Here is a 72,089-nt window from a genome sequence, read left to right as displayed (position 1 = left end):
GAGTCGGCCAAGCGCCAGCAAACGAAGTTTGCTGTGCGCGCAGGACGAATCTGGCATCTCCTCCCCCTCAGTCAGAGTCGGCCAAGCGCCAGCAAACGAAGTTTGCTGTGCGCGCAGGACGAATCTGGCATCTCCTCCCCCTCAGTCAGAGTCGGCCAAGCGCCAGCAAACGAAGTTTGCTGTGCGCGCAGGACGAATCTGGCATCTCCTCCCCCTCAGTCAGAGTCGGCCCAAGCGCCAGCAAACGAAGTTTGCTGGTGCGCGCAGGACGAATCTGGCATCTCCTCCCCCTCAGTCAGAGTCGGCCACGAAGTTTGCTGTGCGCGCAGGACGAATCTGGCATCTCCTCCCCCTCAGTCAGAGTCGGCCACGAAGTTTGCTGTGCGCGCAGGACGAATCTGGCATCTCCTCCCCCTCAGTCAGAGTCGGCCAAGCGCCAGCAAACGAAGTTTGCTGTGCGCGCAGGACGAATCTGGCATCTCCTCCCCCTCAGTCAGAGTCGGCCAAGCGCCAGCAAACGAAGTTTGCTGTGCGCGCAGGACGAATCTGGCATCTCCTCCCCCTCAGTCAGAGTCGGCCAAGCGCCAGCAAACGAAGTTTTTGCTGTGCGCGCAGGACGAATCTGGCATCTCCTCCCCCTCAGTCAGAGTCGGCCAAGCGCCAGCAACGAAGTTGCTGTGCGCGCAGGACCGAATCTGGCATCTCCTCCCCCTCAGTCAGAGTCGGCCAAGCGCCAGCAAACGAAGTTTGCTGTGCGCGCAGGACGAATCTGGCATCTCCTCCCCTCAGTCAGAGTCGGCCAAGCGCCAGCAAACGAAGTTGCTGTGCGCGCAGGACGAATCTGGCAACCTCCCCTCAGGAACTCAGAGTCGGACAAGCGCCAGCAAAACGAAGTTTGCTTGTGCGGCAGGAACGAATCTGGCTCACACAACTCCCCAAGTCAGAGTCGGCCAAAGCGCCAGCAAACGCAAGTCTTTGCTGGTGCCGCGCAGGACGAAGCTGGCAGAATAAACAACTCCTCACCCTCAGTCGAGTCGGACAAGCCGCGCCAGCAAACGACGTTTGCTGTGCGCGCAGACGAATCTGGCATTCCTCCCCCTCAGTCAGAGTCGGCCAAGCGCCAGCAAACGAAGTTTGCTGTGCGCGCAGGACGAATCTGGCATTCCTCCCCCTCAGTCAGAGTCGGCCAAGCGCCAGCAAACGAAGTTTGCTGTGCGCGCAGGACGAATCTGGCATATCCTCCCTCAGTCAGAGTCGGCCAAGCGCCAGCAAACGAAGTTTGCTGTGCGCTCAGGACGAATCTGGCATCTCCTCCCCCCAGTCAGAGTCGGCCAAGCGCCAGCAAACGAAGTTTGCTGTGCGCGCAGGACGAATCTGGCATCTCTCCCCCTCAGTCAGAGTCGGCCAAGCGCCAGCAAACGAAGTTTGCTGTGCGCGCAGGACGAATCTGGCATCTCATCCCCCTCAGTCAGAGTCGGCCAAGCGCCAGCAAAACGAAGTTTTGCTGTGGCGCGCAGGACGAATCTGGCATCTCCTCCCCTCAGTCAGAGTCGGCCAAGCGCCAGCAAACGAAGTTTGCTGTGCGCGCAGGACGAATCTGCATCTCCTCCCCCTCAGTCAGAGTCGGCCAAGCGCCAGCAAACGAAGTTTGCTGTGCGCGCAGGACGAATCGGCATCTCCTCCCCTCAGTCAGAGTCGGCCAAGCGCCAGCAAACGAAGTTTGCTGTGCGCGCAGGACGAATCTGGCATCTCCTCCCCCTCAGTCAGAGTCGGCCAAGCGCCAGCAAACGAAGTTTGCTGTGCGCGCAGGACGAATCTGGCATCTCCTCCCCCTCAGTCAGAGTCGGCCAAGCGCCAGCAAACGAAGTTTGCTGTGCGCGCAGGACGAATCTGGCATCTCCTCCCCCTCAGTCAGAGTCGGCCAAGCGCCAGCAAACGAAGTTTGCTGTGCGCGCAGGACGAATCTGGCATCCTCCCCCTCAGTCAGAGTCGGCCAAGCGCCAGCAAACGAAGTTTGCTGTGCGCGCAGGACGAATCTGGCATCTCCTCCCCCAGTCAGAGTCGGCCAAGCGCCAGCAAACGAAGTTGCTGTGCGCGCAGGACGAATCTGGCATCTCCTCCCCTCAGTCAGAGTCGGCCAAGCGCCAGCAAACGAAGTTTGCTGTGCGCGCAGGACGAATCTGGCATCTCCTCCCCTCAGTCAGAGTCGGCCAAGCGCCAGCAAACGAAGTTTGCTGTGCGCGCAGGACGAATCTGGCATCTCCTCCCCTCAGTCAGAGTCGGCCAAGCGCCAGCAAACGAAGTTTGCTGTGCGCGCAGGACGAATCTGGCATCTCCTCCCCCTCAGTCAGAGTCGGCCAAGCGCCAGCAAACGAAGTTTGCTGTGCGCGCAGGACGAATCTGGCATCTCCTCCCCCTCAGTCAGAGTCGGCCAAGCGCCAGCAAACGAAGTTTGCTGTGCGCGCATGGACGAATCTGGCATCTCCTCCCCCCTCAGTCAGAGTCGGCCAAGCGCCAGCAAACGAAGTTTGCTGTGCGCGCAGGACGAATCTGGCATCTCCTCCCCCTCAGTCAGAGTCGGCCCAAGCGCCAGCAAACGAAGTTTGCTGTGCGCGCAGGACGAATCTGGCATCTCCTCCCCCCTCAGTCAGAGTCGGCCAAGCGCCAGCAAACGAAGTTTGCTGTGCGCGCAGGACGAATCTGGCATCTCCTCCCCCTCAGTCAGAGTCGGCCAAGCGCCAGCAAACGAAGTTTGCTGTGCGCGCAGGACGAATCTGGCATCTCCTCCCCCTCAGTCAGAGTCGGCCAAGCGCCAGCAAACGAAGTTTGCTGTGCGCGCAGGACGAATCTGGGTTGTTGTTGTTGTTGTTGTTGTTGTTGTTGTTGTTGTTGTTGAGAGGTTCCCCTTACACCAACCTGTTCTGGCTGAGCCTGGAAGAACGACAGTGACGCACCAACAACCGCACGCACCTTTTAATAACTTTTCTGTTATATTATACACGGATAACATGGCAGGTCAGCTAGTGTTCTAGCTGGCTTACTTATCCATGACCATGGTCGTGGTATTAAACACTCAGTAAGAAGACCAGCTAAACAGAATAACGCACTAGAATATAATCCAACCTATTCACGATTATTATGTACATATACGACGTCCAGCGTATAAATATTGCGCAGAGTCTAAGGGCACATCCAATGCACACAGGGTGGTCACGCATTCCTTCGCGTAAGCACTCGCTCACGTCCCGGCTGCCTTTAATCGACGCTTCTTCCCCGATCTGAGCGAGTTCTTCAAAGCAGACGCACATCGCAGGAGCCGCTCACGGACTCGACTTGACTTTCGCCGACCTCCAGCCTTCGCCTCTTCACCCTAATTAAGTGCAAAACAAAAAACAACACGACCGATTAGTAAATAGACATGCTCAGGTAAGTGTGACAAACCTAAGCTCAGTTGACCTTAACGTCCTTGAAAATGTGATTAAAGCATTGCCACCATCGTTTCTCGTGCACTACCTTCGTCTTTCCTGCTCGGAATATTCACGCAGTACTACTACGTGCTTGCGCTGGTATGCGTTCAGGGCTCGCATAACGCACGGCTGTCATTACGTCAGGCTCCAATTCTGGCGTCGTATGCTCCTAAATGGTCTAATAATAATATCTGGAGTTTAACGTCCCACAACCACAATATCATTATGAGAGACGCCGTCGTGGAGGTCTCCGGAAATTTCAACCATCCCGCGACCTTCGGGTCAGCAGCCGAGCGCCATAAGAACTAGACCACCACGGCGGGGCTCCTAAATGGTCTACTTGACGCTACGAATCAACGCGTTCTTCGACTTAAAACCATCTAGTACTATTTATCTGAACGAATAGTAAACGTCACGTTGTGATGAATTAGGTGCGAAATACACTTCTTTTCGTTGGTTTTGTGTTGCCAATTCGTCACTACATGAAGCTACACCAAGGCATCTAACGTCTACGTTACTTCCGCACACGTCAAATTCAAGCTGCATATGGTTGGTAACTGCCCTAGCAACGACATTAGCGCGAACATTCACTAAAGTTATTACGGAACTGAATTTTTCCGCCTAGTATTCTCCTACGGTGGTAAGAGAAAGTAGACGGCAGAAATTTTATTCAGTTTGCATCACTCATTGAGAGTTTCAATGTGCAAACTAATGAGCACACGCCTTCGCAATTGAACAATTCAAAAGCGAAACCACACGCAAGCAAATATTTGGCCTCAATAGATAATATACACCTCGGTGAATGTATTTACGCACCAGCATTTGATAGTCCTTGAACTCTGCTGCTCTTTGTCCACCGGAGCTGCAATGGTTGAACATCTCGATTGCGATGAGAACTGACATGCACCTGATCGACAGAACCCCAAAGTACCAGATGGAGAAGACGCCAAGTACGCTGGTATGGGTCACCGAGCTGCTGCGAAGCATTGTCGAAACAGCTGAAGGCTTGGGCATCGCAGGACACGACGCGAATTCTGCTACTCTCCGGATCCTGCGAAGGAGACGAGCACGCATATTTCTACAGTGGAAAGATAAAACCACACCACTGCTTCTATAAGGAGAAATCCAGCTATACGGTCGCTTAATAAAACTTCTTGGAATTCCAAGTCAAAAACCTTGCATTACAGGACTACTCTTGCGATAACAGTCATGTTGAAGATTACTAGATTGAGCTCTTTTACTGCACGAAATTACTTAATCGGGAATGGCTAAGTGAACAGGTAAGGGAGCTTGAGATGTGCTTGAGCAACACATACTCCCCCTACAGGAAACGGTTATGTCAGCAAATGCTCGTAATTGCCATGGGATCCTCCATGCTATGACTACCGGCAATTTGGGAACGGAGGACATTAAACAGAAGGCCCTCGCCTTCATTGCGCCCACACCAAATATTTTGTCAGTTACGTAGACGACTGCTTCAGCATTATACAAGTGTAAGACGCAACATGTCTCCTGAATATTCTCAACACCATAGAAACAGCCCTACAGTTCACTGCAGAATACAAGTTGGATAACATCCTTTCCTTCCTCCACGTCTGCGTCAGTGAACAGGCACAGGCTGTCGTTCGGCGCCCGGAAGGACTCATGCCGGCTATTCATGTCATCTATTCTTGCCAGAAGCTACTCCTTGCCAGAAGCCTTCCGCTGTTTTATCTCTCGTTTTATCGAAAGCTGTCTCAAAGCAGGCCTTCTGCAGAGCGCGCCGGTGTTCCGTCCGTTCCAGGTGTCAGCGAAGCTCTAAACCGCATGTTTACATACGACATTCGCAATCCACGCATGCCGTCCAAGCAACGGAAAAATTCAATTCAATTCAGTGTTTATTTTCTTGATCAATCAAGAGGGCCGCGAGGACTAAAGACTTGCGAGCCTAACGAGGGTCCTCGCCCCCACATACACTTCAGACAGCGTTTGGCAATCTTTATAAGACATCACACTAAAACACTGGGCATAGCGGTATTCAAGCATAAACAAAAACAGTGTTTAAACTGAATATAGGCAATATACGCATCAGCTTGCAAACCGGGGATCCAATAAACAGCGAGACTTCCCCCTTGTCGACAAGTACCATGTGCAGACTGCAGCTACATCGGCGAAACTGGCAAGTTCCCGAGGTGATTGAAGGAGCGTCCGAGAGATATCTGCAACAAGAAAACATCGAACGTCCTGGCTGAGCATGCAGACATTCACGGTCACCGCATCGATTGGGATGACTCCAATACAATGGCTAAGGAGGAGAATCTAGCGACTAGAATACTTCTAAAATTTTTATACAGTCAACAACACCGCCAACACGAACAATGGAAATCTGCCCGCTAACGACACCAATGCGCTAAGTCACATTTTAGTATAATAGACTTACGTCTTCTGCCTGCTTTAGCGTGATCAAGGAAACCGTACAAGCCCGTAAACGTCCCTCGTGCGTTTTTGCCTTGACTTGGTTAGCGACCGCAACTTCATCATAACGTTACCTGACCAATCGAACTTTCGTCGAACTCTTCACTACATGTTCTACCTGCCAAGATTTCGCATATGTAACAATGGATGGAAAACGTCCATTAAGGTACTTCGGAGCGCGCTTAATCAGATGTCGCAGATGTCGGGAAATAATACGGGGTTTCAACTGGACCAGGGTTGCCAATGGTGGCTAATTTTCGCCAAATTGGCGAATTTGAGAGGCCCTTGGCGACCTAAAATTATGAATGGCGACATGGCGAATTTTTGGCGATTTTCGGCTTAGATCTCCACTGAGTTACGCATCCTGAGCTCAGTGTCTTCCCAGCGAATGAGCGGCAACATTCTCTTATTTTTCTTGGTTTTAGACCCACGAGTAGAATGTGCACATTACACGTCATTCGATATGTCTGTCCTGTAACGCCTGTCTATCTCCTGAATTAATGTAGATGCAGTGGGTACTGGAACGTCCCCCAGCGACATTCTAGCAAAATTTAGGTCAGCTGACTGCCTTGCAAACCACGAGGGGGCAGTTTTAAATGCGAATGCTTTTCTTAGTCGGGCTATGTCAGGCTTCCGGCATTGTCCGCGCGCCTCTCCGCTTTCACTCCCTCTCCCATAGCAACAGCTGCGGGCGCGCGCGCTTATCCTCGCCCCTAGCAACCGGAGCAGGTGGTGCGGGCGGAGTAGCGGAGAGTGAGTGGAGAGGAGCGCGCTCTGGCGTCTGAGGGCGCTCGCATCGCGGGAGCTCGGCGGAGCTCCCGCGTGTGTGGAGAGGGTAGGTGCAGTGCTTCGCCGCTCCTTCTCTCGCCGTTCGCTCTCTCTCCTCCCTGCGCCACCGCCTCAATGCAGTGCGTTTGAAACGCGTTTGTAGCGTTTGTGCTGCCTTGGCACAGCCTGAAAACAGCGCGTTCTAAACGCGTTTGTGCTGCATTGAAGGCGGTGGCAACATCCTTGAGGTGATTACGAACGCACGTAGGAAGCGTTCGTTGAAAGAGGCGCACAAAAAGAAGACACTTGAGCGCGTCGATGTGTCCAGCTTTACGCCATTAAAATTACTACGCCGTGTACTTTCGGCGCAAGAAATGCATTCGCATTTCCTTTGGGGCGGTGGGGGCATTTTTTTTACTATAAGTTCATGGCTATAGGTGCTTCTCTAAAGTTTCGCTTCTGAAGGGGCTAGGCGACGGGTTGGCCGCGTGTTGCGACCGTTTGTTCCGCCAAATCTCCAACTGTTCTGAATAGCTTGGCGACTTGTTCACTGTTGCAGTACCCCCAATTCAGCTCGTAAAGACTGTTTTGGAATAGCGAAGAGAGGCGGATGCGCGGCTATTTATGCAAGAAAAAAATATTTATTGAGGCATTTTCCACTGTTCTCGGTGAGCGTGTGCAATGAAAACAATTGCTATATAACATTTTACATTGTCTACCTCTTCATTATTAACGCATCGGATTGACGCGTGTAGATATAAGTCACTATAAGAAAGGGTTGGTGGCGTCCGGTATCATATTAGTTCACACTGAAAAGGTGTAAGACTCACTAATGATCGGTTCCTGTAAGAATTCTGTCGTCTTACCTTCAATCAACATTTTAATCCTTTTAATTCATAAAGCTGTTCACGCTTTCACGGTTTTCGCCCAAGGTTTACCACACTTTTACCTTTGAAACGAGCGGAGAGGGATGGAAGGATATCATGAGCGTTTCATTCATTGCCCTTGCACCACCACGCACATCTTGCGGCTAGTCGGAGAAGTAGCACCATGCACTCCCATGGTGAAGCGGGCAATACGACTGGCATTGAGAAACGTCAATATAGTTTTCAGGGTCTTAGATGGTACTGTATTCTACGGGGCTATACGTGAGTGGAAATTTTTATTGGTATGCCGAACACATCTAGAATGGAGACGTTTTTGGCGCAATTCGCAAAAAAATGGCGACTTTTGGCGACTTTTTGCTCATCGTTTGGCGACATTTACCCGACAGTCAGTGGCAACCCTGAACTGGACTCACCGGGGGAATGGATTGCATGTCAACGCAACAAGCAGTGTACAGTTTGGCAATGTCCCTGCAGGATAAGATTGGCAATGCATGGTTTGGTATATTGGGCATGTTGAGGCCCACCCAAAAATGACTGGACGAATTTGAGGTTGATAAGTCTAGTTGGAATCGAGTCGTAATTGGCTTCGCTCCTGCCTACAATTCAGTGAGGACCTTCTACACGCTACCTTGTCCCACTTCCAAAATGGACCTGGCTAACGCCAAAACTGACCTTGCACAATTCCAGCATTCAGTAGAACCATGTACGAAACCGACTACCCAATTCAAAGGTTGAGTTCATTCATTTTCAAAACAAACGTGGCCCACTCCAGACGTTTGAGTAATAGAATTGTTGGGGTTTTACGTCCCAAAGCCAACATATATGAAGGACGCCACAGTGGAGGGCTGCGAAAATTTCGACCTTCTGGGGTTGTTTACCATGCACCTAAATCTACGTCGCGTTATAATGTATCACGTGGAGTGGAGACGAACAGGATGAAAGATATAAGATTCTTAAGTTGCTAGTTAGTTATTAGGAGTTTTTTAGCTTGGAGATAAGAATCTTACGTTGCTAATTCGTAATTGGAGTCTTTTAGCTTAATTATTACGGATAATTAACAATTTGGCAATGACCCGCAAGAAGTCACAATGACTGATGTTTACTCAGCAACATTATGCACATTTGCACCCTGACGATATAAGTCATCACTTGTAATAATGAAATGACTAATTTAAAGCTCATAATAGAAGGCTTTGAGTATAGAGGCATACGTACATGAAATATATACGGTATTCAATGTATGAAATTACGATCAGAGATGGAGAGTAACAGGCAATTATCTTTAGTGGTAGTGATCGATGATCAGTAGTCAAGGATGATTTTCGAGGAAAATCTATGGAGCCGAGTGATTAAAGGTGTCAAATGAAATTTTATGCAAGAGAAACATTTTATTGTTTATTAGTGATCGTTGTAGGCAATTATCTAGTGTGGGTAGATGCATCGCCTCCTATATTAAAGATGCCTGAGGAATGGCTCGAGCTCCCAGCGGAGCCGGCCTGCCTTCAGTTTTGGACAAGCGCCGCGCGGTGGCGCTCGCGACCGACACTATCATCACGGCGGCGGTCTTAGTGTGTGCTTCGTTATCCGTACTTCTTGTTTTTTTCTTTTTTCTCTTCCTTTCTTGTTTTTTCTTACCCGGCTTCAAAAGGAACAGCCACCTATCATCATCATCTTCTTCGAGATCGGCAACTTTGCACGGTTGTTTCGGAGGCTATGCCAAATGTCAAAACTACGGGAGCAGCCGCCACATGTGGCGCTAGCGACCGACACTAGTGGAAAGGAGAAAAAGGAGAGGGTTTGGCAGCTGGTTTTTTGGTGATGCGGCAGGCATCTTTAATATAGGAGGCGATGGTAGATGATAAATGAATTAACAGGACAATATCATTGTAATGCATCAAACGAAAGCATAGAGGGAGAGGCTGAATTCATTTAGAATGTTTTGCTAATCGGCAATTAGGGGCTCTGCAGCACAATTAAAATATTTATTCTTATAGCAGAGCTGTTATGCCCACCCTTTGTCCGACTCGCGATGTCGACAAACAGTCATCATGCCGGCGCGCTAGGCATAGCTGTGCCTAGCTAAGCCAAGTGAATCGTAGCCAATCCAGATTAAGCATAGTTGAGCAGGGCAAAACCTAATTAGCCCAGCAGAATTAAGCCAAAGGCTAATTAGCCCATAATTAAATGGACACTGAAGCACTTTAAAAAAAACGAGGTTATGGTGTCAAGTAATTTCGTGCGGCAAACTCGAAAATCAAGTCGGAAAATTTGCATAGACCAACGCAAACGAGTTCACTGTTCGAGCCGGTCACCACTGTAAGAGCGTCGACCGAAGATGCTGCCAGCGCCGATGATGCGGCACAAGAAAGCATGTCCCAGCCGGTAACCTTCACCCGCGTCGGAAACATGGACTGCTATGTGCAAGATGCATGTTAGTGCTTAATTTCACTGCAGTAAAGTGATATAAATGGTACGTTCAGCCGTGTATATTAAATCCGATAAGGAACAGCAGCATTGGCACTCGCTTTTAGCCGCGTATTGGCAGGGTCCGCGCTGCGCGCGCACATCGTGCGACAACATCAGCTGTTCGCGAATTTCACTGCTCAAAGTGCAGCGTTGTGGACGCAGTCAGTATCACACTTCGCAGAGGGCAAGAAGCATGCGATGAGTCAGTGTGCTATCGCGAGAGAAAAAAGACAAAAAAGTGCACGATAGTCGCTCTTTGCCGCAGTGGTGACGTGTGCTTTGAACTGCGCTGCGATCTTGCGCAGTGGCGTAGCAAGGAGGGGGGGCGGCACACTGGGCCCGAGAGAATGCTACGTTACAATGCTATTAAGCTAATTATTCTAATTATGCTACTTAAGCTAATTATACTACCTGGTGTTGTGATTGCCAAGCGATGCCCATGGAACCCGATCAACAACTATAGTCTATACTCGTGATTTAGAATGTGGTCCCGTGAACACTTTGTGCATCGGCGTGTGAATGCACGTGTCGACACTTGGCTGGTCAAGCCAGGACCAGCCAAGTGTCGACCAGCTCCCCTCTAGCCAAGCTTTGCGCGACTCAGTGCAAGCTGCGCGAATTTCTCAAATTAGGTTAACCAAGCAGAATTCACAGTTAGAATCACTAATGTTGATCTACATTGACACCATGGCATGCAGTGCATTACTAATGAATGGCGACAACAAATTCAACATATTTTAAATGTAGGGGTGAAAGCTGTCAGTGTAGGACATAATTAAGACAGGTAGATAGCTAGTATCTCAATCTATGCAGTTATAACACAATGGCGGGAAATAGAATATCGTTCATTATTAGCCGCGATAGATATCATTAAATCGCAATCAATGATAATTATTCCTTTAATATAGATGCCATTTATCACTCACATGTGCCACAAGAAACATTTACGAGAGATCACGATTTAAAGGAGTACTGTTGAAAACAGCGCGAAAACGGCATGAAAGCTAAGAAAACAAAGGAACAGCGCCTTGTGTTGTTTGTTCCTTATCCTTCGTCCCGTTTTCGCGCTGTTTTCCACGCAGTAACAGGCACCAACTGGCCCTTCAAGACACCCTTCCGCAATTTAAAGGAGTAATTAATTGCGCTGATAGTTATAGGCAAATAATTAAGTGAAGATATATAATAAATGAAGGATATGATTGCAAAGCCTCAGACGATATCCTAAAGTGAGAGGGTGAATGCATTGGGAGATTCTTGCTAATAAACCCTTTCAAGCAATCCCAGAACGCCCCGCGGGAGCGTGAGGCGCTATGGGAAAAGTGTGTAGTACATCGATCGAGCCAGCCGTTCTGTCGCCCGCTGCTCGTTGGCGCCGTGGGAGCACTAAACGAAAAAAAAAACACGTCGCCGCTTGAATATTCTTACATTGTAAAACACTTCACATATCCGAACGCATTTGCATGTATATCTACGCATGAAATGTGAAAGGAATAACGCAGTCAGTCTAGGTATTGCCGAGCGTATGTATGTATATCGGACGTAGCACTTAAACGGCATGTGCGTTATCGCGTGCCGATGCCGTCAAGACGTTCTGTTGTCATCAATATGAGCCGAACACCGAATTAATGTTTAATGTACGAATACTTGTAATGTACTAATGTAAATGTGACTTAGTGAATTGCCATACACACCTTTCCGTTTGAGCATTTGGTGTCATGAACACTTTTGCGCTTGCTCGCTGTGTTTAGTCGCTATAGCCTATTCAAAAGGTAATATCAGAGCTGCAGCTCATCGTGCTCACGACTATACATATCTGCGGTATACATTCACTTGCTAGCCAACACGCGAAAGCACAACCAGCGTTTCTAAAATGCAACAACTGCAGTTAGTATCAATGAAGGGCGATAAAAGCTTACCGTTTGTTACATATATGGTGCGAGCGACGCGCACGCGGTCTGATCAATGTATACTTAATTTTAGCAAACGCCTACTATACTCTCTCGAGTACTCTTTAAATATCAGAGCTTCACTTTCAGCTCGTCGACAGTGTCGACGGTCGTTGATTCCAAATGGATCCGCGAATTGCACAGACCGCTCCTGAACTTCATCTAGGAAGCCGAGTTATATTGTTTTATTTAATTTATGCTGCAGGGGACCCCGCGCGACTCGCACGTCACTGACTTCGTGCCATGTTTTTTATTACTCATCTCTAGAACGAACGAAGCCTCATAGCGGTGAAGATAAAACTGGGCACAGGCAAAAACCAGATGTATGTACTAAGGGACAAGGCAAAGTCACTAACAATATGGATAGGATAGCTTAAGTAGCTGAGGAGTTTTACATAGATCTCTACAGTAGCCGTGGCAACCAGGAAAATAATGTAAGTAGTAGTAGTAGCCCAGAGAAATCGGACATCCCACCAGTAACGACAGGGGAAGTAAAGAAAGCCTTCGAGGGAAAAGAGGCAAAGCCGCTGGTGAGGATCAGGTAACGTCAGATCCGTTGAAAGACAGTGGACAGAATGTATTAGAAAAACTGGCCACCCTGCATACGAAGTGCCTCTTGACGGTTAGGTACCGGAACCTCGAAAGAATGCTAGCATAATCTTAATCCATAAGAAAGGGGACGTCAACGATATGAAAAATTACAGGCCGATCAGCTAACTGTCCGTTGTCCACAAGCTATTTACAAACATAATACCTAACAGAATTAGAACGACATTAGAATTCAATTAACCAAAGGACCAAGCATGATTTCGTACAGGATACTGGACAGTAGAGCACATTGACACTATCAATCATGCGATAGAGAAATGCGTGGAATATAACCAACCCCTATATATAACCTTCATAGATTACGAGAAGCCATTTGATTCGGTCGGGTCTCAGCAGTTACGCAGGAACTACGGAATCAGGGCGTCGACGAACCATATATAAAAATACTGGAATAAATCTTAGATTTAGGTGCACGTTAAAGAACCCCAGGTGGTCAATAATTGCGGGGCCCCTGTTACGGCGTTCCTCATAATCGTATTGTGGTTTCCGGACGTTAAACCTCAAACAAGGATTATTATTATTATTATTATTATTATTATTATTATTATTAACACTTGATACTGGTAGAGTGTTGGTTTGTGTAAACTGAATTACGAAAGACGAAAGCTCGAAGCCTTTATATTCAACCTGGTTGAATGTTTTCTCCGCAGTGCATTGGTTTAAACCGCACTCGTCTTAAGCGTCTAGTCGTGTTTTGGATTTCTCAACTTGCTATATGAAGACCAGGAGAAGCCATTTCTTGACTTGTACCCCGCGAAAATACACACTGCGGTGTAGCTTTTCGCATGTGACAGTAGCGCCAGAAGACGGCCTAGCAAGCAAAGCAAGCAAAACTAGAGGAATATTATAACCTTCTCCCTTTATTTATATATATATATATATATATATATATATATATATATATATATATATACATATATATACATATATATTTATCCTGCGGCAAGAGCGTCCGTAATTCCGAAGTGTCGACATGCGCATACATGTGGATACTTGCGAATTATTAATAAGCAGATGGCAGAACATGCCCAACATTAATTTAGGCAAAACTCGGTGCCTGACACTCTCGCGTTAATGATGAAGCGTGTTTAGGGGGTTGTTTTCCACGTATTATTTCTGTTGTCCCCGAATGGCCCATGTAAATAACAATTTAAGGGATTTTACTTGCCATAACCACGTCATTAGGGGGCAAGTCGCAGTGGGGAATTCTGTAATAGGTTCAAACACCCGGGGTTCTTGGACGTGCACCGAGATCTAAGTGAGCGGATGTTCTTGCATTTCGTCCCAACTAGAATACGGCCGCCATGGCAGGGAATCGAACCCGCGACCTCGCGCTTAGCAGCGCCACATTTTATCTGCCAATCGCTCCCACGGCGGGTATATACTTTATCTCGGCGGCGCTGGAATAAAATTTAACCCCTTTAGCTGACGCTAACGAGACCACAGTAGCCTACGCTCTGTAGAGACATTCATTAATTAAACTACTTTAACGTTATTACTCAATGGCATTGTTCGTCCCACCCTCACCCTGACGCATTTTCCACCTCACCCGTTGTTGCACAGCCTGCGGTATCGGCCCACTCGAGTTTTGGTACCAGTGGTATTCGCGCCGAATTTTTAAAATCACGAGTCATACAACGCTCTCTTCTTAATGAATTAGTTACTTAGCGCCCTCTGGCAGTGCGATGTGTTTATTGATATTACTGTATAATTGAGACGATGGTAGTCGAGAAAACAGAAGAATTTCATCATCTAAGATTTCTGACAAATTAGGTCTGTAGATTAGTAAGTGAACATCGCGTCTGTCAAGCATGAAAATAATAAAAAGTAGTCCGCGCATCTCAGACGGGGCCACACTTCCTGCGAGACGCGAGTCGCGCACCGCAGCACCCTGCTTTCAGCGCCATTGATTACAGCAAGTGACTTCAGTTAACCTCCCATTGTGAGACGCTCAATGCGGTCACTCTAAAGGCGCCGCGAAGAAAAACAGAAAGAAGGTGGGGCTTGTCACGTAAGCAAAACAGGGTACATTGCCTACGATAGCAAGGGAAGGCAGGGAAAGAACTCCGCTTGCAGGCCATCACCTTGGCAAAGGTAAGGACAGCGTTAATAATACTATCTGGGGCTTTACGTCCCAAAAGCCCGATATGATTATGAGAGACGCCGTAGTGGAGGGCTCCGGAAATTTCCACCATCTGGTGTTCCTTAACGTGCAGTGATATCGCACAGTACACGGGCCTCTAGCATTTCGCCTCCATCGAAATGCCACGGCCGGGATCGAACCCGCGACCTTCGGGTCAGCGGCCGAGCACCATAATCACTGCTCCACCGCGGCGGACAAGGCCTGCGTTGACAGCAATGTTTATCTTCTGGCGGCACGGTAACAGGGCAGTTTAATGCCTTCCAACTCTTACACTAGTGCACAGCGAACTTATTGTCCAAAAAAAAGACATTTGTGAAAGGTTGCTCAGCTTGCCCCAAACATCGCCTGGTGAGGTGCTATACGTCGTCTTACGGTAAACAAACGCACGACACAGCGAATAAAAATTAAACGTCTTTTCGAGAGCCTTCCAGGTGTCCTTGCTCACATAAATGAAATATTTCAGCCCGTAATCAATATACTGAACGGGTCCTTACGAGGGGTATTTTAGCGAACTTTACCATGTAAAAATAGAACGCGCTATTGTGTCCCGAATAAAGCTGGCCGCAAGAGCGGGGTTCCAAGCCGAGACCTCCAACATTTCTGCAGAGTCAAACAAGAAGGTGGGTATACGTTATAGGAATATATTCTGTCTCATTACTCCTTCACTAACACTTAACAGAGAGGAAAACGCGGCCTGTGTAGCATGTCATGCGTATAATGAAGTCAGTGCTTTCCGACGTGTTTAGTTATGTTATTTAGAAACAAAAATTTTATTAAAACCATTCTTTTTAAGAAGATCATCCAACACTATTCTGCTTGCAAAGGTACTCTTCCTTTCTTTGTGCTTCTTATTGAGCTTTAAAGAAAAATGTGTGTGGCAGCGAATACAACACGGCCAGGCGTTTTTACGTAATAGTGCGAAATATCGATTTTATACATTGACGCCAACAGAAATTAGGGATGTCAAGACTCTCTCGGCACATTCGGAAACCTGCGATCGTCGTCACCACCTCCCAAGCTTGCATTATTTTCTGCAAGTTAGCTTTTTCACATTACAAAAACAGCAGCGCTAAAGGACGTCCCTGCTTTCTTTTAAGAAACCCGTTGGAGCCAACAACATCATCGGACGAAGTATTTTGAAGAGGCAGGGGATGAGAAGAAGGGCAGCGCTCTCTTTCGAGAGTTCGTCGTCACCAAGCACAGCCAAGCGACTTGTATACGGGTGCACCCTTTCATTGCAACAGAACTGCTGATGCACAGTCGAGCAGCCCAACCGGACACTCGTTGCATGCGTTGCGATTATCTGTTGGCGACTGAGATTAGCGCTCGCTGTTTGTAGCGGATGTCGTCGTCGTGCTTCTTTTTATGCATTGTGGTGTTCTCAATTCGTGCAATTACGGCAAACGTCATGGCACGAATTTTGAACGTTGAAGGTCCGTACGCCACGTGGTGTGAAAAAAAAAACGGTGAACTAGAAGCGATGTCTCGAATTCCTGTGTATGCATATAGAGCACGTCAGAATATTTTTCAAATCCGCCAAGCTCGGTATTTAACAAAGATTGCTTAATGAACTTTTTAAATAGTATCTCTAGAGAAAGATTTTCGATACAAAAGTTGTAGCGCTTGTTTAATCTATGCTAATTCTCCTGCTTAATTTTTTTCTGGCCTTTCTTTAAAGCGCGCGAATGTTAAAAAATACCACGTGACTGCAGCCTAACGCGCGGCGCTTTTAGTGTCCTCAAATGCAAGTTGAACGAATGATCAAAGGCTGTTCCGCGCACGAAGCTCGATGGAGCAGGCTACCGGTGAGTGCGATGGACGCTAAATGACCGTCTAAAGAAAAAAAAATCACACCATCTCCCGCTAAAGGGGACCACGAGTCGATGCGAAGCAGCGTTTCGGCAGTCGAGCCCGCGTTTCAGAGGGGGAGTGGAGAGGGGGAACGTGGGAGAAGGGGAGTGGAAGCGGAGAGAAAGATGTGTGGAGAGTTTTTGCGCATGCGCAGTAAGGGTGGTCACGCCACACACCACCACCACTGGTTTGAACTCCGTGATATGATGCTTCGCATCTAAAAGTCTACGAAAGAGCGGCTGCCCCGTTGTGAGTGAATCTTATCTCGGCCCTTCATCGCGCTGTCACCCTCGCCCCTTCCAATGTGTGTCTTCATTGGTGCGAAATGAAAAGAAAAAATGCCTACGCTGCATCAAATGCTTCCTACGGTCTCATGTGGCATTTGCTCCGTGGCTGCCGCTTTCTCGTTGAATTTTTTTGTTGTTGAAACGGTATGCTCATTTTGTCGCTTAACGTCCATCGCAGTCACCGATAACATGTTCCATCGATCTGCATGCGCGAAGCATCCTTTGATAATTCGCTTAACTTACATTTGAGGGCACAAAGCACCGCGCGTTTGGTGGCAGTCACGTGGTATTTTTTTTTTTTTAATTCGCGCGCTTTAAAGAAAGGCCGGGAAAAAATTAAGCAGGAGAGTTATCTCAATATAGATCGAAAAATTCGATGTTCCTGAACAAGCGCTACAACTTCTGTAATGAAAACTTTTCTCTAGAGTTAATATTTAAGTTCATTAAGCAGTCTTTGTTAATTACCAAGCTTGGCGGATTGGAAAAAAAATGTTTTGACGTGCTTTATATGGCTCGGAACAATACTGCGCTAATTGGAGACGCGTAGCGCCTATGCTTAATTTTTTAATACTTTGTGCTTTAGCTGAAACACCCGGCTGTATAGCATGGCCTTTGAGGCTGGTCGTGCAGCTATTTGCTTAGTCTCGCACAACACGTATTGCATCTGCGAAGCAAGTGATTGGGTTTGTTGCTCCCTATGACAGCACTTTGACGCGGCTTTGGTCAGCTTTGTAGTTATTTTTTTTATAAATTTCTATATGAAAAAAAAAATATGGGGAAGTAGGCTACGTTAGAGCCTGCTATCCCATCATGATGGTAGTATTGAAGAAATACGCAAAGACAAGAAAATTAGGAGGAATAAAAGAATAAGAAAATAAAAAAATATTCAGAGCCACTTTGTACATATACAATATGTGGCGTATAAAGCATCAGCAGATTCTAAGGGCATAGTCCAGTACATATAGCGGATAGAGTCCGTTGAAACCAACCGTATGTTCAATGAATTAGTCAACCGGTCTTTTGGTTAATCACTTTCCTTGATTTTGTTTTTTTGTGAAAAACGTACGAATGTCCTGTGCAAGTGACAGGTGCGGGAAAAGGTCAGGCAGGCCGTAGATGTGATTTTACCAAGCTTTTTAAATAGGTTCGACTAGCATCGGGCGGTCTTCGCGATAACTTACCTATATCACATTTTCAGCCCATTTCGCTAATGCTATTTTTTATAATCGTTAGAAAGAAAAAAAAGGATGCATCCTAAGTGCATCAGAAGGCCAACTGCAATGAAATTTAATTTTGTCTAAGTTAGTTACAAGGGAGCAGTATTAGCCCCCACCACGTCTCTCACTGCGGTCCCATCGCGTATGACGACAGCAGAGAGTCGTCAGCCGCGCTGCACGTGTGTTTGCTACATGAAGGATGCTCAACGCTATCGGCCAATCTGCGCCGCTTTTGAAGCAACACTTTTTCATGTTTTGTTGAAAAGTGTGGGCGAGATCATCCACAAAAATGTTACCCGCAAAACGGAATCGCAGTCGGCAGCACAATAAGGGTGGATTACTCCCGGTGCTCGCTATCAGGGGTATATGTGCATGTGCGGTCTTACGGTTTTCGGTCACGACGTGTCGTGGCCGTGACGGCCTGAATCAAATGCCCCTCCCCCCGCCTTTTTTTTTTGTTGGCGATTAGATTGAGCAATCTGCCTTCTGCCACCATGTCTGCGCAATAGTTCGTACAAAGTTTTCGCTCAACGCGCGGCGCGCATCGGGCACCCCGCTACGTTGGCCACAGAGCTCTCAACTTCGCTGCAGCCGTGAGCTACAGAATGTTATCGCTAATCGCACTTACGCAATTAAAAAAAGAACACGAAAGCGGCTGCATCGCGTTAATGGATGTACCGCTTTAGCGGGACGGTTCAATTGGTTGAAGAGTGAGCGAGCTTTAAAATTGCAAAATGCAAGCTGAGTAACGACCCGCCGAGGTAGCTTAGCGCGTAAGCTGTCGCGCTGCTAAGCCCGAGGGCGCGGGCTTTGTTTCCGGGCGATGGCGGCCAGATTTCGATGGAGGCGAAATGCGAAGAACACCCGTGTTCTCAGAACTGGATGCAATAGTAATATCTGGGGTCTTACGTCCCAAAACAGGATATGATTATGAGACGCTGTAGTGGGGGCTCGGGAAGTTTGGACCATCTGGTGTTTCTTAACGTGCACCGACATCGCACAGTACACGGGCTTCTAGCACTTCGCCTCCATCGAAATGTGACCGACGCGGCCGGGATCGAACCCGCGAGCTTCGGGTCAGCAGCCGAGCACCATAACCACTGCTCAACCGCGGCGGACTCGCAATATAAGTAAATCCCGGTGGGTCTACATTAATCCGGAGTCCCCACTACGGCGTTCTTCAACCATATCGTGGTTTGCACATGCTTTCTCAGGAGTTGTATCATGCAAGCGAAAGATGCCTCGAGAGCATCAGTGAATTAAGATGCCTCAAATTGTGTTGCAGCACATCACGTACTAGGCCTGCCCAATATTTCACAAATTCTTACTTAGAAAATAGCATTTGTGCGTGAACTTGTACGGTGTGTATGGTTTTTTGAAAAACACAAAAAGTGACACCCGGTTTGTTTGAAACACCAGGTTTTGACCGCAGTCACATCGAAGTGCTGTCGTCTAAATTTCAGTGTATACCTGTGGCCGCCCCTGCAGGAAAACGTTGCATGGTCTTATGGAAACACATCCAGAACATCTTGTACCCGCACGGACAAAATTTACTGGTAAGGAGACAATATTACGCAGTCATGTATTTGCTGCACCACTGACCACATGAAAATGACCTTAACTTAGTCTATGATTCAGCTAACGTGCGCATGTTAATCTATACGACGTAACCTCACTTATTCGCTCCTGGATTGCCGAACGGGCGCATTTCGAGGGCGAACTGCTACATCTGACTATAGCATACGACAAAAAAGAACAATCTGAGTTTTCAACAAAAGTGTTTGTGCAAGCGCGCGCCATTCAGAAACAAAGAAGTGGAAGTTACCGATCACACACATCGTGTGTACCACTGATCAGCTTTCTACATGCGGTCTTGTCTCCTTTTTCAGAAAGCATGGGAAACATGTACATCATTTCGAAGTGCTGCGCCAGGCGAACAAGAGGGCGCGCAGCGAGGTTGAAGAGTTGACACGACGCAGACAACTGACTGAAGTGTTGGGTGGGAAAAATTTGAAGAACACGTCAAATGTCCCTTTAACCGTACAGTGAATGGATCAAGCACTGCTCGTTTTCACGCAATAAATATAGCGAGTTTGTTCAATCATGCGCGAGGAAGGCGTCCCAGTGACGACGAAGATTTATCGCCATATCGTGAAGCATATGTGGCGTCAAGACGAGGACATCATCATCATAATCATATGTGGAGTTTTGTTTTCCTCTAAAACAGCGAAATCCAGAAATCTAAACTAGGCGAAATTTCACGGGAGCGTAAAACGCTCTAAGTATCGCACTTCTAACACAGTTTGAATCAAAATGGGGCAATTCCCAATTGTAACGTGAACTCAAAAAGGCACTTTCGAATAAAAAGAAAGATGAGCCAAATCATACGTGTTTGAATCAACCTGAGCCAGATCCATTGAACCAAGGTTGCGTCAACAATTGCGAAAAAAAAAAAAAACATCACTTGTGTTCTAGTTGCTTTGCTATCGTGTCTTTGCTTCCCAATTAGTTTTTTTAGGAGAGTTCGTACGTACAACCGTGGCCACGTCTGTGTAGAGCGCGCGAGCAGCCGGTTTTTGTTCTATGGGGCGACACCTTGATGCAGTTTCGGTAGGGTGGCTAGAAGGGGAGGTGTGCTGAGCGCGGCGGCCAGCCATAGGAGAGGGTGGTCCTCTTTCGCGTGATCGCCGCTAGGGCACATCATAGCGCTGCCGTCTGGGGCGCCGTCAGCGTTTCTGCTGGCCGGCGGTTTGTAGTTGTGTAGTTTGCTGTGAACTGTTGGCGTGTGCTGTTGTTTCATGAGTGCTGTGTGCTGGCAAAGATGCCGTCTACCTTAAAGAAAAAACTCAGCGTTGGTGCTTCGTGCCAGGGTGTGATTCCGGCTACAGATCTTGTTCGGAAACAGTGTCCCTTTTCCGTGCACCGACTAGCCAAGAACTGTTCTTGAAGTGGGCACGCACCATTCCGAGGGCTGACAAACCGCTTCAAGAGAATTCCGCTGTTTGTGCAAAGCATTCGGGAAACAGCGGAATGAATGACAAAAAAGTAAAAAGAAAAAGTTTCGACAGATCCCACGCGTTGTGGGAATCGGTTTCATGCGAAGCAGTCAGCGAGTACTTCTATGCTGTATTTTATGGGCTTTAAGCCAAGCATTACGAAATGGATCGACGTGTCTCGTGAGTGTAGTAGCGGTGTGCACACGTGGGCTTACCAGGCACTCCACAACTCGCATTAAAGGGTAATTATGGTACGCGTAACGTCGCCCTCACGTTGACCTATACGTCGCATTATCGAAACTATTAAGTGCACTTCATGGTGCAGTCGTGTGATATCACAAGTAACTTTGTTAATGTATTCGTCCGGGTCGAACAATGTTTCAATACAGCTTGTTGAATCATAGGATACAAATGAAATGTTTATTAGACTGCTATAAAAGCGGAGCCGACCTGGAACCACCGGCGTTAATCTGATATGACGCATGTATCGTAGGAGTACATATGTAGTGTTTATTGCTTTCTTGTAAAATTAGATAGCCCGCACCACAACCGCAATCGACGTTGCACCTACATTACGCCTGCATAGGCTGTTTTTCCAAACTAGTTTATAGACCTGGCGTGGCTCTGTGGTAGAATACCCGATTGCCACGCAAAATACTTTGGTTCGATTCCCTGCTGGGATCCTAATTTTACTCTTTCCATTCGTCGGGTCAACGCTGCCGACGTCGGTTTTTCTTAACGCTCTCGCATTTAAATTACCACTGTCTGTTCTCGCCGCCGCTGGGTAGATATAAACTGTCAATCACCTGTGGCGCATACCCGTACACCGTGGCCCGTGGTAAACGGTATGTGCCACACGTGTCTGGAGGAAAGGGTTTGACGACGCACTCGACAGGATTTCCACGTTATTCATATCATGGCCCCACCGTCATATTCGTCAAATCCTCTTACCCTCCCATGCCAATTTTGGTCTACACCAAGTTAATGAGGCGATCATGAGAGCACCCAGACGTAGGCGGCTGGATAGATAGATAGATACGTAGATAGAAACGCTCAAAGTGCCAAAGGTTCGCTAAGAAACGCTTCGCATTTAATAAAGCCTTGCGTGATGCGAGACAAGCCACGAAAACGATCAAGTGCATTCTGTTCTACACAATAAAGTTTCTTTACCTAGTAATATGTTGCGTTTACTTATTGGTTTCTGAATTGAGCCTGAAAAGACTACCGAAGTTTATTACCATGTATGCCATGGACTAATCCTGATTCTGTTGGCGTAAATCAAATGTTATCTGCTTTCGCACGTAATGAGGCGCACGAATAAATGATCAGAGCGCATTGAAGCACAATTAAGCCCCGCTCTCCCAGTAGTAGTTGCTTGCTTTCCGTCGGAACATAACTCGGCTCTGTACCCCGTATTTCAAAACCGCATGATAACAGTAGCGCAACAAGCTGTGCGCTGACCAAGGAACGCATTATCAGCTAAAGTTTTATATAATTTGGTAACGCATTTCCACTGAAGCATTCTCCCTGCCGAGAACGGATAACGGCCACGTTCGCTGAAGGCGCCCTGACGACAGCGCCGCCCCACGGCATTCACGCGAACGGTGGCCAACTTTTGCCGCCCGGTCATCACACCTCCCCTTCCCACCCTAGTTTCGGGCTCTGGCGTGGTCAGCCTGACTACTACGTGGCGCACGCTCCTGACACACCACCTCAGAGCCCGAAACTGCCGCAAGGTGTCGCCCCGTAGAACAAACCGGCTGCTCGAGCGCTCTACAGAGTTTTCTTTTCGAGTTTTTCGCTGCAGTATCATGTCCTTCTTTCGTTACAAGACAGTACATTTGAAAATGAACACAACTGAAATGAAGATTTTGGGCACCAATCTATTCGTTGAAGAAGTGGTCTGAAAGGGGCGGCATAAATGAGCTAAAAACAACAAGAATAAGAAGCGCTGAAGCATTTTTTGAAGGCCTTCAACAGATGTCAAAAACAAGAAAACGCTGCCGAAAGTCCAGAATGGTGCGCCTTTTGCCTGGAAGGACCGCTTGATCTAGTCATCGCTATTAGAGCCAGAGGATGCTGTTAATTTTATCGCAAAATATTGCTGTATCGTTCATTCGTTGCGATTTAAACGTTTTACGAGCTAATTCAACCCAAATGCAATGTTCCAATATATAAGAGCCGAATCCAAATTTTACTCCTTAATACCGACGATAGTGGGCTATATAGATTTTAGCCACATTATATATGTGAGGTAATTTGGTGACATGAGCGCCCTGGCGAAATATGTTAGAGCAGCCCCAACCAGATTTGCAGCAGCAAAAAACTGCGTTTTTCTCGGTGGACCCGGCAATTTAGAAAAAAAAGAAAGAGCGCCAACATGTGTCGCACGAAGACAGGTTTCAGGACTGGAGACAAAAAATAAAAGAACAGATCGCCGACTGTTAGCTACTCCTTTATAAGGGTACGCACCTGTACGATCCACGAAAAGGGATTTTGTTTACCCAGTAACAGTCTTCTTGGTGCCCCCCGTCGATAAAATCTGAACACCAGCCCGCAGTTCCACAATTTAAACGAAACGTCAGGATTATCACAGCTAACGTTGATAAAATGAGTTCCGTTATCATATATACTGGACTCCGTTTCAAACAACAGGTGCAACATTGTGGGGGCTAGCGAGACCTCTTGCAGTAAGCGCGTTCGTAACAACAAATAATTTAACGTTTTTATCACTCGGAATGGGATTTACTCTTTCTTAGGCTGAGTAATGCGTGAACGTGTTTTGAGCATTAGAAATCATCTCAGTTATACGAATATCAATGAATCGTTACGCATTACTTGGCGTTGGTTGTTTTCGGATTCTCGCATTTCATTTCCAGCAGTCGCGACGCCTCACGCGCAGGCTCGTGCTCGACCTGAGCAGACCACGAGACTTGCGGAGTTATACTTTTGACTGAAGTTCTTGCATAGCTGCGACAGCCTTGCACCTCATCTGTCAAACTGAGTGTAAATGTAAACCTTCTCTTTGCAAAGGGTATCGAACCTTCTTTCTCGCGTAAACCAAAGAAGTGCGGGAGGCTTCCTTCGTTGGAAAAGTGAGGAAACATCTATGCGCATGCGTATATTTTGTTCCGCGCACGGAAAGCGTCAGTTCCTGGCAAGCGGCCCACGACTGATGACGTTTAAGGGACGCTATCCGGATTCCAGCTAGTTGTAAAAAGATTGGACAACAAGAGCAGCGATATTGAATTGAGTTTCGCCGAAAACATGGCGACACTCGAGCGGAAACCATCTGTAAGATTCATCGGGCTAACGATGACGATGACATGAGCACCTCTCGGACACAGGAGAGATACAACGGCTTCACAAGTGGCCGCACATCAGTGGACAGGGAACCGGATTCAGACAGAGCCTCAACAAGCCGAAATCAGAATGTAACTGTGCAAGCGCGGAGTTTGGTCAAGAAGGACCGCCACACCAGTCTGAGAACTTCCGAACTAGACAGGTGGAGTTATGCATTGGATCAGTATACGCAAGGCTTTGGGCATGAGGAGAGTGTCTGCAAAATTGGTACCAAAACTGCTTGCAATGGAGCAGAAGAAACTCAGTCAAGAAAACATTTATGCGATTCGTCAAGCTCCCTACTTCCTTAACAGGCTCCGTGTGACTTTGCGTTTCTCAAGCTGAAAATGCCGCCGAAACGAATCAGATTCGAGCCAAGAGATTTGGAATGCGACGACCCGATTGATCATTCCTAAAGGTGCATGCCAGAAGTGTGCCCAACAAGGACGGGAGCGCTAGGAGAAGTGTCTCCATTACAGAGGAGATATATTGAAGGGAATTAGGGTTTTGTACCTTCTACTCAAATTTATTTCTTATGACCTAAAATCCGATACTTCTCGTACTTCTCGGACGCACCGCGTATGTATAGTCGACTTCGTCAATGCTCCCGACACAGATCGTAACCTGGTGAAGGAAATGGTCATTGCTCCTGTACACAGACTATTCTTCTGCAGGTCATCCTCTCCCATCCGCGTATATGCAATATCTAGCTTCATAATCTTGATCATATGAATCTATAAGTACCTTGGAATATGCATGTGCTCCGCTACGCGAGACTGTGCTATAGCTACCCATATCTGCAGTTAACGTGTAATTAGGATGACTAAATACTTGGTTATACCTCCGCCGCTCTGTCCCAATATACCGGGTGTCCCAGGTATTTTAGCCAAGGGTTAAAAAATACAATATTAGAGGCAGGCGAATGAAATCAGTTGCAAATTGCCGACAGTCATCTGGCGCACTACAGACAACATTTTGTTCGGTAATTAATTTTTGTTAATTAGGATTATTTAACTAAATTGCTAAACATTAACTTTAGGCAAGAACTGAGACTAAAAGTTCGAGAGCGTCTTCAGAAACCCCAATTATTTTTATAAGAAAGTCTCACGTATACCATTTTTTCCAAGCTGCAAAGAAAGCCCGCGAAATACAAAAAGAACCGCGTAACTGGCGCATTGGCGCGCAGCGAACATGCTGCTTTCAGCCGTGCTTTGAGCGAACGAAATCAGCTGCGGCCGCGACACGCCGGCTCCGTTGCAGCGGTAGGCCGATAGGTTAACGGTGGTTTCTTGGCCCGCTTCAGCCAGTTGGCGCGCGTGATGGTGCAAGTTGTACCGAGCGCGGGCCAGGAAACACCGTGAACTTATCGGCCAGAATACAATCGGGCACGCATCTACGAAGTTTAGGTCTGTGTGACCATCCAGTCTTTGTTCTTTGCATGCAAGAGATGATTTCAACTTCGTGAAGTGTTCAGTACCTTCCTGCATGACGAAAACACCAGAGGGGCACTAACGCACCTTATCGTACCTAATTTGTAGGGCACTACATGTGCTTCAATTTCCCCAGTGGATTCCACAGAATAGAGAATTTTCATTACACTAAAGGGTTAGTTGATTCGGCGCAGAATGCTTATGTTCTGCCATAAAAAACAAACTAGCGTGACTAAGACCACTGGTCGATGGCACTGAACCTGCGGTTAGATTGTTTCAATGTTCGCCAACGGTGCGGCTACATTTCTCGGCAGTGGTAACAGATATGTAGCACCATATAAAGGAAACCACGCCAGGACAAAAGTCACGGCCCTGATTTCTAAGCTGTGGAACTCGCAGAATCCGTGAAAAGAGGAAGACTGCAAACACGCAACTACCTTCGACCAAAACTGAAGTGAACACATGACCGTATCGCACTCAAGTTACCTTACTCGGTAGGCTTTGAACACATTTCTTGTAGTCGTTGGCGCAAATGTCACGGTATCGCACTCGTTACCTTACTCGGTAGGCTTTGTGATGTATAGGACGGCAACATGCTAGGTCGACGGAAGCCGGTCGAGCTGAATGAAGCGGCCCAATTCTTCGCAGGAGCAAATAAATGAAAGAATAACACGACTACTGTGTATTATTAAAGCACCGCTCTCATCATCAGATTTCTTTCTCTGCGAGAGTAACTGTCTGCTGCTTTTTGTTGGAGCGTTCCCCGTTACTATACTGAAGCGCGTTCTTCATATTCATATTGTGGTTTTGGCACGTAAAACCCGATGAATTGTTATTACTCTTGAATGCTTTTGTGCTAATGTCAAATTTCAGTATTACACCATTCTACTCTGAACAAATGAAACTTCGTTGCCACCTGCAGCGAAACACGAATGCTCCAACGAAAATATTATACAACGCATAACTCACCTTCACTTAGAGCGCTGTTGGTAGAACCATGAGGCCTGGCTCCTGGTACGCAGACACCAAGCCATGCCGATACGCAAATGCTCGATCGGTGAATCGGTCGTCCAAGCACATCTGCAGGAAGACGCGAAGTGCCCACCGCGGAAAGAAGCCGCACGACTCGTTGCCAACCCAGAAATAAACCGCTGTTACTTGTCGACCATGCGTTTTTGCCTTTTATACCAACGTCGCTCCCACGCATGCGCAAACTGCTTCAAGAATGGAACATTCGTCACGCTTTTTTTTTTGGCTGCTGTACGCAAAGTCTGGTCTGACATGAACGCTATCAGAATCCAGTCGTAATTTATTTTTTAGTTAAATTTTCGTTTTTATTTGTCGAGCAAGTGTCACGATTTCTTTGGGCTTATCAGCTGCCGATGTTGCCTGTACGCGGGACTGAAGAACAACGCACGCACTTTTACGTGACCGTAGTATAACTACGTGCAGTTTGCATGTCTTAAAGGAGGGTTGACAGCAAATTTGTGAACGTCTTTTTTTTTTTCTCCCAATCAGTGGCGACAGTCTCGTTAATAACGGCAACGAAACTCATTTGCCCCAGCGCGAGACGAATGTTTATTTATATGCTCGTATATTAGGACCTGAGGCAGTTTCGATTTCGAAGAGCCCTCCAGGGTCCCGTGGCGTAGTCGGCCTACTAGTTAAAGAAGTACTGACATGAATTTTAAACATTTTCGGATAGTTGCTCCAAATAAAAATTCGGCAGATGCCATGCTTTCTGGGAATCGGTTTCATGCGAAGCAGTCAGCCAGTACTTCTATGCTGTATTTTATGGCTTTGAGCCAAGCGTTACGAGGTTGATTAAGGTGATTTTGTAAGTGTAGTAGCTGTGTGCACATATTGGGCTTACCAAGCACGTCGACAACACTGGCGTTTAAAGTGTAACTTATGGTGCGACGTAACGTCAACCCTCACGTTATAGTACATACGTCAGTATTATCGAAACTAAATGCACTTTACGGTGCAGTCATGGGAATATCATACGTAACTTTCGTTAGTGTATTCTTCCGGGGTCGAGCAATGCTTCATTATAGCTTGCTGAACCATGGGAATACAAATGTAATGTTAATTAGACTGCTGGAACCAGAGACGATAACCTGACATGACGCCTGTATTGTAGGAGTACATGTTTATTGCACTGTTATACAATTATACAACCAGCACCACAACCACAATTGATGTTGCACCGACATTACGCCTGCATTGGGTGTTTTTCCAAAGCAGTTTCTAGACCTGGCGTGGCTCTGTGGTAGCATACCTAATTGCCACGCAGAATCCTTGGGTTCGATTTCTGCTGAGATCCTAGTTTTTTCTATTTCCATTCGAGGTCAACGCTGCCGATGTCGGTTTTTCTTAATGCTCTGGCATTTAAATTACCAAAGTGTGTTCTCGCCGTTCCTGGGTAGATATAAACTGGCAATCACCTGTGGCGCATACCCGTACACCGCGGCCCATGAAAAACGGGTATGTGCCACACGTGTCTGGAGGAAAGGGTTTGACGACGTACGCGACAGGACTTTCAGGTTATTCATGTCATGACCCGACAGTCATATTCGTCAAATCCTCTTACCTTCCCATGCCAATTTTGGTTTACACCAAGTTAAGGAGACGATCATGAGAGCACCCAGACGCAGGCGGCTAGATAGATAGATAGATAGATAGATAGATAGATAGATAGATAGATAGATAGATAGATAGATAGATAGATAGATAGATAGATAGATAGATAGATAGATAGAAACGCTCAAAGTGCCAAAGGTTCGCAGAGAAATGCAGCAAATAAGATAATTACTAAGCAGTAATCAGAATAAAAGTGACCTATCAGTTGTGAGCATGACTCAGCCGGAGTGACATTCAAATTCGTCAATTGAGCGAATTGGTTAAGCATCATGTCATGATTCCTGCGTAGGTGGTGGTTCAAAATTCCATGATCGAGCGTTTGATTCTTCGACGCAGACGGGAAGGTAGCAGCGTCCACACTACCGCACAAGCATTGTTCGTTGTCAAATTCTTCGGTAGCTCTTTTGCGCAGTGCTTGAAATAGGCAGCGTTCCGTATGTGTCAGTCTTGCGACAGTAATGAAGCTGTTCATTGCTGCTTGATGATCCTCTGCAGATCCTGTCATGAACGTGTGCTGTGAACTCGTGGCCGACGTTGCTCCGTGTACTGCTTCGAAGAAGGTTATTTCTGTGCGAAGCACGGGTGCAACATTTTCATCGCTTGTGCGGGTTTTCCAAAGAAAAAAAAAAAAGACCTTTTAAGGCAGAGATATCTTATCGCGTACTTCACTTGGTCGTCGTCCATGCAGAGAGGAATGCAGTGGTACAGTCGTTAACGTATACTCTGATGGGCTGGTGAATATGTCACGCCATCTATTTATGCAGCCATGTGCAAATAAGACATCATGTGGGTGTGTCCAGATAAGATCGAAAACGAGGTCCCGGTCACCAATCCTGATTTTGATTAAATTTACAGTAGGCCTAGGCATTACGCCCAGAACGATGGTTTCGAAGTTAGTTTTGCGAAAAAAAATTCGGTTCGCCTGAAAAAAATACACATATTTTGGCCGCAAAAAGCACTTTTCCACCAATTTCGCGATTTCTGAATTTTGAGCGCACCTATGGAAAAAACGGTGCACTTCTTGGTCACAATATTTATTCCGCTTAAAGAACAAGTGAAATACAATCTTATGAGTCTATTATTTTCCTTGCTTGTCGAAGCGTTTTTGAAGAAACAAATCACAAACTTGGCAAATCGCACAAAATACCTGTATTTCAGGAATTTATTGCTGTAAGCAAGTTAAAGTGACGATAATAAAAATCGGTACATATTAACTTTGATACTTTAGCTCTCTTTTAAATTAATTTGCGTGGTTTTATCGCGCTCTGTTTTACTCGATAACTGGGCTGAAACGTAAGTGACTTACCAAAAACGCCGAACTTTGAAAATAGTTTTCTCAAAAAGACCATTTTTAATTTTTTTAAAAATCTCTCTGATTGAAGTCAAGGACGTAATCTACCATTCTGCATAAAGAAACGTTGCATTATTTTGGTCGCTAAGAAGTTACAGTGCGTCAAATGTGACCATGCCAGCCCAGCGGCCGCGTCGATCGTTATGTGCTGAAACTCGGATATACGTTGTTAAAATTACTTGTACGTGACATAATCGCAAATCATCAGCTCCACACGAACAAATGCGCAGCCAGGTGTCATGGTTCAGCAAGCTTTGTCTTGCAATCAGCCTCTTGACAAACACGCAGCAGCGGCCGCTCGATGCTGCGGACGCTCGCATTACATGAATGCCGCTTCGACTGTGGATGAGCTCCGCTTGCGCGCCAAACTACACTCAGAGGACGAACGAAAGAAGGAATGTATCGCTGCGAAAGTTAAAGGATGTTAAGTGCCAACAAATGCCATAATATGCAACGAAATCTCTGCCGTCAATTTCGCAGTGAGGCATTGAGGTGGAATTCGTCAGTTTATTCGATTTCATTTCATTTTCAGAAACACTGAGAAGAAAGGCGAGGGCGGGCTGTAAGTTGTGTAATGTGCTTAGGAACATAAGTTATTTAGGGCGTATTTTATTTTGAGTTTCAGAAAGGAAAGCAACATGGTTCAAAATATTACGCCTAATTAAAATACTTCAACGAAGGTTACTGAATAATAATCAGTATTCAAATAAATTTGTGCCTTAGTTCTGTCGCTTATTGAACACGAAAAAGCGAAGTCTGTTAGCGACTGTAACACACGGCTTGGCGCTATCGCCCAGTTGTGCAATATGGGTTTGTAAACTGGCGCCAACGAAAATGAGGGAAGTCAAGCCTGAGTATGCATAGTCCAAAACGCGCGACCATCATCATAATTTAAGATGGTATTATTTCTCAAAATTAGCTTCTATATGATTCAAAACATGGCAGCGACAAAAGGCGTGCTCGCAAACTTTAAAAGGAAGCAGGGGAGGCCAACGGCAGTACGATCGGACGAAAAATATTGAAGAAGCGCGGAAAATATTCAAAGAAAATGAGAGGAAGGGCAGGACACCCTTTCCAGGTTCCGTCGTCTTGAAGAAGGACCGAGCCACTTTGCAACAAAACTAGTGCTGATTCACAGTTGAACAGCCACCCGCTCGTCGCGTGCGTTGCTGTTATCAGTCGGCGATTGCGGGTTCGTGCACGGTGGTGAAAGCCGATATTGTCGTCTGTCTTTGTGTCCGCTACGCTGTCGGAGTCATAGCGGGAATTATGAATCTTTAAGGTCCGTACGCCACGTGGTGCCAAAAACCGTGAACTGAAAGCGATGTCCGGAATTGCTGGGTATGAATACATGTTGACCGCAGCGGTTACCCCAAGTGAAAAAAAAAAGCTTTAGACAAGTCATGCCTGTGTAGCTCATGAACATACTTATTAAGAAAAAAAAAATGTGATGAAGGCAGTCACGTGCGGGCCTTGGGCCGCTTGTTTTAGACCTCTGGCTTATGTGATACACGTTGGTCAGCACTTGCCAGAATAACGCGAGGTAGATCATGTTTCGATGGCTGACGGTAAGCTTTGTAAATGCTGCATTTAACGGCAGGAATATTGCTTTCGCCTACCTGGTTTTTCATTTGTGTTAAGGTGGTGCAGCGCGAAACAAGACACGCGTCGCTCGCCTTGCTTCGACTGCACCACATTTACAAAATACTACTTCACAGAATGAGCATGGCTTTTGCACTGCACGTTATCTTCGAGAATGAAAGCGCAGCGCGTGCAGAAGCTCGGTGCGCAGAGCTGCCGTACAGGCTTCAATTTTTGCGTTAGGCACACGCAATGCATGAACATGCGTCGCCGGTATGTCAGGGACAGTTTTCAACCCCAATCTCCTCCCTAAAAGTGCATTGCGCTTGCGCGCTGATCGACCATTCTAGCATTGAATGCTTGGATTTGTTGGGCAAACGTTGTGAAAGGCCAGCGTACAATCACGACGTAGACGAATAAGAAGCACCCCACCACAGCGCTGATCGGCGTTGTGCCAAATTATGGTGTCTGTGCTCCACACCAGCGGCCCCGTTAATCCTTGGATCATGCCACTTTTGAGACATATGGCGAGTCGACGCCGCAGTATGGACGTCTGCGTTACGCCAAAAAATGTGTATCTGCTATATTGAATCGGTGTACTTCAAATAAAGTCTTGTATGCCTCATCGAACGGGAAAAGTGATCTGTAATGCCATGTGACGCTCCTTGCTAGTCCTTTTCCTTCGTCCATGTTCAACCCCATGAGTAACACGCACGCACGCACGCACGCACGCACGCACGCACGCACGCACGCACGCACGCACACACACACACACACACACACACACACACACACACACACACAACACACACACACACACCACACACACACACCACACACACCACACCACACACACACACACAGGCGTGCGCACGCGAGATCCCGGGAAATACACCATCTCCACATATTGCCAAGGGTCAAAACGTCGTCACAAACTCATAATTTATTGAAACGAAAGCCTTGTATGTTTCACGCGAAAGACGAAAGGCTGGCTCAAAAAATATAGTTACCTCTCAAGCGCGAAGCTGTGCGCTAACTTCGCCTTCGCGGCGTGCGTGTGAAAAAAAAAAAAGCAAAGCGGCGTTTGTGCGATATAATTACACGGTGATATAGTCGCACCCGATGGCTTTGGTATACAAGCCGTCTTAGGCGAATCCATCAGGGGCACTGTGAATTTTTTTCCTGGTTTCTAGCATATTCATGGCTCTCCGGTTCCTTCAAGCTATCGTGATGAGGTAGCCAAAATTTCTTTATCATACTGTCGCGACATCAAGACAGATGCCGTAACGGACAGAACGATCGTGTCTGTTTTTTTATTTTTGCTTTTAAGTGCATGTGAGAAGTCTGGGATGCGTGAGAAAGTATTATGAAAGAAGCAAACTTACGGGGCAGCCCGACCTCTACGGACTACGAACTGGCACAGAATCAGGTTTCCTGCGATGTTATTTCCGGCTTTTAGTTTTCGCACCTTGCGAGTATTAACGTGAAATATTTTCGCTATAGCCAAAGTAAAGTGTAGTGATTACCTCTCCCTATACCTCTCATAGAACGCGCTCTCGCATGCTAATACTAAAGCCCCTTGATGTTGGAAAGTAGCGGCTCTCCTTTATCCACACCGCCTTACCCTCGCCGCGACGTCAACCACCTCTTTCTTCACCCTCTCTTTCGCGGAGCCGGCGCATCCGCAGCGCTGAATGGCTGCGACGCGCGATATCTCCCGGTCAGGTGACCCTGACGTCACGAGAAGCGAGCGCAAGCAAGCTTCGCGCGCTTTCAGCTGCTCACGCATGCCATGAACCCTCCAGGCGTCGACCCTCCAGGCGTGTGTGTACGGGTGTGTGAAGGTGTATGCGTGTTTGTATGTGTGCATATGTGCGCCTGCGTTTGTATGTGCGTGTGCGCACCTGTTAACGGGTGAGTGCATGTGCGTGCGTTTTCGTATGTGTCTTCACGGTGTTCGTGCGTTATGCACGTATGTGTATGTATGTGTACGCCTGCGCGTGCGTGCGTTTGTGTGTTTTCGCGCGCGTGTATGTATGTGCGTGCTGTATCGCGTGTGTATGTATGTACGTGTGTGCATGTATCGCATGTGCATGCACGTGTGCATGTATGTGCGTGCGTGTCTGTATCACTTGCGCGCGCGGGCGTGTCTGTATCGCAGTGTGTGTGCTCGTGTGTCTGTATCGCGTGTGTATGTATGTGCCTGCGTGAGCGTATCGCGTGTGTATTTATGTGCATGCGTGTATCGCGTGTATATGCGCGTGTGTATGTATGTATGTATGTATGTATGTGCGTGTGTGTGCATCGCGTGTGTATGTATGTGCGTGCGTGCCTGTCTGTATCGCGTCTGCATGTATGTGCGTGCGCGTCCGTATCGTGTCTGTATGCGCGTGCCTGTCTATACCGCGTGTGTATGCGCATGTGTATGTAAGTGCGTGCGTGTCTGTTCCCATGTGCACGCACGTGTGTCTGTATCACGTGTGTACGCGCGTGTGTATGTTCGTGTGTATCTATGTGCGTGCGTGTCTGCATCGCGTGTGTATCTATGTGCGTTTGTGTATGTATGTGCGTGTCTTTATCACGTGTGTATGAGCGTGTGTGTGCCTGCGTGCCTGTATTGTGTGCGTGCGTGCGTGTCTGACAGCGTCATTGACACAAAAAGGCTTCGGGCCCACTCATTTGGACCAATTCAATTTAATTAAACCACCACATTCCTTCTTTGGTGCCTTCTTTGAGCTCATCGAGACCACAATTATGAAAAAAATTCTCGCCTATACTTTATGCTGGTTGCATTATATGCGCTTAATACACCTCTGCGTTACGGACTGCCGACGCGGCGACGGAGAGGTCGCCGCCAGAAGAAACCAGTTCACCATCGCAAACGGCTCAGCCCCCAGTTGGTATACTCATTTTTTTCGAAGCGCTCATTTGTATTTATCGAAGTGTCTTAAAAATATATTTGTCACTTAATTTGTTCTATCGGAAGCCCACTTTCGTCATGACTATTGCTTAAAAGACAGGTTCTCATTTAATGCTTCGGGGGGCCGATTAAACAAGCGCGCGCAGTGATTATAATGCGGCTGCGGCGAGTCAGTGGAGGGTTCAGCGTGCCGTGCGCACCGCGCCGGCCAGGGGAAATCCGAGGAGAATTGAGGAGGAAAACGCGCGCGCGGAGGAGTGTCGCTACTTTCTAGATCAAGGGGCTTTAGCTGATACTAGAGTCACTGTATATGCTACCTTTAGGTAGCAGAGTAGCGCATAGGTCCGGCTAGCAACCACTATGCGGTGAAGTCACAGTCCATTTTTGCAGGCGACATGCCTACCGCGTCGCCGATAAACATGTCTGGCGTGTCGAAGGCCGGCGATAAACATTGGCTGGCGATGACTAGTGTTGCGCAACAGATGCGCAACTCTGCTACCTAACATCTGTTGCGCAACACTAGTCATCGCCAGCCAATGTTTATCGCCGGCCTTCGACTTTAGGTAGCAGAGTTGCGCATCTGTTGCGCAACACTAGTCATCGCCAGCCAATGTTTATCGCCGGCCTTCGACTTTAGGTAGCAGAGTTGCGCATCTGTTGCGCAACACTAGTCATCGCCGCCAATGTTTCGCCGGCCTTCGACACGCCAGACATGTTTATCTAAAGGTAGCAGAGTTGCGCATCTGTTTTCCAACGCCGCTAGCAACCATGCATTGCGGAGAAGCTGACGCTCGGGCCAATATTTGTATTTCTCGACGCCGCCGCTGCAGCTCACTCAATTAACACTAGTTATCTCCAGCCAATGTTTATCGCCGGCCTTCGACACGCCAGACATGTTTATCGGCGACGCGGTAGGCATGTCGCCTGCAAAAATGGACTGCGACTTCACCGCATAGCTGTGGTTGCTAGCCGGACCTATGCGCTACTCTGCTACCTAAAGGTAGCATATACAGTGACTCTAGTATCAGCTAAAGCCCCTTGATCTAGAAAGTAGCGACTCCTCCGCGCGCGCGTTTTCCTCCTCAATTCTCCTCGGATTTCCCCTGGCCGGCGCGGTGCGCACGGCACGCTGAACCCTCCACTGACTCGCCGCAGCCGCATTATAATCACTGCGCGCGCTTGTTTAATCGGCCCCCCGAAACATTAAATGAGAACCTGTCTTTTAAGCAATAGTCATGACGAAAGTGGGCTTCCGATAGAACAAATTAAGTGACAAATTATTTTTAAGACACTTCGATAAATACAAATGAGCGCTTCGAAAAAAATGAGTATACCAACTGGGGGCTGAGCCGTTTGCGATGGTGAACTGGTTTTCTTCTGGCGGCGACCTCTCCGTCGCCGCCTCGGCAGTCCGTAACGCAGAGGTGTATTAAGCGCATATAATGCAACCATCATAAAGTATAGGCGAGAATTTTTTTCATAATTGTGGTCTCGATGAGCTCAAAGAAGGCACCAAAGAAGGAATGTGGTGGTTTAATTAAATTGAATTGGTCCAATGAGTGGGCCCGAAGCCTTTTTGTCAATGACGCTGTCAGACAAATCAAATTTATTTATTCGTACAACTCGTGAAAGACAATAATTGCGAACATCCACATCAACCTCACTTCGTTCAACCAGATCTTAGGATTCAGGCAATCGCTACGAGCGCGCATGTTCCTTGAAAACGAAACTGGCGCTCAGTTTGCCTGATATAGATGCAATGTTTATTAGGCTGCTATAAAAGCTGAGCCAACACTGGAAGCACAGATGTTAATCTGACACGACGCCTAGCTGTATCGTAGGAGTACATATGCATTGTTTATTGCTTTGTTATAAAATTAGATAGCAGCACCACAACCACAATTGACGTTGCGCCGACATTACGCCTCGGTAGGGTGTTTTTCCAAAGCAGTTTGTAGACCTGGCGTGGCTCTGTGGTAGAAAACGTGACTGGCATGCAGAACACTTTCGCTCGGTTCCTGCTGAGATCCTAATTTTTATTGTTTGCATTCGTCGGCTCAACGCTGCCGATGTCGGTTTTTCTTAACGCTCTCGCATCTGGGTTGATATAAACTGTCTATCACGTGTGGCGCATAGGGAACCCAGGCTCAAGTTTGCGGCGCGACGACAGCGCCGCGCCAGCCGCGCTGCGGCTCTGTCGGAAAGCTCTGAACCTCAGCGCAGCCGACTCAGCCCCTTTCACGGTAGCGGTAGCGCACGCAGGCGCACGTGCGCACGCGTTCTTCTCTCGGTGCGGGTAACTGGGGGGCCGTCAGCTGGGTACGTTGAACCATTGGCTGAACCGAGAGGCTTGCTGTGCGAAGCTGTGCATTTCCGCGATGGCAGAAGCGACCCCGCGGAAGCGCAAGCGTGGTCCGAAGTATTGCGGTTTAGCGGCCAGCCACAACAGTGTAGACAACACCAAGGTCCACGATTCACGTGTTAAACTGAATCGTTTCCCGGGCGTGTCGTACGAGAAATCAAGGCGGCAAGCGTGGATAGCTGACAGCGCTGTCTCGCCTTCTATTTTGGCTGTCTGAGTTCATCGCTTTCGTTCGTTCCGACTACCTGAATCGGTAAGTAACGCGGCGCATGCACGCAGCGACTACATTAATGATTACTCGCTGTCTTCTCGTATTGTTAAAGTCGAGTTACGGTTGTAGGTGAAGCAACTTTGTGTTTTGATTCCCCGTGTTCGTGAAACCTACCCGTCGTTGTTGAACGTTCACATTCGCGTTATACCGTTAGCATTGCGCGGTTGGTTGAATTCAACTGAACTCGGCACATCGTCAGAAGTACGGCGCCTGCATTTCACGCGTCGGGAAGGCTACTTTATCATGCCGGAACGGACGTCTGTGCATTTGCAGCAAGCTTTGACATCGTTCTGCAGGTTTGCCTTGTTTTGTCACTTTATCAGGGTGATATACATTTAAGCCGCTAAATATAACTGCCACCTAATACATGCTTTGTAATTGCAACCTTGAAGTAACCTTCTGTCACCTTCTGACTTTGTGCGATTTTGTAGCCGCGTTCGCGCAGCAGGTTTTATACGCCTGTCAAGTCGATATCATAAAAAGAGACAGCAAGCATGACGCGAGAGCCGAAAAAACGAGGCGAGCAGTTCATCTTGCTTCACAGTGGTTAAAGCTCAGCTAGCTGCCTCGCGTCTTAATCGGCGCGTGATTCTCCAGCGGCACGGAGGACTTGACTCTAACCTTGCATGGCTTCAGAACGGCGCAACAAGGAAGACGAAAATACGAAAGGTCACACGAACACAAGCGCTTCCTTGTTGCGCCGTTCGGAAGCCATGCATCTGTACCAACTCGCCCAATTGTCAGTGCGACTCTAACCTTCTCAGGAAGCAGTGCCATGGCCGTATAATCTTTTTTTCGCACGCCGCAAACGTTTGTTCACGAAAGTACACGCTGCTACTGTAAGCATGCCATATCAAAACAACAATCATATTCGCAGTCCACTCCGCAGAACATCGATAGCGTGTACGGCTTCATTTCGGAGTGCATGTGGACCATTATTCATTTTTAACATGACAGAATGAGACTTACCTCGAGATATACGTCCTACACGGTGTAATCGAGACTTGGGAAATGCATTTCGCTTTGAGTTTGGTGTCGTTGTTGTCGATCGTCTGCTCTTCACCGTTAGCGTGATTGACGAGGCTTTCTCATTTTATCAAGTTCGCTTTTCGGAAGTGCCATTCAAGCTTGAAAATCCTTTTGAAGCCGCACTGCAAGCGGTACATTGTGAGGCGGCGCAAGTGCACCGCGAGAGCTCTGCACGTGCAAAGCGAGCGGCAACGCGGTGGAGAGAAGGGAAAACGCGCTGCTAACACCCCAGTTTCTTTTTTTCTGCCAGAGATGGCGCTGCCTGTCAAGAGCAGCAGCGCCGCTAAGCGTTGCTTGGGAAGCCTATACCCGTACACCGCGGCCCGTCGTAAACGGGTATGTGTCACACGTCTGGAGGAAAGGGTTTGACGACGTATGCGACAATATTTTCACGTTGCTCATGCCATGAGCACACAGTCATATCCGTCAAATCCTCTTACCGTCCCATGCCAATTTGGTCTACACCAAGTTAAGGAGGCGATCATGAGAGCACCCAGACGTAGTCGGCTATATAGATAGATGTGTAGGTAGGAGCGCTCAAGGTACCTAGGGTTGGCTAAGAAATACTTCGCATTTAATAAATAAATAAAAGCGACGACGGCAGGCCAATGACTAACCGAATGCGCATACGAATGTAAAGTTACGTGAGTTCGACACCAGGGTCGTAGTGTAATTAATTTCCGCTTACTCGCACTTGCGCTGTACTTATGTATAGCACAGCATGGGAGTAGACGCTGTTGGCCGGTTTTATACTAAAAAAGCGGGATCAACAGATTCCGTTGCGTAACATTTACTTGAGCAAAATAATGAATAGAGTTAGGAAATAAATGTGAGAGCAATAAATAAAACACAAAGATAAAGCTACATCGGCCGAAAATTGTTCGTCTTCGCTAAACACACTTGGCGAGGACGAAACTGTGGTAAGTAGTATGCGATGCGCATGGACCTGACCGCACGGAAGTCATTACTGCAACCGGCTCAAGTACATCGGCAAAGCACAATTGCCTGGATGCCAGCAAGTGTGCCCCTACAACATCTGCTCCGAATGATAGTCTTGCTCATGCTGGTGTCACGGTCTTTCTGGGGGCCTGATGGTTGACGCATGAACCGGTTTTACGACAGGCGGCTTCGGGCTTGGTGTCTGCAGTCGTGCACAGGTGGCGGTGCAGGGAGCTTCGAAGCCCAAGGTGACCTGGTGTGCACAGTGGTCCAGTAAGGGCGTGGGCATGCAGCTCCGTGACCAAAATTACCGGTGTGCTTGGTTGGGTTGCAGGCAATTGCCCCGATGTTGCGGCAGCCGTATCACACTGAGGCACGGCCGAAACTCCGACACGTTCTGGGTGGGATGACGAGAACTCTGCCGATGGCAGCGATGCCATCTCCATCACAACTGTGAATGAAGCACGCTGGCATAAGCAACCCGGGACCGACTGGAAGGACCAGCGTGCACATAGAACAGCGTTACCTCCCGCGGATGCGTCAGGCCCTAAGGCAGCTCGAGACGTAGCTGTGGACCTCGTTCCAAGTTCGACCAGGAGGGCGCGCGCAAATGTCTTCTTCCTCTCAGAAGTGAAACACGTTGTGTGAGGTCTCGTGCCGAAGAGAACGGAACATGGCATCCAGATGATGATGATTAGGATGTTCGTACACACTATGGAACGCACCCCCACAGTGCTGCGTAGACTGAAATTATCTAGCTATACTTCACTTAATATCTTGAAGACGTATTAATAATAGTAAATAACATAAAAAAACTGATATTGCACCGTCAAAGATGTCACGGTGTTACGGCAGCAGCATCGACATTTCCTGTCGCGTGAATGCACATAATCGTCGTCGTTCACTTTTCTGTCTCGCAGTATCTATACGTCCCAGCAATCTTTGCAGGCGTTTGTTTCCATTCGGAATTCTTCTTTCCTTCAATATGCCGCCGGCATCAAATATTCAAGGCCCTCCTCTCCACTAGTATTTTCTTGTGCCGCTGAAAAATGATCCTAGTGGTGAGATCGTAAAGACCTGTATCATCATCATCATCATACCACCACCACCACCATCATCATCATCATCATCATTATTATTATTATTATTATTATATTATTATATTATTATATTATTATTATTATTATTATTATTATTATTATTATTATTCGATGACTACGTCGACGAGGATGACAAAACAACAGCAATGAAGCGACACTGTCGGACTCTGAGGTGGCAACGCCGACAATTGCGCATTGTCGTTAATTGGAATGGTCTATCTGCGGGTCTGGCACACTGCGTAACTGTTCAATCGCTCATGGAAAAACTGAGGCAATAGTAACCACTCGACTTTCTCCTCTTTCTCTAGGTTTCTCCCCTATTATTTCGCCTCGGACAACGCACGTGTAATAGGCTTCAATTATGTTGCCCTTTCGAGCACTTTTTCATATACTTAAAATATTTTCACGGCATCCATTGCATTTATGGAGGTCATGAAGGCGTTGTATTTGATACGTTGCTGATCGTGCCCCCTTTATAAGAGTTTTTTTAGAGGTTACTCAATGAACAGATGTTTATGAAGAGATGTTTGTGGTCATTGTTTTTATGGCTTTTTTTCTGTGCATGTACCCGCAAAAATTTATGAATTTTATAAGTGCCAGCCTTTAAGTTTGAGGCACCGGTTCTCGATGGTGAATGAATTTTTGCGTAATAATTGTTTTTCTGTTGTATTTAAACATGTTTTCTTTATACATGACTCACTCCTGCCTAGGGCCTCATAGAGATATCGGGAGTACTTCTGAAATAAATAAATAAATAAATAAATAAATAATAAACGACTGCATTTTCTTGAAGCACGAACAAAAAATAAATACCGGGTAGTGAGAACAAATAGTTGCCATAACTGAAAAAGAAATACAATATATTAGAAGTACGCACACGTGATGTGCCATACCTAAGTATTGAGATCACAAGTGAATACATTAAACAAAATCTACAAAATGGATAAACGCTACGATTTTATTGTCACAGATATTGCGGCAGGGCAAAGTGAATGACGAAGGCGACGTGCCTTTCACGTGACAGAGAAATGCGGTCTATGCTGCCGTGACAGAGTGTCTGCGTGGTGTGACGCCCCAATTGCACCAACAGTTGTAGTAACTCCAGTTTAAAATGCTTATGTTTTTAATTTTTAAATTATATCTCAAGCCATTACACAATGTTTAGCTATCCCGTTTAGTGTACTACGCCATATTTTGTGAACGTGCCATGACGTGCATGAGCATTATCATCATCATCGTTATTCGAAGGCCGCGTTCGATTCTGTTCTGCGCGAGAACCCATGCAACGTGTTTGGCCTTCACTGTGATGAGAGTGAATCTCTGGATCGGTTCTTTTTGACATGCTGCAGGTTTAAAATTGAAAGGAAAAGAAGCCCTTCGAAAGATGGGCTTGAATATGTCACTTCTGGTGGCTCTTTATTTGGTTCTACGATACTTGGTTTTAGCCACACAGGAGCGTTTTCGACGCTGTACGCAATTTTCTACGAGAGACTTGTATGTTATGTGGAACTTAAAACTTAATTCAGTTTCTTTTTCGAGTTTCTTATATATATATATATATATATATATAATTATATATATATATATATATATATATATATATTATATATATATATATGCTTGTGTGTGTGTGTAACGGCTAAACTATTCATTTTTAAACCCTTTCCTTCAGCAAGTGCATTTTTAAGCAAGGCACCGTCCGATTCATGGCGTATCCCCCGAAGTGGGTTGCGCCAAGTGTCTGAGGAACAACAATAACAAAAACAACAAAAGGGAACAAGCAAGCAACAGCTTCCGACTGGAGTGAGTGAGTACGAACTTTATTTAGGCCCTGAGGAGAAAGAATTAAAGCGGGGCCAGGTCGGGGCCGATAGACAGAGTCCTTCGGCGACGGCCCGGGCCCTCTGGACAGCCTTGAGCTGAGCTATGAGCTCTGTGCCTCTAAGCGCTGAGTCCCAGGAGTCCGGACGATATCAACTTTCGTTGTGTTGAGCGTGCCCTACCTGGCTAGATTGTAGCAAGGTCCACTTCTCGAGCTGCCCCTGTCGTCTTTCCTGAAGCTTCCAGGACATATGTGCGCGCTGGTCCTTCGGCTTACTCCCGGATTTCTTATGCCGCCTTGGTTTGCCCACAGATGCGCTGCCATCGCCAGAGTTTTCGTCGTCTCAGAGAATGCGTCGGATCGTGGGCCATGCTCCAGCCCGAGTTTTGCCGCAACGTCAGAGTAGGCACTTGTGACCCAACCAGAGGGAATCTTTTATCATGGAGCTGCCCACACCGTTACTCGAGTGGTGGCACCATTCCACCTTAGTCTTCGAACTTGCCGACACCGTCACCTATGCCTGACGGCCAATTTCCAGTCCGAAGGCGCCCGCGTAATCCCGGTTAACCCTTTAGCCATCAAGGCTCCAGCGATGTTGTGACGGGAGCACAATTGCTAAGAGATGCTGGTGTCTTGTGGCAGTGCTCGGCGCATGTTATAGGAGACTTGCACCGTTTGCTGTGGTGACTTCCATGCGGCGATGTTCTTTAGGGCTCAGTGAAGACTTCTCTCAACGGCGTCCTCGGCATGTGTTCGTACCGATGACTAACAACTTCGTACTCATACATCTGAATTCTTGAGTTGTTTTATTGGTTTCTACGTTGTTTTATAATTATGAGTAACATTTAGCAAAATTAAATGTCACCAACGAATTTTGATGATCGTGTTTTTGAATATTAAGCCTGTAATCTGCGTGCACTCGTAGCTGCATTGTACGTGAGTTTTGTATATTGCAGGCTTGATGTGGCACCCTCGTATCAGCGTACTTTTTGAGGAAATCTTTTTCCGCTTGAATCTCTCACGGAAGCAATGTGTTAAATTTTTCCTTTTCATTAGTTGACAAAATGTGGCGTTGTGTGTCTATTCGCAGGAAGCGTTGCATAGAAGCAGCCGCTCGAGTGGGCGAACGTCATTTAAATAGAAGGAGTAGAAGGTAACGGTTTATATGCAACAATATAGTGCTTTAAGAATCCTTAGCGAACGAAGTCTGAAAATAAATAACGTATGGCTTATTTCTGTCAAAAAATTAGTCTTGAGAAGACCGAAAGTGTTTACGCCCGTTGGAAGTACCGACTATATTTCTAATAGATCGTCGTTTTGTTGAGCTGAAATCCGCATTCTGATAAAAAGAAAAAAAAACAAAGACGGGCACATTTCCATCAGATTATGCTTTCTCCCTCAGTGCGGTCGTTTCAAGTTTTGATGTAAGAGCTCTGTCGTGGGCTGTATGTACTAAGAGCGTTGTAACGCTACGGTAAACCCGGTTAGAACTTCTGCCATCAAGCGTGCGCAACGATTGTGACTCCAGAAAAAGGAAGACCATTCAAAGGAGCTGGTGTTTTAGAGACACAGTTGTTGCTGTTGAGGCGCTCATGTGACGTGATTGTTTATATAGGAGACTTGCGCTGGTTGCCACGATAACGTATGTGCGGTGAGGTATTTGCCTCGGGGACTCCTTGCAGTTTTCGATTCTCGTGGTGCTTGAGCGAGCGCAAACAACTGTCTGTCGATGTATCTTGATTTTTAAAATTTTCTTTATTCATTTCAAATTTGTTGTGGAACTGTATGATTATTGTGCATACCGAAATCTCACTTAACGAATTTTGTTGATCATGCCTCTCTGAACATTGCTGCTTCGATTTTCGTGCAATCGTAGCCGCGGTGTAGGGTAGACTTGTTGTGGGTGCTGCTGTTTTCTTTTGTCAAGGCTATTGAGGGCTTCACATGGAATGCCTGTATTCGCGCAGTTTGTCAAAAAGCGCTTTTCAACGTATAAACTGGCGCAAAAACACTAATCCCTGATTTTTATCACATGACAAAAGAAGGTTGTGCGTCTCTATTGCTGCAGATGTTGGTAGGTAGTCTCATTGAAAGATGCGCGTGAGAGTGTTTTCTCAGTTCTGTATGTAAGTAAACTGCCGACAGCTATGATTGGTGACGTAGGCAAAATCTGGCAGAATGGTAACCTTGGGAACGCAGAGCCATTTTGCGAAGCTAGCGAAAGAAAACCAGTAACTTTGCATCAGAATGGATCGTTGCTCGCATAACTTGTAGTAGAGTTATACCAGAGTGATTCGTACAGAATTCGGACAAGGGAGGATGGCCAACATAGCCAAGAAAAAAATGTTTGTAAGGCAATATAAGTAAGAAATGGGGCTTCATTATTTCAGACCTGCATTTTGACGAGCACCACACAGTGAGTGAATGAAGCATGATTTTACATCGTCTAGAAGACTAATCCAAGCGTTGTATAAAAGGTACCACTGGCAAAAAGGGACTGCTAGGAACCGAGTTCGCATCTCTTTTTATAGCAGTGGCCGTTGCGAATACTGATTAGAAACGGAATGGTGGGAAAATATTCTCTAATATCAAATTCTCTCCAAACAACATTTGATTAGTACACTGGGACCTTAATTCGTAGGCGAGTGCACTGCTCGATTCAGAAGCCATGTGAAGAGTGTTAGGAACGCTGTGGATAGCGTAGCTGCCAACACCGTGGTGTTCACTTGAAGCCGTAGAAAGGTAACGCAATTATACACGCATTTGTCCGGTCTCATTGAATTTCTCTTAAAGTGTAGAAAAAGAGAGATGCAGAAATTGTGCGTGGACCGTGTGAAAGAGAGAGAGAATAACGTTTATTCTTGAAACAGTGTTCCGAGCGATGCCCGGTATCACCCCGAGGAGGGAGGGCTTGGCTTCCACGTTTTCGGTTAGTCGGTCGTCGGTCGTTTGTCTTGCTTGATTTCCAGTAATCTCCGTTTGCATATTGTGGCTTGCATCACACTGGCACTCAAGGAGCGAGTGAAATGAAAAAAAAAAGAAAACATATGAAAGATTTTTTTATTTAACGTTTCCAGATACAGCAATTGGTCAGAAAAAAAAGCAAATGCTCAGCACAGGCACCGGTGAGATTCGAACTCACGATCTCCTGTTTACTAGACAGGCGCTTTAACCACTAAGCCACGGCGCCGCTGATTCACCGATGCTCTTTCACGCTTCCTTTGTTGCCCGATATTAAGCGTTATTAGTTTTCTTTTTAATTGAAATGTTTCCCGCCTTTCCTGGCTGCTAACCTTGAAAGGCACTGCTCGTTTATATCCCATTCTGCATATCTAGAATATTCAGTAGTTCTTGCGCAATGCGCTACCGGTTCTGTCTGCAACTTAAAGAGCGACTACCACTCGTTTGTTATCTGTTGAGCTGGTCGTTCCCACCTTGTGATGTAATTTTTTTTTTTGCGAAGTAAAGAACAAGAACTTTGCTGCCGAAAAATAAATAACATTAGTCATTAACACCCATTGGTCGTCTCAGAGATAGGACGGGGGGGGGGGACCCAGACACCTGGCGTTGTTGTCTCACATACCAGTTATCTTGTGACATTTGTGCGTCATCATGAAAGTACGTCCTGTAAACTGCTAATCTAACGTGCATTACTTTCAGCATATAATGAGTGATCTCAATCGTCATTGTCAATGCATTATAGCACAATCCCGATGCCGCGACATTGATATAGCTCTGTGTATCTGAGGCAGAAGTTTCAATGCGCTGGCTTAATTGCTCGAAAGAAGTTCATGTGAAAAAAAAATCAGGTTTGTTGAAAACGCTGCAAGTATATGCGATATATATGCAAAAGTATATCCGGCATATCTGCACGAAACACCAGGGGGCTTCGGTTTGCTTCATGGAATTTCACTGCGATCTCAATATACCGTCAGCTAAGAAGTGATTGAAAGCGTGCTCTTCAAGCATAAATTTTCATGAGCGCAAAGAGAGGGCAACATGTGCCCTCCGGATTCATCTGCGTAGAGCGCCGAACCGACGAGCCATTGCAGTCGGTGAGGGTCATCGCTGCGTATCATGACGTTCGATTGTTTGGAAGTACGATTGGGCGTGGGTACTAACTGGGGTTAAACTGGGAGTCCACGTTTCTTCATATTGGTCCGTTAGCTCTTTAGAGCAGCACGGACCAATAGCAGCAGAAAGCCAACACAAGCCTGTGTTTTATCGAACGAAGGAATAGGCTTGCAACCGCACTGTACACCGTGCCACTAATTCGTCTGGTACCATCCATGCACCCAGTCCTCCGTTTCCGTTGGCAATATATTATAATATTATATATATATATATAGATATATATATATATATATATATAATATATTATATATATATATATATAGATAGAGAGAGAGAGAGAGAGAGGAGAGAGAGAAATGAAATTGTCTCCTGCTGTATAAGTGCACGGCCAGCTTTTGTAAACTCATAGACTGCGCCAAATCCGTCCAGGAAGCCACGTAGCTGATGTCCAGTCAGAGGCGAAAAAGTCGTGCTGAAAAGAATGGAACGCGGCATTCAGATAATGATAATGTGTTTCTACCGTCATCGCACAAACCCACAATGGGGCGCATACTAAGAATCGGCTATTGCTGTACTTGCAGTTAAGAGCATGAAGATATTTAATAATAAACATACCATTAATAATGTATATCGGTTTACGACTGCTGTGCTATTGTGCCGCCAAAACCTGTGCCGTGGTTACGGCAGCAGACGTCGTCTTTTTCTGTCACGTGAAAGCACGTAATGGTCGTCGTCTACTTTATGTCTCGCAACATCTTTTATGTCTCGCAACGCCAAATCTACAGATACACTTGTTTATTTCGCATTGTGTGGAACGCATTTTCTTGTGATGATTTATTATATGTAGTTACACAAAGTATTGGTAGGTATTTCTATTAGTGATATTTTTTTTCTCAGCGATTGATGTTATCTACTCACTGCCATAGTTTCCTTTTCTTTACCATAGAAGGAAGCACTTGTCTTTGTGTTGTCGTTATTGCAGTCGTCTGTCGTCTTCATTGTGGCTGTTCTGGATCGCCATCGACGTCATCCTGCATACCTGTTATGCATAGCTGTATTATGAAAGCCGTAAATTCGAGCTCCTTAATGACATAAACGAATCACCTGAATTTTCTTTCAAGAAACGTGATTATGGCGGCTTATTCGCAATGCCCACGAACTATAGGTGGCGCGCCGTGCTTTTCAAGATGGCGCCAGGAGGACGTCAACCGGTTTGTATGGTGCTAGAGGGGAAGTGTGAATTATGGGATGACAAATGTGTGATAACTAAACATGTCCTTGCATGTATTTTATGCATCTAAAGCCGTAATTAACAGAATCATTGGTCCTTGCATAGATAGAACTATCGCTAAAATAATAAAATAAAATGCTCAGTATCAAAGAGCCTCCAGCTGCAGCATTCCAATCTCCACTTCAATTTTCTCAAGGAAAAGGAGCCGGAAATTGTAAATGCTTTGAACATTTCGCGCTCAAGAGCACTTCAATTTTCTCAAGGAAAAGTAGCCGGAAAATGTAAATGCTTTGAACATTTCGCGCTCAAGAACCCCCTACAATACAGAGGAAATGAGGGGGGAGGTGGGTGCGGACTAAGAGAGAGAAAAAAAAACGCGCTGCACTGCAGCCAGTATACTCGCTATGAACGATTGTAAACAGTTTACACTTGACCAAGAGGAAAACACTTTAAAGTCAGCTGAGCTATGCAGCCGAGCAAGTGGTTTAGTTCAACTGAAGCAGACTATAAATATGGTAAAAGCAGCGGAAAAGGAATATGATAATAAGAATGACACAGAACCAGCGCTGAACAGTTCAGCGCCTGTCCTGTGTCGTTCTTCTCGTGTTGTCGCCTTTTTTGCGCTGCTTTTACCATGAAAATCAACCAACTAGCCCAGTTTATGCACACTGTAGCATATTAAACATGTCGAAGCAAACCGATATTAAGACACATTGAAATATGAAACATGGAGGCACGCCAGTTCCGTCTGGTTTAAAAGCAATATTGATTTCTTTTTTTTCCCTCTTGCTTAACACCGCTAAGAACTTACAACACATGCTTCTTAGCGAAACAAACACGTAGCGCCTTTAACAACACGCGCGGGGTATAAGCGATTATTAGAAACAAGTGAAACTAACGTCTAGCGGCCATACGCAAAGCAGGCAAATGCCGCCGCAAGCATGGCCGCAAGCACGGATGGATGGATGCTATGAGCGTCCCCTTTAAAACGGGGCGGTGACAGGCTCGAAGAAAAAAAATATTTCCTTGTTTTATGTTGGCCTAATACCTTATCTACATTGATTAAATCTATGTTATTATACCAAAACACCAGGTGGCGCTACCTGCCCTACGGCGCAGTAGCGCCACCTGGTGTGACCGCCATCTTCATTGGGAATTCGTACAGCCCTCCGCTCTCGCCCGTCACACTTCCCCCTAGCCACCATACGGCTTGTTAGCATAGGAACAGATAGGGCGTGCGGACGTACGGCCTGTGCCACCTTCACCGATGAAGTCATGAGCTGCGCTGAAATGGATATGAGACTAAAATATTTTCCCAAACCGTGGAAAGTGCTAAGTACTCGCCACCTAATTATTTGCTGCGGTGTGAAAGGTTATATTTCAGGTCCGTTACCGTGCATAACGATGCTTCGCGAAATCCTGTGCGTGCTACATAAAACTGCATGAACTAGAATTGACGTATGAGCTAAACGGCACTCCGAGGTAGTACTACCGAGCCTGCCTGACGGCTTTGCGGCAGTAACAGGCCGCCAGCTAGTAGCGCCATCGCTGCTGCACGGGACCACACGTTTAACGTAGTGATGGTTTGCAAACATAATACGCCGTCGTCATTACTTGCGCAGTCGGGAACGCGGAGTTCCGTCTTCAACGGAACACGAGCATTTAACATCCCATTCAGTAGCGCTTGCGTCACAGCCATGCTGAGACTCTAGCCGTTGCAATTCACTTCACTCGCATGGTGCAGGTTCGATCAGCACGATCGAAACACCAATATCGAAAGAATGCACACGTATGCTTTTCGCAACGTCGAAGAAGTTGGCCGAGAGGGCGTGGATTGTGGCCGTGACTGCACGTTCCATCGCTCTAACCATTTCGCTTCACTGGTAGAGCTCGAGCGTGTTGGCGGCATGCGGCGCTCCATAATATCCACAATAATTGTGGTACATGCAATGCACAAAAGGAACTATGCTTTCATTTTGATCTCGCTCAAGGATATTATACAATAATACAATCAAGTGACTTACGAGCGTGAAAGAACATTAACGCACGAGGGGACGTGCAGTGCAACTCGCTCCTCGTGAGTTAGCAGCTGGTGGTTCATCGTCGCTGTCACTCTCGGTGCTTTCACAGTCTTCTACGTCCAGTGAGAAATCCTCGTCGTCAAGATGGTTTCTTTCAACATCACTGCTGAAAGAAATATGAAGAATTTCCTCCGCCGAACGACTTCGACCACTGCGCGTCACCACGTTTACAATTAGAGAGACGTCTGCGCGCGGAGAGCATCTTGCTCTCAGACCGGTCAACAAGCAAATCGCTTGCAGTGTGGTGCCACCTATCAACAAACGTACAAAAACAAGCGGCGCAGCGGTGCTATAAAACCCAACACACTGGTGAAGGACGGCGTGTATGGAAGCGTTCCCTCCACGAAAGGCTCGAGCAGACGCGTCCTCAATGATTGAAACGTCGCTCGCACGATTCGTAACGGCGCATTGCTGACAAAGGATAGAGGCCCTTTTTAATTATCGCCAACATGAGATCGCTCAGTTATACAAGAGCACATCGCGAGCCCGCGCGACCTCCCGCGTACAGTGTTATGGGATCATGCACTACAAGAAACACTGACCAATGCTATATACAAGTAAAACAGGTGAGCTTCAACTGAATATGTCAGACGATAACATTTAACTAACCTACGTGGCTACAGAAAGCCTCGCGAAGCTGATAGTAGTGTACGCTCTGGGCTAGCATTGAAAGCGCGAGTTGGTACGTATTTTTACGAAAACTTCGCGTCTCGCAAGAACGAATCAGATTTCTCGTGTCACGGAGGGCCCGGTTTGTTCACTGATGCACGGAAATTCAAAGTCGTAGTGTTCCTTTCTTGCCAACGCGTTAACACTCAGGCTAGCACAGCCGAACAAGGGAGCGACTGCGTAGTGCTGCCATTTTGTCATCTACTAACCCTCCTCGAGAGGACGCTCCTGAATTCCGCTTGGCGGCGCGACAGTCTATGGGCATTGCGAATACCATGACTTGTTCACCAGGCGTAACCAGCGGGTGGCCTGGGAAGTTCAACTCAAATTTTCGCTCACAACCATCGACGTCGACACCGACGCCGACACCGGAATATCTGCGAAACAGGCTCTTTAACACTGTCGCGTTAAAACAGCTTGACGGGACCCCTGCGAACAACGCAAGTGCCGTTTTCGCCGGGTTGTGCTCCGTTATGTTCCGCTGCGCCGCAGCACCCGCTGTCAGCCAGAAAGGGCGGGCAGCGCGGGCTCTACTTGAAAAGGCCGTTCTCGGAGGGGTAGGATAGGAATATTGCTAACGGTATGCGGACCACTAAAATTTGTTTTTCTTTCAAACTAAGCATTTCCTGCGCACGAAACAAACACTACGATGTTTCTGGAGCACTATCTGCACAACCCCCGTCGAGTTAATATTTGCATTTATGGCGCAGCATAGCCTCAGCTGCTTTTCCGCCATAAAAAACCGAATTAAGAACAATATTTGCATTTAGTCGCCCTTTTAATTCGTGCACCTTGACGTTGAATCATCAGTTGTCAACAGGTGTCGGAACGAAATGTTTTTCGTTTCGGTTTTAGTTTCGTTTCACCGCAAACATTTCCGTTTCGTTTCTGTTCCGGAACGAAAAAAAAACTTCCATAACGGTTCGTAACGGTTTTTTTTCTTTATAAAAAAAGAAAGTATGAAAAGGTGAGGTAATCATTAAAAAAAACATTGGATTTGTGATGTAGTTGCTTGCCCTCCTCTTAAGAAGTGGGACAAAGGTAAAACACGTTCTTCGGAGCAGCGGAAGTAACTGTCCCACGTATTCCTACCAACTAGCACAAACCAGCATTCGTTTGAAAGTCAAAGTATTTATTTTCTCGCAAGATAAATACGAATTTTTTTAGTTGGCTTAATTCTTTGTGTCAAGGGAGTGAGCACGATCTCAGAAGCAGCACGTAATTGAGCGTACTCTTTGATGTGCGAGATCGCTGTTCTGATAAAAAGACCGCCAGGCCTGCGTGAAACACGCAGCAAGTCACAGCAACAGCTAGAAGAGCGGACTTTGTAGAGCCCGTTGTTATCTCTTGGGGCACCTAATACAAGTAAACATGCAACGTACCCACTACGTCGTAAATCGTCGCAATTTTTCTGAAGCAGCGAAGTTCCCACTATGCCATTTTTCTTCATTCTTCGGAGAATCGCGGTACCCGCTACACATCTGTAAGGCATTATCTGCACTTTGTGCTGTGGCTGATAATGAAGAATTATGGCTGAGCGCTTTGCAGTGGGTGGGAAGGAGGGCTGCGGAATGGGCGCCTCCATTCGATTCCAATTCCATTCCGGGGAATTAGAACTTGCCGCAATTCCTTCCTTTCAATTCCTCGGAATGAAAAAACTTAGCCCATTGGCACTCAGGGATGGCCTGGCAGTCCGATTCCATTCCTGTAATTCCTCAACGTAGGAAAGGCATCTTGATAGTTTTATCGAGTTAAGAATGAACGCCCCATAAAGCTGATGTCATCAAATGCATTAAGAACTGCAAAAGTACGCAAAACACGTTGCCAAGGTCGAGGAATAGTAGCTTGGTGGACATATATCGTGCAGTACAACCACCCTAATTCCCATAGGGCAGTTCTCCCGCTACCGATAGTATTTGCGAGGTCACATGTTTGAACGAATGGTGGTGTTTAAATATTGTTTAAGCTTAAATCTGTTAATGCTAAAATGACGACATAGCGTATTTTTATGATGGCAAAGTGCCTTTGCATCGAATACGGAACACTGGGCCGCACTGCCCGTCAGCACTCACGCTTGTCAAGCGCGCCTCGCAAGCATGGATCTGGTGAGGAGAACTTTCTGTGTTCGCCTGTGCGCAGGTATGCAATGTCTTCCTTGTCGCAAAGGTCATTTACGTGTGTCAGGTACTAAACTGGTCGTGAGATAAAGATCAGGCTGTGCATAGAGTATTCGCCACTTCGGGTGCACTGCAAAAAATCTGGCCCCCTAAACACGGACAAAGCTGAAGGTATAGCGGTGCCGAGCACTTTTCCGCGATCCGAATTAAACGATTTCTCTAAAAAGGAGTCTTCTTACGAAGTGCTTTCGTTACCACAGATAAAACAAAGCACTCCGTCGCTTTGTTTGAATGAGAGCACTGTTCCGTGACCAGAATAAAACATTTCCTTCAAAGAAGGTCTTCTTACGTGCCTCCTACGTTAAGATACTAAAGAATGGTCTGCCCGTACTGTCCAATATAATACGGCACATTTGCCTTAATGCAAAATAACTGTTTTGTACCACAACTGCACCATAAAATCCCATAGAAGCTTTGCCACCTATGCAGGTGGCAGTCTCGGTATACGCTGGCAACAAGTGAGCGGAGGTCGACCAGTCCACTAGCCACATACGTCCACGTACACGTTCGGTATGGGTCTGTGGTTGTTGTTTCAAGCAGATGCTTCATGACGCATGAACCATAATTCCAATAGTTTTCCTCCACCTTCGTTCCTGAGCCAGCATCGTCGCATTGTTAAGGTCGAAGCTATAACCTGTCGTCTTGCAGTATTCAACAAGCTGTCTTAAAATGCGCTCCATGGGTGGCTTTAGCAACATTCCCACTTTGTGTTCTTTGAACGTCTTTGGCATTTTCCTGCCCAATTCGCCTGTCATGAACCCCACAACGTACTCTGTAGAATACCCTGCTCTAATCATCCGCAGGTGTGCGGTCTTTGGGCTTTGTGAACACATGTCCTAAGGACAAGGTATACACAAACACCGCCGAAGATTAGAGCGGGATCATCTACGAAGTACAATGTGGGGATTGCGACACAACTTGCATAGGCGAAATGGGTTGAAGAAGGTAATCGAAGGTTAAAGAACACAAAGAGGATGTTGCGAAAACCACCCATGCAACATGTTCTAAGACGGAGCTTGTTGAACGCTGCTGAATGACAAGGCATAACTTTGACCTAATCAATTCGACGATGCTACCTCGTGTACAAAGGTCGGAGGAAAAGAAAAATCTTGGAATCATGGTTCATTCATCACGGCGCATTGGCTTGCAACAACAACAGCAGCCCTACGAGATGTTTACAAGGAAATGTGCGACTAATGGACTGGTCAAACTCCGCTTATATTTGGCAGCGTATACTGAGAATGTCGCCTGCATAGGTGGCAAAACTTTCATGTCATTTTGTTAATAATTGTTGTGTTAAGTCAAAGTAAACATTTTACAATCAAGCTACACATCCCGAGCTGGTAGATGTGGGGGTAGCATGCCATGTGTAGATGCACTGTACTGTGTGAACTTGCTGATGACGGAAGCATACCTGCTGCTTCATGCCAAATAAACAGTGAAGTACACTACTACATGCTTCTTTAAATGCCACTTTGGCAGATGTATTCAGGAACATATTTGTCAAAAGTGTTGCAAGCCTGCTTATGAAACTGTGTGCACGGCCCATGGACAGCTCCACTTCGCTCCTTTCTGTACGTCTGAAAAGGAAGTGAAAGAAAACACCTAGAGCAACAGCAATGTTCAGAATTTATACACATTTAAACATTGCCATGGTGCATGTGCACATGGCCTCCCTTAGCATCACTGTTTCAGAAATCAAAAAAGCAGAAACGGTATTTTGCAGATATTTCTGGACTCGTTCTAATTATATGAAGAACAAGCAGCATGATTTCACGAAGACTTATTGCTATAGTACACAAGAACTCAGGGTTAAACACACTACGTTCTAACTGCAAGAGTATTTATTTACGTGCATTACCAATTCTATTCAATTATTGTCATGATGTTGAAGCAAAAGTCTTAACAGTTACAATTTTCGTACTTAATGCTGCCGAGAAAGCCGAGAGTTATGTGGGTGAAGAAATGAAGAATTGCGCATGTATAAATGGAATCGGCTCGCACAAGACGAGGCAAATTGTAGACCACTGCGAAGGGCTACTGCTGCAGTGCACATATAAGGCTGAAGATGACAAAGATTAAAGCGTAAACGTAAAGGATGAGAATTAAATTGAGAAGCAAGGCTTGCTGTCAATAGCTCTTGAATTCTATCAGAAAACATGACAGTTGTATATCCTGTACATCTTAACGCGACAAAAGTTGAGCTGAAGATGGCGGCTTGAATAATGTCAAACCATTGAACAAAGCGTGTTGTTGGAGCCAATGTTTCAACAAATTGATGTGTCTAAGTTGTTGCAGCAACCTTGATGCAATTCGTTGCCCCTCTAAAGAGGAGTCCTCTTGTTGAATCACTAGCTCCAACAACATTCGTTGTTCAACAATTATTTCATGAGCTGCACATCTCGTTACATTCATTACAAACCTCTACTGTACCAAATGCTACTATGGCAATGATAGTGGGTGCAATACTTAAGCTGCAGTGTCATAAGCAGGTGACCGGCTATTCAACTCTTTAAATATACCAGATCCATAAAGACTGCAAACCATGAGGCAAGCACAACACAAAGAACAAGCGTAAGGAAATTGAAAGAGGTTAACTTTAATAAACGAGGTATGGAATTAGTCATCCCCATTTTAAGTATAAAAGGTGGTTTTTTAACGAACTCCTTTGCTGTTGAAAAAGATCATGCTGCTAAAAAGATCATACCTGTAGTCAAGTGCTAATTTCCAGGACGAAATTTCGTGATGCTGAGAGCATGCATTAAACTTTATGCACGATAAGCGTTAGGTGCAATGTCAGAGAGGTGGAGATGATTTAATGGATAGCAAATACTAAAAATGAAAAGCTCTGAGTAACTATCGCAAGAATAAGGACGAAGTAAGGAGGGAAGCATATGATAAGCTAGTGCAATGTCTGAAGCGAGTTAATCTTGTCTTAGAATATGCAGTCATAAAGTGAGATCCAGTAAGTAGGCGTCACATGCACTGATTGTGAGAGAGATATGGAAATGACGGACCACCTTTTAAATAAATGTAAAAATGTCCACCCATGTACGTGTTGGGAACTAGCTCTCATGAAGCCCTAGGCTTAGAGAAAGCTTGATAAAGATGAACACATCCACAAGAGAAATCAGTAAAAGACAGATGGAGGATTGGTAGTGGAAAAGCAGCGAGAACAGCCAAAAACAAACTTGCAGGTCTTTTGTACAATGCCGAAAAATAAGCTACCTATTATAAGTTTTTTTAAGGAAAGAAATTTAATTCAGGTAGGAAAGGCATTAAGCCAATTCAAAAATTGAGCTTGGTTACTTGCATGTCAATGCTTCGCTTTAAAGGGAACACACATAGCATCCAACCATCTACAGATGTGAAACTGCGTCATGCAAGATAACTTATACAAAGTTACTGCTTTGAGCAATTAGCGCAAAATATTTCAGGATAGCACCTAACTGGGCTGGTTAGTACATGATTACAACGGGACAAACAGTGCTGGGCACGGGACGGAAAAAAAAGGTAGACGAGGGCGACAGCACCCTCGTCTATTGTTCTTTCTTCGTCCCGTGTCCAGCGCTGTTTGTTCCCGTTTTAATGCCAGAATATTTCTTTCTTAATCTGAAGGTGGCAGTGTTTCATGGCTAAAATAGTTTACTAATTTGCATTTCAAGTTACATTTTTCAGCCATAAGGAAACACTGCAAAGGCTGAGTTCTAATGTTAACATTTATCAGAGAAAGACTAATTCTTCGTATGGAATACCGAAGGTTGATTTCCAAAGTTCATTGCCTTTGTATTTTGTGCTTGTTCCCTTATCATTTTCCTTAAGACGGTGTATAGATGTTCTTGGTTTATCTTGTGTTTTGTATATGTTATGCTCCTGTTTTTGCTTAGCAAGATCATTTTATGGGTAACTTATCACTGTAGCCCACTTTGCAATACTGCTTACTGATGTCAGCAGTATTGTCAAGTAATAAATAAATAAGTAAATAGATATCCACTTTGTCATAAAACTACTATAAAAACAAAATAATCAGAAACGTTCCACCAAACTGTAACAGTCGGAAAAAATAGCTTTTGACCCATATTGCAGCTTAGCTTTTGCTATGTAGCATTCCAAACAGAAATGTCGCCAAGACCTTATTGTGTGGTATACTTTGCTGGCAATTTATATTCCATTTAAAAAAATATACTGCTTGGTTGTAAGCAAGGAAAAATTTACTGAAGTGAATAATCCCTAGCCTGCACAGAGTCTCATTCCTTGACCTTCGCTGCACAGCACATTGGTACAGGATTCACGCGGGTGCCCCTGTGCTCATATAGTGCAAGTCTAATGTTGCAGATTTAAGCAATACTTCTGTCTGAAATACCATGCAAGAACAATGATGTGCTGTTGCAGTGAAGGCAAAGCTCCAAGAAACTTCCCACAGCCTTGTTTATTTTTCATTTGAAAAAATTATTTTTCGCTTGAAGATAATATTACACCTTAAAAACTTTGTCTAAATTATCGCACGAGGAAGCACACTATGATGTGTAGGCAACATTTTAGCTGGGATTGCTACACAGTGAAAGAGAGCCCGCAATATGGGTTCAAAACACTACTTATTCCAAGTGCCAATTTGAAGACATTTTTGCTTCTTTTTGCCAGCAGCATTTTCAACCCTTGGTATATGCACTGAACGCATACTGTGAATATATTTCACATGAACATTCAGTCTTTTTTACAATATACTTAAAAATGGTGCATTTGCAATGTTTCCTCACGACTGCAAATAGCATAATTGAAATCAAAATAAATTCGACTATCATAGTCATGAAGATTGGTGACTATGTTAAAGAAACAAATGCTTTGTAGTAATAGCTCGACGCAATAACCATGTGTCAATTAATTTGGCCTGACAAGCTTCATTTCTGCATCGAAGTTTGAAAGGTCTTTGCTGCATCATGCAATTCTTTCCCTGAAAATAACGCTTGAATGACTACTTCCCACACTGAAACATAACAGCACCAGTTTTACAAAATATTGGAAATGGTCAAAAAACGACCTGGCACACTGGCGTGAAATGACCCAAATAGGTACTAAAATAAAACAGTGTGCACTGTCAGACACTAAAATGAAGCACTAATCTGCTTGTATTGCTAAATTACTTCAAAACCCTGCTCTGAATAACTGCCCACAAGAAGTTGATTGCGAAAAAATTTACTTTAACCTCTGACCTACTTTTATCTATCTCTAGTATATATGACTCCTAACCTTCGGCACACCACAAAGGCACAAAGCATTTCATATGGTTCAATGCCTTCAAACAGTACGGAAGGTCATATGTTAAGAAATAGCGAAAATCTGGACTAATTTTAACCAGCTATGTTTTTTATAACATGCAAACATCGAGAAATACACAATAATTTAGTAACTCGCCCCCTCTAAAAGTGTTGCTGTCACAGCTCCAAATTCCATTCACGAGCTATACTGGCTAAAATATTAAAACACAGCTGAATTTCCATCACAATGGTGGATGCACACAAGTCTACAATAATTTAGTAACTCACCCCCTATAAAAGTGTTGCTGTCACAGCTCCAAATTCCATTCACGAGCTATACTGGCTAAAATATTAAAACACAGCTGCATTTCCATCTCAATGGTGGATGCACACAAGTCTACACAAACAGGCATGCACTTTAGATTGACTTCACAAGCCAGATATCCGGTAATCCTGCCGTTGGAGAACGTTACCAAGTGTATGAGCTGGACTACTACATAAGCTAAAATGGATGCTTGTGTGTGTTGGTATGACAGAGCGTAAACAAAACAGTGCAGAAGACTGAGCACACGAGCACAGCACTGTTTGTGTCTTCCTTTTTCTTGTGCTCCGTCTATTGCGTTTTTTACACTAATGCATTAATTGTGGAAACAACTAGCTGCCGCAATTTGGTCATCTAGGTCGAACTTTTTGGGCCTTGTACCAGACTAATGAGCTCTGTTGTGAAAGCAACAGGGTGTAACAATATTGCACTACAAATCAGGGAATACAAAGCATCGATAAGAATGTTCAGCCAGGCTTCAGCAAAATGTTTAAGACACATACTCACAGGTTAATGCTCATTCACAGCTTCTACGGCAGCCCCATGATTTCTGTGCGTCCATCTGTGCGTGCCTTCCTTCCGCCTTTGGCAAGTTCGTGTAGAATGTCTGCCAGGAAAAACAAAACATCAGAAACAAGTCGACTTTTTTTAGCATGCCTCACATAACCCAAATGAACTTTTCTCTCCCCATGAGGTAGCTGTTTAGAAAGCATCCAAACAGCCTCTGCTTTGTCTATGTATAGCTCATAACCAATAGGTAGCATCCAACACGACACCTGGTCATTGTCAAAGCATACGAGACAAGAAACTGAGACAAGTATAAGCAAAGAGCAAACGGCTATATTTCGCCATTATATTGTTTCCTAATCCAGCCCGATGCATTCATCGCTTAAATTTAATTTACACTGCTATATTGGTGTTCTCCCTAAACTTACTTTCCAAATAACTCACTAGATAACCTATTTCTCTTACGCACTATATGAATACATGTTAAAAAGAAGGGGCATGCAAACATGGACACAAGAGAGTCAAGACACCTAAAACGCTGAGATCACTAACTGGAGGCTCATCACCTAATCTACCTTTACATTGTTGAGAACGTAAATGCACGCCAAAATTCGATGAATGCAGTTTTGTACAAGCACATGAATGAAGAAATGCGTCCAATTGTCGAGGCCTGGCATATCGATAATGGCAGTGCACAAGAGAGCCAACCGTCGATTAACTAGCATAAAGAAGAAATCAAATGCTTGAGCAGTTATCTCTCACGTAGACTATCGCACGTGCCAGATTGATAGGTATCGCCTCTTGCCTGGGCATGCACAGATAAGTTTCTGTGTCTACTTTATTTGTGCCACTGTCCACCTTTCCAGTTGGCGTTAGTGGTGTCTTGGTTTCTCTCTTGTGTCCATGTTTGCATGCCCTGCCTTTTTAACATGAATACCTACCAACCAGCTCAGCTGTCTGTTATACTAAATATGTATACAATCTAGAATTACCACTCTGTCCACTTGCTGATGTAATAATAACAATGGGGTTCTGTATGTAAACGTGAAATTAAAAGCACAGGAACCTCTAGGATTTGCACCTCCACCGAAGTGCAACCACTCCATCAAGGATCGAAACCCGCACAGTTCAGATCAGCAGCTGACCATTATAACCACTGTATTGCAGCGGGGGATGTTCACTTGGTAATGTAGGTTAATGTTAAGGATTATGGAAAGAGCTGTAGGTTGAAGAAAGACATGCAATTAAGCAAGGAGCTGCAGACATTATGCAGTTTAGATATTTCTGTAATCCAAAGGGCTGGTGCTCAGGGCATGCACCTAAGGAACTCCTGTTCAGCGTCTCTTTTCGAACCAAAGCTTAGCAGAATTGATGTTTCTGTCTAGATATGCCCCTGAAAACCACACTTAAATAGCTGCAAAGTAAACACTAGAAGACAGAAAAAATCCATCACTTGTATGACATTAAACACATCAAGATGCAAATACACCAAACACCCTGGACTGTGAAACGCATTGATTGAAAAGATATCAGTTAAACAAAGCAGCATAGCAATGAACTTCCATGTAGCTGCCACACGGCAAAAAGCAGGTGGCTCTGGTGCCATGAAAAATCTATAATAACACTTGTTGAATATAGCAGGATGTTTTTTATGATAAATGTATAAATTACCACTCACAGAAGCTGACATGCTATTTTAAAAATCAGCATTGCAAAAAATAAAGCAAGAAAACCACGTGACGTGTGAATTTACCATTCATAATTTAAGGCTAAAGGGCCCCTAAACAACCCCGGAGTCTAAAATTTGTGACAACTGCACGCTTGTACAACGTGAACATGTTGTCACATGAATTTTTTCATTAAGTGGTGTAATAATGAAGCCACGGGGGATAGAACGAACATTCCAGCTGGTTTCAGTTTCTCGCTCAGCCTGACCGTCCTGAAGAGGGGCTTCCTCGGTGTGCCACTGTGCCAGAGCGGTGCGGTGAGGAAGCACAGTAAAAGCACTGGCGAGATAAACCAATTCGCAACTCTTGTGACAACCACAGATACTGCATCATCACAAAGCCAAAATGCCGTTTCGTATTGCAGAGGACTATTAAAGAGTCAGCGTTACTTAATGTTGCTCATAGGCAACATTACACCACTTCGCTAGCAAAGAGGACTGGTAAAGCGCTGAAGAGGAGGTGCGGTTATTGTTTTTAGAAGTGGAGTGTCTGACATTCGGACAATGTGATTCCTGCGGCCCTCTGTACGAATTAGCGAGCTTGTTTGGGAGGTGTAAAAAAAAGAAGTCGGAGCTTGCTGACTGGCCCTTTAAGAGAATGTAAATATACACTAGAAGGAAGTACACTTGCAGACATATTACTATAAGCTATAAAAAACAGGCAATTAACATGCTCAATCCATGCAGCATAGGGATGTCTCACACCTTTGCAAGAACTTTACTATGGTGGCTGCATGTTTGTGTAGGCCAGAAGCAGCAGGCACATGGCTTCCATGAATTTGACCCGTTCGTTGAAGGGAAACTGCTGCTCACATCCTTGTAGCACTGCTTTTTGAAGATGCTTCCTGCGATAACAAAATGACCACAACACAATTATGGTCTGCAAATATCCACAGATGACCTACATTGCTGCCCTCTCTCATTAAATTCAGCTCTAGACTAAACACTGCAATAGCGGCATCCTCCTACATTACAGGGCATCATACTGCTTTCCTTGGCCTGGTTTTTAGTTCAATAATTGTTTTCACCCATAACAGAATGTAGCACTAGTAAAGATTCGGTTGGGGAGGGTGCAGTCGTAAAGTGTGTATGCAAAGTAAGAATATGAAAAAAAAACAATGGCATAATTTCACATGAGATATAACAATTATCATAATTCATGTAATGTCAGACACCAAGAAGTGTTTAATTGAGCAAGTTTTGACCTTAAGCTATCACAAAACAATGCCCTTTATGGAATGTGGGATTTGCAGAGTGAACTCTGATGATGAAATTGGCTGCCTTTACTGGCTCTGTAGCTGCAAGTGCATTGCTAAAGCCGCTTGAATGCACTTAACAAGCCTGTGTAATGATATTGACAAATGTACAGAGAAGACAAACTCATTCGTTCTCACTTAGCTGCCATCACAGCAATACGTTGCTTCGTGTCAGGTTTCCTGGTATGCAGAATGCACGAACTTGGTGGGCCGTGCCATACCACAATAAACATGATCGACATCTGCTCCAACTGCGTAGCTGGAAAGTGCTAAATTACACAATCAGCTGTACCATGCACACATAATGTAAATTCTAGCAGTGGCAACATTTCGCACCTCATAATAGCCTATGGGCATTGTACTCGTTGATGCTGCCAGCTGCATTCCCTGTTTTCATTTCTAGCATGCATAGCACATGCACACAAAGCACCCAATAACTGTGGGAAGCAGAGTAGATCGTCCGAGGTAATCAATAAAATTGATTGACAGGAATTCCACACATCACTCAAGCCTGTTGTTTAGCATAAGTGATGAGAATGTGCAGCCAAATGTACACAGCAAATTCAGTATTGGCCTTGAAGAATTGCAAGATAGGTTGAAGCTTTCCAGAAACAAACCGTATACAGTAAAGTCTGTCCCAGATACTGAAATCATGAAGTTATAAATTTTAAAGTGGGCCGCTATATTCTATTGCATTTATGAAAACGCTAACATCCCTGTACAACAATGCGTGCTGCAAGAAGTCATAAACCTTAATATTTCTGGCACAATGCCATTTCCCAGTACCACGTTTTACAGAAAGGCAACATTTTCCTTTGCAAAACTAAGCCATGTTCCCAGGCAAAATGCACTGTCCATGGTGACAAACATGAAGTACACTCTTCTATACAGCTTAGCTGGTTTACTGGAACTAAAAGCTACGGTAACGCTGTCTTAATTGAACTGGCTAGCAAGAGCCTTCTCGCTGCTGTTTATGTGAATTTCACCTTGGTGGAACGTCACAAGAGTAAGTGGCACATAATAATGAGTGCGAAAACACAGTAACAGGTTGTGCAACGGCTACCAAGTATGCCCATTCGTGGAAACTGTGGGCTCTTCCCCTAAATGAACCAGTTGGAAATAACCCTTTTGCATGAATAAACTTAAGTTGGTTGCTGGCATACATAACATTGTTACTCTGCATTTCCATCTCATTTATCTAGCGCTCATTGTTTCCCTTCGACATGACTAGCTCAAAACAAGATTCTTCTTCATTAAATGGAACTTTGTACATTACCTTTACGTTGGCTACAGATGCTTATTTCTTCTGCCTGAATAAGCACCTCCTATAGCATACTTGCCTCAGCCACCTTCTGGACTGCATGGTCAGCACTCCACTGTTTGTCGAGGCACTGCTGTTTGCTACCTGCAGTACGTTGCAAAAAACTTCAGCATTAAAAAAAAAAAGGTTAAGAAAAGCCGAACCAGGTGTGCCAGCAGCACCTTGCCCTTTGAGGAGGGAGGAAGAGCTCTGATAAATGGCTAATGCAAGACAAGCGTCGTTCTTCACAAGCTATTATTATGCGATGAGAGGTGGGACTTCAATACACGGACGCACATATAGTGCTAAAAGCAATTGAAAATTCAGCTGAAAGTACGGCTTGTCAAATTAGGTGAACGTGCATAAAGGATAAAAATGGGGCAAACCAATTGAACAAAATACAATGTCATGCTGCAGAAATTGCATTTTTAGCAAATCTATGTTATCTATTGCTTGAAAGATGATAAGCAATGTCCAAGAATGCTAACCTAACGCTTTGAGGGTCACGTTACATAATGACAAATAAAATGCACGCCTAAAGAAAACATCCCTAAATACACTATATTTCTCCCACTGTACCGATTCACGATTCACACGGTGGCTGATGATTATTCCTTCAGAGCTCGTGCGTACGAAATGGATGTTGAAGCTTCGGTTTCACGGCGTTACTCCAAGTAATTTGTCGAGAGACATGCATAAAACGCATGACAATGGTGAGCCTGACAAAAATGTTGTCTCCTTTCAGCAAATATTAGCGTAGAGCAGTGCGTGCAAGCGAGCTAATTACCAAAACTTTATAACACTACCGACTACGTTCTTGACAAATGTCATGCGCGAGCAGAATCCTCACAACTACAACCGCATACACTACCAACACGTTATGCGATTTTCTTCGGCGACAAGGCGTACTACAATAACAATAACTCATAATGTACGAAGCGTAACGTTCACTTACCTCTGGCAATAAAAAATACGCTGGCAGCGTACACTGCTAGATGACCGCCGGTTTCCAATGGTGCGCCAAGCGAGGAATCGCCGAGCTACCGGCCGTCCCCGAGCGTCAAAGCATTTTCCAGGGCGACAGAACGCGTCGTCGACAAAGGATTGCGGCGCTGCTACTCACTGACGTGCAGAAACATTTGAAGGTGTTCTTCAAAACTATGAATCGCGTCCGTCGGTCACACCGAACAAAGCAGTCGCAGAGATTCAAGTCGCACGGTCGGCATCTGGTGACTATTTGCCTGGTAGCGCGTATACTTGCGCTTACGTCAGTAACCACGAAATACAACACACAATACACACAATGCGAGGCAGCGCGTTAAAAGTCGACCGCACAAAAACTCGGCACGACGATCACACGAACGCAGAACTATACGGGCTAGGAAGGTCTCCTTAGTGTCGTGAGCGCGCCTGCCAGGTGGAAAGATTGCGCGATCCAGCGTGCAGACGGCGCTGCCGCTCGCTGGCGTGCTTTCGCGCGTGTCAGCCTGCGCTCTGTGGAGTTTCCCGTTGAAGCCAAGCTTTTTGTTGCGGTATAAGCTCGTCGTGTAGGCCACACATGGCGCTGATAAATTGTAAAACGAAGAAAAGAAAACTCTGGAGACTATGCGGGCAGATTAGCTTCTTCTGAACGGCACATGCTGGCGTAGAGAACAAACATGTAGGAAATTCGGGGTTTCCGTTCTAGTTGATTAACATTCTTTTTCACGCAGTAATGTTTGAGTACAATGATTGAAATATTCATTGACAATTATAGCGGTTACATCAAGAACAAAAATAAAATGAACAGGCGCAAAGACAGATATTTTCGCGCAGAATGCAAACAGTGAAAGGAAAAGATAGGTGCATATAAAAAAGAAAAATAATTAATTAAAAGTAAGAATCAGCGAACAGTCAAATGAAATTTATGTACACATGAGGGACCTCCCTTGATGTTTCACGCCCACTCTTGCAGGCATACTGGATCCGTAGAAGCTCTGAATGAGAATCGATGCCTTTTCATTGCACGAGTTCTTTTGCATAACGTCATGGAACAGGTTGTCTTTTTCTTTTTAGGCATGTTGCGTTGGAGAGGCTAGAAAGATTTGCAGTCGCACGCGAGCATGCACGAACCTCTCAAGACGCAGCTCGGAATGAAATTGCAACAACCACGAAAATTCCAGGGTCGGATCTAAGAAAAACAGGGTACCGGTGCCCTTACCCCCTCCCCCCTTTAATTTTCGACGACCGTAGCGGCAGCCGCTACGGGTCGCTGCGAGCGCCTGCACCCTAAAGCTTTACTGCACCCTAGAGCAATGCCTGTAAATGTTACTTTTATGTGGCGGAGTTGCTCATCTGTTTTCAAAACGCCGCTAGCAACCGTGCACTGCAGAGAAGCTGATGCGCAGGCCGCCGCCGCTGCAGCGAACCGGTTTGTACTCCCGTGCCACAGTCCCGAAAGGAGGCTTTCATAAAGGGACGCCTTTCACCAATACGAAGCAGCGCCGCATGTTCCTTGTGTCCTTGTCTATTAGGCACCGTGGAAGGCCGCACAGAAGCCTTCGCGGTAGGGATGTCCGAAAAGCAAATTTATTTTAGGTTCGAAGCGAACAGTGATTACCTCGAATAATTTTGAATCGAATAGTTCGAATAGTATGCATCACACATTATATAAAAAAAATTAGCATAAATATTGTCGAGGCCCAACTAACCTGCACAGCGTTTTTTTTTTTTTAATTGGAACGAGGCATGTGCGACTGTCCTTCTTTTTGCTGCAAGTAAACGCTACTAAACTAAGCGCTACGCTACTAAACGCTACGTTTAGTGGCGTTTAGTAGCATCAAATAGTAGCAGAATTTCAATTTCAGTAAGATGCAAGTTATAACCGATAAAATACGTCACACTATAAAGTTACTATACATATAACATATTATAACATATAAGCCCGTATAACAAGCTTTTAAACTTAAAAAATGATCAGGGGCGTAGCCAAGAAGAGGGTTGGGGGTTTCAACCCCCCCCCCCCCCTCGAAATTTTTCAATTTTGCTTGCGCATATATTCACGCACACATACAAACACACGCACGAACATACATAAAGTATGGTTGAACCCCTCCCCCCTCCCCCCCGAAAAAGATTTCTGGTTACGGCCCTGAAAATGATTAATCTATGTCGGAGTAATATGTTAATTTAACCTTGAAGTGGGGCTTCGCGGCATTGCGCAATTTTGTTGGTTAGGTGCTTTCACGGCATTGCATTTTCAGGCTGCACTGAAACCACCTTCACAGGTGGGTTACATGCCATCCAATATACGCCTATTCGTTCATTATGAATACTTTGAAATTTCGGAACCTTAAATTCGTGTCGAAGCGAATTCGAATACTATAATATTCCTTCGAACATTCCTAGTGCTCGAATATTCGCACATGCCTACTTCGCGGCAAACAGACGCAGACAGTCTGCCAGTATGTCAGGACGGCAGCAAAATATTGTCTACCCTCGTTGCTCGCGAGGGTAACATGCACAAAGCAACAAATTTAACCACTCTCGGTTGACCTGAAAAAAAGGTTAAAGATTTAAACCGCTCACATAGAGAACAGTGGTAGTTGCACGCTCCCCAGGCCTTCTGTAAACGCATCGTGTCTGAAGAAAAAAAGATCACAGTTTCACCGCAAGCTCGAAGCAATGAATGCAAAGGCAACAAATTGTAATGTTATACGAAGGAAGGCTGGCAGCTAACTGTTTTGGATCCGATCTCGCGTAACTATACAAAACGTTGGTGTAAGAGAATACGGCCGCTCCAGGGAGAGGTGCGCTTTTCGCAGTCTCTTCGCGTTGAGAGCGCGCGTAAAAGAGTATACGAGCCGTTTGCTGATGCCTGCGAGATAGCGAGCGCGCAAGCGATCGTGAACGCGCTTTTAGGATCAAAGTTCGCAGTTGCTGCTCAAGCACCCCCCCCCCTCGCCTCCCTCCATGCTCATTCATGACGGGCGGGGCGTTTCGTTTCTGCTTGAGCAGCATCGACGGCAGGTCTAACACGCGGGGGGATGTTATCGCATGCGCCCTCCGAGTGACGCAGATAGGCCAGCTCGTTTGATCTCTGCATCAGCCGCTATCGTCGCCGCTGCTCGCGAGCTTTTACTCACGGGTAGAACCTACGATGCGCGGTGGGATGTTATCAATTTGGACTTTATACTGAACATGACGGCGACGACAAAAACCCGTTGAGAGTGCCGATATAATTGCTATCGCAAGAAAAGTAGCCACGTGACGGTCTTTGGTTGGAAAATAACTTAACAGCGCAGTCAACTTTAAGACTTTTCGACTTTAGGAATTTTAGGACTTTCTTTTTCTTTAGTGCTCTAGAACACTCTCTCCCTAAATGAAAATAAAGCAATATGTCCGTTGGCAGTTACGAATATGTACTCCCTATTTCCATATAATGAGAGCCATCTGTAAGTTCTACGTAGATCTTGTTCGTGGATCTGAAGGAATCTAAAGGACAGTTTTTGCAGTGTGGAGGTATCAATGGGAACCAACGCGCAGGGGTAATTTGTTTCTCCCTTCGGTATCTGCTGGGATAATGCATTTGTTTGTACACTAACTTATGCCTCCGTTTGTAGTAGGCGCGTTGCTTATAAATGTACCGTGCTTGTAATCAGCTAAGCCATTTTAAAAATACTGCTTTAGGGTTAACTTGCGAGGCTCTGACTTACTAACGTTTGAAGCTTGAAAAACAGGACGTAGACGAAAACGTCCTCTATTTTCGGAAAAAGACGTAATTCCATTCCCATTCCATTCTTCCGAGCGTTGTCCCCATTCCATTCCTGGGTCGCGAAAATGTTTAAGATTCCGGAGTCATTTTAATTCCGGAGTGGTAACTCCGCAACTCTGGTGGGAAGCATTAAACCACACACATTGCTCTATTAGCATTGTGTGATGACTGGTTGTTATTTTACTCTTCTGCCACCCCTATATTGCATATCTTAACGCGATTCCTTGCCCGACATGATGCCTGTGTAGAGTATTTTTGCGATGGAGTTATAAGCACCAGCGTATGTGGTGGAAGACCCGACTGCCACGCAGAGGGCGCGGATCCTAGAAATTTGTTTCTCATTTAATTTTTTCTTATACCACGCGATAGCGGTCACGTACACCGGCGGCTGCGGACAACTATGGAACCAAAATCGGCTGTTGTGATCTCATAACAGCTTTCGCTGTAACAAACTTCAGCGTCGAGAATGCCCTCTCCACTTTGGCCTGCTTGACAGGCGCGCAAAAGTCCACTTGCGTTAATATGAACATCTCTGGTTGCCACTCTTCTCGTTTTTCGCAGAATTTCAACATATCTTTGCTTTGGATTTCCTGTCTGAGGTACGCGCTAATACTATACCCTGAGATATGCTCACATTGCATGAGCTCAGTTGTTCCGGATTGCGAAATTTTCTCGTGAACCGAAAAACGATTGAAAAAATTTCGGTTTCACTCCGGAACGAAATAATAAATAACGTTTCGGTTACGTTTTCTTTCCGGTCAAAAATATCGTTTTTTTTTTTTGTTTTCGGTTTTCGTTTCGTTCCGACACTCTGGTTGTCAATATCATGCCGAGCTTTCTTGTTGATACGCTGTACTATGTTACCGTAAATAGACAAATGTATGCCTTGTACAAGGCCCCTGGTGGGGTCAGTCAAGGGTTCGTTTTCGGGTGACTTAACAATAAATGTTGAGGGCGCTTCTATCGCCATCTTTCTCTCTGTATGACGACGACTTCAACATACTCAAGGACATTCATGCTGTTAACCCTCTAATGCCGAAAACTTTATTTATGCGTACCGCTTCAAGGAAAATCCGGCTTGCATGAAGGACGGACAGAATATGCGAATTATGCTGTCAGGAAAAAATATGTTGATTCACTACCCGGACGAGAGAGTGTGTAACCCAGGACGACTGGCTGAGCGGCGGCGAGCTGCCCTTCTCAGCCCACATCTAGTGGACCAAATCTGGGCTGTCCAGCGAGCCGTGGCTATCGCCGAGGACATCGCACGATGTTCCCCGGACGACGGCTCCTGGAGGCCTAGCCCGGGCCAGTGATTCCTCGTTGGACTCTAAATAAAGTTTATTACCTGCCTATCATAGCTAAACAATGGGTTTTGCCGCAGAGCAACATTCGGCACCTGCGGTACTTGCGTTGTCACCTCTCGGAAGATTCAAGAATGAGAGAGAATAAAACATTTATTTGGTCTTTCAGTGAGTATATTGAAGATTCAAAAATGAACTACAAAGAAACTGTGCTGCCATCTCTACAATTTTCTTTGAAGCTCGAGACGCTCGGTTTATTTCGTACTTTTCCATAGATGGCGCCAGCAGTTACATGTAGCAAGGAACATTCAAGAAGAAAATGTATTTAGGGCCGTTAATGGTGTTAAGAGCTAATGAGTGTCGCAGGCTGCAGTTATATTTGTTTTCTCATTATCAAGGGTGCAAGAACAATAACCTCTCTTAGAGTACTGCGAATAACAAAGTGAAGAGTTTGACACAGATCTTCTAGCGTGTAATTTTCATACTCTCTTAAAGGCCAACTCCGGCGATTTTTTGGCCATGCCAAAGTAATGGTGCTTTTATGTTCCTGAGACGCTCCTGTTACGGGCCCGATAGCAGAAATACTCGGCAAATTGGAGAATAATTTTAAATAAGCAAAAAAGCGAAACACCGAAACCGAAACCCAACCGAGTGTGCTGTCTACGTATGACGTACATGTTGTTACGAACGAACCGGAAGTCGTGCAAGGCATGCCGGTCACGCTGGCGCCAAGTATGAAAACTGACAGCCGGGACGACCAGCGAAGCGCCGGCCAAACCAACGCTGTCTGTCGCCTTGTGCACAGCAGACGCTCGCTGTAGCGGCCGAAGCGTCGAAGTTAGCGGTGCCCTCGGCTGCGTCACTTCCGCCGCCTTCCCAATACTGACGTCACAGACGCAATGTTGCCAATAATTGTGGGAAGCCAGGAGGGCGTTTGCAGACAATCTTTAAAATTCATTTGCAAACAATCTGCGCATATCTCAAGCCTGTAATTTGGCATAAACGACGGAAACGTGCAAATGAACGTACCCAGCGAATTTCATTGAGATCCATCGACCTCGAAAAATCGCCGGAGTTGGCCTTTAAGTCTCTATCGTGATGTCAGGCTTGTGCGATCAATTATCTCGGAGTTCTTTTTGATAGCACCTTACACTTTTCTGCTCGCACTAAACGCGTTGTTATTCGAGGTCTCCGTTCTCTCAGCTCTATTTGCGGAATGTATAGAGCGGGGGCCTGCAACCTGTGGCCCGCGGGGCGGTATTATGCGGCCCCTAGCACGACGTCAGAAACACCCCCCCCCCTTTCTCTTGTCACTTTCTACCTGAAGGCCGTCATGGCAGTTTTGACCTCAAATGGGGTTAGGCAGGAACAGAAAGATCGCTTCCAGTTGGCATTGTCCCGTCTTCCCACTTAGCCAAGTGACGTTTAACGATTATTTTCATTTATAATGATTAAGAATAATTCGCCTATTCTATTGATTTGATTATAGATAACGATTATTATTATCTATAGATAGCCATCTATATGTATTCTCTCATTGCCCCCCCCCCCCCCACCCCCGATTTGCCGTCCGGCCCCCGCCGTATCGGCTTCATGCAACTCGGCCCGCCGCCTTAAAAGGTTGCCGACCCCTGATCAAGAGGATGCAATTCTCCTGTACCTTTCTGCAAATTGTGCACAGGAATATGTCTTTTCCAACTTCAGTATGCGTATGAGATCGGGAATGGCACATCTAAATACAGCATTAACACGCTGAGCGCGCCCACAGAATATACTTAAACATAATTAACCATCGCTTCGTTAGAAATGACTTAATCTCGTTCTAGCACGCTTGGATTATTGTCATTACCATCACTTGGCTGCGGACGAAATCGCGCGAAAGTGATGTTTCTTTTCAAGCTTGTTCGCAGTATGCTAACCCCCTGAACGGCTTAGTCGTGTGCTTTTTCGAATTCCGCGTAATATAACCTGCGACCATAGACCTTTTCAAGTACCCGCCTGCCTCTGCCAACACTCAACCTTTCACAAGACAAAAGGTCTTTATAATTGCTTATTTTCTTGAACTCGATGTTTTTCATAACGCGCAGTTACTGCTTTCTTCCTTGCTTTACGCTGTGTTTACAAAGTGTCGCACATTGTACGAGTCCTTTTCGCCTTGTCTATATTTCAGAGTACGCTGTGCTCTGTTGCATATGGACTGTATTTATCATTGTCCTTCCATATTTGTTGTCTTGTTTTAATGCATTTTGCCCGACTGTCCCTGACTCTTTATTTCACCATTTTCCCTCTTTTTCTTCACACTTTCCTTATTTAGACCGCCTTTGTTTTATTGTTTATTATTAATATTCCTTCTGCGTGTCCCAGCATTAAGACCTTACGGTTTTTTCAGGGCACATTAAATAACTTGTTCACTGAATCATTAATTGATTGATTGAATGATTGATTTATTATAGCACAGCTAGCTCATAGACAAAGTTTACAGGTTCTTCACTTAATCAGTGGATGGACGAATACCGTGGCTTATGTGGCTAAGGTTCCATGTATTTTTCGTGTTCGTCAACAACGAAAATGGTGATCATGGACCAATTATTTAACAGTGCTCCACCCACAATCAATCAATCAATCAATCAATCAATCAATCAATCAATCAATCAATCAATCAATCAATCAATCAATCAATCAATCAATCAATCAATCATTAACGTCGCCAGGAGTAACCGTAAGGTCTTTGTGTTGGCGCACGCAAAAAGAGCTAGTAATGAACGATACGATAAAGACAGTGTACAGCCGTCAGCACGCTTAACTCGAACCCTCCACCGCGTGTCCTCGACCCGCTTCGACTGGCGGAAGCGCCGCCAGGCGTTGGACACGGTATGTTTGCTGTAGCTAACGATAGATAGAGCGCAGGTCGATTTCACTAGTAAATTTCTGTTTCACTTCTGCCTGACCGGCGGGTCGAATGCACTAACTTGGCAGATCCTTTTTCGCCACGTTTCGCTCGGGGCTGCGTTCTCACGCGCGCCCATCAAATTGCTTGCCGTATTGCTTATCTTCGGCGCGTGAGTTGTCGCACGCAATGGTTCATTGCCGGGATAAGCAGATAAATGAATGTATTCGACCCGCCGGTCAGGCAGAACTGAAACAAAAATTTACTAGTGAATTCAACCTGCACTTCATCTGTAGTTAGCTGCAGAAAACATAGTGTCCAACGCTTCGGGGCGCTTCCGGATTGGTTACGCTACCGTGGTTCGCCCGCAGCCGTGACGAAAATCCCAACGTTGCCATCCCCAGAGTTTTCGTCATCCCAGCCAGGATGCGTCGGAACTTCGGCCGTGTTCAAGCCAAAGTGTGTGGTCGTAACATCCGAGCAGCCGCCTGCAACCAAACCAAGGACATCGGTCATCCTTGTCATGGAGCTGCCCAAACCATTACTCTACTGCTGTGCACTTGGCTACCTTTCGTCTTCGAACTTGCCGACACCGCCACCTGTGTGCGACTGCTTTAGGACCGATTCCGAAGGCGGCCGCGGTAAACCCGTTAATTCTTCAGCCAT

The 72,089-nt window shown here is 45.7% G+C and overlaps 1 long non-coding RNA gene and 1 other non-coding gene across 2 annotated transcripts; both read right to left on the bottom strand.

Annotated features, from left to right (window-relative positions):
- Positions 1–44,998: 44,998 nt before the first annotated feature.
- Trnat-agu (transfer RNA threonine (anticodon AGU)) lies at positions 44,999–45,071 on the bottom strand. Its single transcript has one exon. It is a non-coding gene; the product is annotated as a tRNA-Thr (tRNA).
- An 8,237-nt stretch (positions 45,072–53,308) lies between these two features.
- On the bottom strand, positions 53,309–63,850 carry LOC125758270 (uncharacterized). Its single transcript, XR_007415985.1, has 5 exons — positions 63,435–63,850; positions 62,456–62,584; positions 60,629–60,768; positions 58,198–58,297; positions 53,309–53,693 (listed from the first exon to the last, which is right to left on the bottom strand). It is a non-coding gene; the product is annotated as an uncharacterized LOC125758270 (long non-coding RNA).
- Between the last annotated feature and the right edge of the window lie 8,239 nt (positions 63,851–72,089).

Source organism: Rhipicephalus sanguineus, chromosome 1 (assembly GCF_013339695.2).
Source record: "Rhipicephalus sanguineus isolate Rsan-2018 chromosome 1, BIME_Rsan_1.4, whole genome shotgun sequence".
NCBI lineage: Eukaryota > Metazoa > Arthropoda > Arachnida > Ixodida > Ixodidae > Rhipicephalus > Rhipicephalus sanguineus.
Note: the sequence above shows the minus strand (reverse complement) of the source record. Positions and strands in the feature narration are given on the sequence as shown.